Here is a 72,089-nt window from a genome sequence, read left to right as displayed (position 1 = left end):
ATGAGTTCAAATACCAAACATGGCCTTAGCATCTGTGTGCAGCTTGTGGGCCTGAATCATTAAGGAAAGGAACACAGGTGGAACTGTGGCCAAACCAGCAGATGTTTTTAATTAGCAAGGGGTAGTATTAGGAAACTATTTAACACATAAGGAAATAATAGTTATTTTGTCATGTAACACACAAACACTTGATAGCTTCATTTTAACTCTGACATTCAAAGTTGATCTACGAACTGCTCTATCCCAATTATAAATCTGTCCTCATATTATAAAATTACCTCCCCTCAAATGCAACTTTGTTAGGCCAAGGTGCATTTTTTATTATAATGTTTTACTTTCAAAAATGATTCTGGCCCACAGGACACATTCACATTATTATGTGCATGTTGACATCTATTAGTATGAATGGCCTAAGATTCAGAGGGGGTGGGTTGATTTTGAGGGGACAGACTTCTTTGAGTTAAATGCCACATTGTCTTGAAACCTTGATTTTTCTTCATCTTTGGCTTGAATGTTATGTTATGTAGTCAGCTTTGCAAAAAAAGTAATGCAGACCACAGTGCAGAAGCACAGTGGCTTAGTGGCTAACACTTCTGCTTTATAGCACTGGGGTCATGAGTTCAATTCCCAACCATGCCCTTATCTATGTGGAGTTTGTATGTTTCTCTTCCATGTTTGCGTGGGTTTCCACTGACTTTCTTAGTTGATGTATGATATGCTCTGCCCCTAATTTAAATATGACCTCATATTTAACATTTACCTCCCCCTCCAATGCATGATGGTTTTGGGAAGGTGTTGTATGGCATTTTGCATATACCTTCCTTAATGATTCAGGCCCCCAGGTCACATTACGTGTATGCTATTAGGAATGGCCCACCTGTTGCAGGGGGGGAAGTTGTTGGTTGAGGGCAGAGGTTCCTTTTTGTGAAATGCAGCTAGCAACTGCAAATCTTTTTTCCTTCATCTACTGCTTTTATGTTATGTCCCCATCTTGTAAAGAAAAACACTGCAGCAAACACTGGGTCAGCACGGTGTCTAGCACCGCTTCCTCCCAGTGCTGGTGTCATGAGTTTAATTCCTGCCTATTGCCTTATCTGTGTGGAGTTAGTATGTTGTAACCATGTTAGTGTGGGTTTCCATCCAAATACATACTAGTGGCTTCATTTGCTGCTAACAAATTGACCCTAGTCTGTCTGTGTAAGCACTTTTACATTGTAAGCTCTGTTGGGACATATTGCCTTCTCTGTACAGTGATGCAGAATTAGTAGTGCTATATATATGTGGAAATGATGATGTAGTAGGAATCTAGCTTAAATGTTAATAATGTTTTATTGAAATCTCCATTCTTTATTGTCCTAATACCCACATGTTGTGCAACTGTAATATACTAATAAAGACACACACACACACACACACACACACACACACCAATGTTTGTGTTTGATTATATTGTATTAAAACAAAATATGAAAAAACTGAAACATTTGTAAAAAAAATAAAAAAAATAACGATAAAGGTCATCTAATAATTTATTTTGTTCTTTTAACAATTTATGATATTTCAAATTTTTTTGTTGTACTTTTTAAGTTTGGCAGATATTTCTACAACTGAAGGGGGGTTTTGATTCCTAATCGTGGTGTATTCGGGAGCTGTAAAAGAAGAAAATAACAAAATAAATCCATGCCTACCTAATTTTGAAATTTTTGAAAACAGACAAGAGTTAGCTGGCAATTTGGAGTTGGAGCAAGAGGCCTAAGCTATTTTGGTGTCAGATTTATATATATATATATATATATATATATATATATATATACATATATATATATGTATATATATATATAATCTATATCTATATCTACATATCTATATATATTTAACAAACACTTAGTAGGCCGATCATGAGGGAAACCTGGAAAATTGATAAGTATATGTAGGTTAATTGGCCATGTGTGAAATCAGGGATTTATTACTACTACAGTGGGTGTCTAAATGGTAAAAAAGGATGTAAAGGGTTTAATGTAATCCTTACATCCTAACAATGCCTCCACCTATTGGCTGTTCTTCGCAGCCTCATCCACCGTCAAATCCTCCTCCTGCAGGACCTTCTCCACCACCAACTCCTCCGCCACCTCCTCTGTCACCTCCTCCTTCTCCTGCACCACCAGCACCTCCTCCACCACCTCCTCCTACTCCTCCTACTCCTTTGCCTGCATCACCAGCACCTCCTCTGCCTCCTCCTCCTACTGCACCACCAGCATCTCCTCTGCCACCAGCTCCTCCTCCTCCTGCCCCACCAGAACCTCCTCCGCCAGCTCCTCCTACTCCTCCTCTGCCAGCACCACCATCACCTCCTCTGCCTCCTCCTCCTACTGCACCATCAGCGACTCCTCTGCCACCTGCTCCTCCTCCTCCACCTCCTCCGCCACATCCTCCTCCGACACCTCCTCTGCCTCTCTTTGACGTGCACGATTCATACGGTATGTTTGAATAAATATTACACATAAGTATAATGTAAAAAGTTTTACCTAGTTCACAATTATATACATGTATTCAGATAATAATGTGAGCTGACATTGTTAAACATGCATTTTTCAGTAAAGATAAAGAAAATCATTACCAAATGGTTATAAACATGATAGACACACACCACTTTCACATGGGCTGTAACAATGTTTGTTTTTGGCTTATGGATGTTGAAATGTCATTATTACTGTATAATTAAGTACTATTTTTTATTTCTGGGTCCATGACAATTAATTACAATGTATAATAAGTGACAGATTAGGGAGAAATATTAAAGGAGGTGTTTGTGTTAGGCCTTGTAATATGTGAAAACCAGCTTAGGGCAACTGGGAGTGTTGCCCACAAAAATTACAGCCAACTATATTTGAAATAAAGCACATCTGACAATGTTATATTATAAATGTCTGGAAGTTAAAGTCAGCACATTACCTTAGTGGTTATAACTTCTGTCTTACATCACTGGAGTCATAAGTTTGAAATCGAAACATGCCTTATCGGTCTGGAGTTTGGGCCTCAATCAGTACGGGAAGTAAATTTAATTAAAAAAAAAATGTCACATATACCAAGGCATGTGGCATTGGAAGGGGAGTAGCATTTCTAATCTGGAGCCAGCTTTATATTTTGGGTTGGCCATGTCTTTGGAAAACTTTGAAATGATTTTTAAAAATAAAGCAAATATTTATATTAAAGTATTGTATCGGAATATTAGAGAACTCACATCTAAATATCTCCTCCCTCAGCTTCGCCAAAAGCTGGGGTTGCCACTGCCGTAAATCGCTCCAGCGGAGTTGGAGCTGGACAATGGATCTACGGCAGTGAAACTGACACTAGATGTTTCTGCGCACCCTCTGATACGCCCACAGCTTAATTTATTTCAAAATGTATCTGCCTGCAGGCATACTGTCCATGCCCTTGGCCAGGACCCTCAGCTCTCTTCTGGCAAACATGCTAGACCTAATTTTGTCTTTCTCTATCTACAATCTACTCTCCAATACTCTGCTCTCTGATTGGTTCTCAGAGCATGTGTGGGCGAGCTCACGTCACTCGCGGATCTTCTCTACACCTCTGTGCAAAATGGCTTCCTGTTATTCATTCATCGTATCCTTGCAAACGGGGGGTGGATAGATGGAAAATTTACTCTTCCATTCTCAATTACAGGCACCTTATAGCAGGCACTAGATTTATAAGTGTGGTAGTTTTTGTCCTAGCTGAGTTGTAAATGTAAGTCTAGAAATAAAGTGTTCATTTTTTTTGTCACTACCAGAAAAAGCAAAGAGTAATTTACAATTTACTTATGTTTTAAATTACAGACATATATTTAAAACCATTACTTTGTGATATGATTTCGCTAAGGTTCAAAGTGACACATTTATTGAGCCATAATTTGCCTCAGGAATCTGGTCCTCCTATCCTCATCACAAACTTACTGAGGAATCAAATTTTATGCAACACAGTGGCTATAGTGGTGTTATTGACAAGGAGTGAGATTGGGGCCAGTTGGTGACTCTGGCATAAGGACAATAATGAGCTCTGTATAGAACATAAATTTGTGTGGAGCTACGACACAGCCAACCTGCTGTTCAAAATAAACTGAATAAAAAACAAATAGAAGTCCAACTATTATTATTATTACTATTATTATTATATTATACATCAATGAGTTTACATTGCAATTTATTAAAACTGTGCATCTACCATGGATTTAGGGGTAAAATAGTTCATTGTATAATTATTGACATTAATAAATATTAAAAAAGGCAAAAAAAATTTTTGGTGAGAGAAGTGTACGCAGGTGAATGTTGTGCATCTTTATTTGTGATTATGGGTTTTTAAAGAAAGCATTGGTTTTACCACAGTTTAGTGTTGTGGCTTTTGCGGCGCTGCTGGTATGTATAATTGTTAATTTTTCACAATAAAACTTTAGCTTGCTAGTAGCACTTGACTTGCAGGCAATGGTGTTTTGTTGAGTTTTTCGTTCTAGTTTATATCATGCACATGTTGTTTCCATGTGCACGTTGCCTTAGTGGATAGACAATCCATCTTCCAACAGTGGAGTCATGAGTTTGAATCCTGAGTTACGGCCTTATCTCTGTATAGTTTAAATATCCTCCCCTTGTTTGTGTGGGTTGCTCCTATCTGTTCCGTATGGAAGAATACGCATGGTTTATGTACTCACATTTTATTTACATAATTTAAACAAATTGAACTGCAATGCTATTTATTTATACTAGCGTATTATTAGCTGTTTAAAAAAAATATCAAACAAGGTATAAGCTAACTATTAGATATTACACATCAACCGCTTCACATTGCAATTTATTTCAACTGTGCATCCACCATGGTTGTTTAAAAAAAAGAACAGTACATTGTTTAATGTATGACATTAATATAAAATAAATAATAATAATAATCATAATAATAATAATAATAATAGCTTCTGAGTGAAGTGTATTAAGATGGTGTTGTGCATATTTAGTTGTAAGTAGGGGTATTTTAAACGAACAATGCTTTTTCAACAGTTTAGTGTTGTTATTCAGCGCTGCTGCTATAGATTTTTTGGACTTAAACATGAATTAAAGAAAAACACGAATCATTTCTTCTTATCTATGCGACAGATCCGGAGGTAAATGCCTACTCTTCTTAAGTCAATATGATCTGCCCATTCCCCGCCCTTTCCCAACCCTTTTTTCTTAAGTGGTCAGAGAACTTCTTAAGTGAAGTTAAGAAGGATTTTCATCTTAACTTCAGAAATTCTTAAATTACGAAGCATTTTTTTCTTCTTTTCTCCGTTTTCTGGGCATGCACAGAGTCGAATTACGTATTATCCGCAAAAATCGTCAGATAAGATCAGTAATGAATCAGGCCACTTGTCTTCTCCAGCTATTGCTCCATCTATAATTTCATGAACTTAGCATTCCCACTCTTCGACCACAACCTCCTCTTCTTCAGCCTCACTCTCACACTCCGCTCCCCGGGTAACTCCACCTGAGCCTCAAAACATTAACTATCACTTTAAATCTCTTTTCTTTTCTGCCATTGGTCAGTCCTCCTTTATAAGGTCCCTCCTTTCACCTTTTCATTGCTGGTTCTTCAAGTCTACACCTGGCCTGGTTCAGATACCTCTGCTGTCATTATCTTGCTGCTGCCTACTCTGTCTGCACCGCTGACGGCTGCTGAATCGTTCCACAGTCCTGTGGTAATCTGTGGCTCATCGTTGTTGTATCTCTGGACTCTGCTGATCGCTGCACACCTGTTCCACTTACCCGTGATAATTGCTATGATCAATGCCCGCTATCTACTCTGTCTGAACCGCTGACTACTGCTGACTCGTTCCACAATCCTGTGGTAAGCTGTGGCTCATTGTTGTTGTATCTTTGGACTCCGCTGATCTCTGCGCATCTGTTTCACTTACCCGTGGTAGTCGCTAAGATCAACACCCGCTATCTACTCCATTTGCTGACTCGTTCCACATCCCTGTGGTAAGCTGTGGCTCATCGTTGCTGCATATTGAATTCCGCTGACCTGTCTACTTCATTGAACTTTGTATTTATGTTTCACTCCTTAGTGGTATTTGCTGGGACCAACGCTCAATATGTATTCTGGCAGCACTACTGAATTTTGCTGATGGTTCCTACTCTCTTGTATACATTTGTGACCCATCACCTACAGTGTGCTCAACCTTCATTGAACTTTAGTATTTATATTCCACAATAAAGTGGTCATTTCTATTATCACAATTTGACATCTGGACTGAGTATTTCTATGCTGCCTAGATCTGTTCTCTATCTGTCTCACTGGGAACTTCCTTGGAGGGCTGCAACCTGCAGGGTGGAAGCTGCAGAAGTCCAAATTCCCTTGCGGGAATCCCTGGTGAATACCTTCCATCTTGTTAGACTTCGCGCCTCTAGGTAAGTCTAGCCAATACCAGTTGAGACAGCAGGATCTCACTCATTCATTCGTGATCAAACCTGAAACTCACCTTACCTCATACTCTCCCTGCTACACCCAAGTCCCCACATACACAACAACACCTAAGTACCCTTAACCCAATCCACTTCTCATTTTCAATGAAACAACTAATTTCTGCAATGTCTGCATTGTCCTGGCCTAATCAGGCTGCCTCTTTCTACACCAAAACACTCACTTCAGCCCTAGACAATGGACCTCCAGCTACCACTTACAGTCTCAGATGATCCAAACCCCAACCATGGTACAACAAACAGACCTGCATTGCAGAGCGCCACTGGAGGAAATCTCGTTCCTATCCTGATTTCCTCCACTATAAATTCATCCTTTCATCTCACAGCACTGTCCTTTCAAACATTCTTCAAATCTCTAATACCCACACAGCTCTTTAACCCATGTTACCTCTTTGCCACCTTCAGTTTAGTTCTCTGCCCACCCTCACCTCCTCCACCTGCCTCCCTCACAGCCCATGAATTTGTCACCTGCTTCAAAGAAAAAACGACACCATTCAACAAGATATTTCCTCATGCCAAATTTCATACACTCCATCTGCACTAGCCACCTTCACCTACACTCCCAAATCCACCTGTCACTCACCGGACTGTGAGTGCTACTTCTAAGGTAGCTAGGAACCGTGTCCGTCCATTATTATGAGGTACTGCGCATGTGCAGTCCCTTTTAACCTTCAGTTCTGTTCCTTTAACTTAATTGGCTGATCAGGCAACACTCCCTATATTAAGCACCTGTGGTCAATACCACGTTGCCTGATCTTGGAGTCTCATTCCTCATGAGTCTCTGAAGGTGTTCCAGTGCCTCCTCGTGTGTTCAGCTTATGCTGATTCCTGTTTGCCGTTTGTGGTTTCCAGACCACTTCTACTCCTCGTGTTCCTAGTGTCTTCAGCAGCTGATTCCTATCCGCTGCCTCCGTATATCTGCAGTTACAGATTACTGCAAACTCTCCTGTGTTTCATCGTGACTCCAGCAGCTGATTCCTATCCGCTGCCTCCGTGTGTCTAACAAGTTACAGATCTCTCCAACTCTCCTGTGTTACATCGCTACTGTTCCGGCTGATTCCTGTTAGCTACTTCAGCGTGTCTACAGAGTCCTGCTCGTCTCAGCGCTCCAGTCTGCATTCTACCTGCCGTCAGCTGACCCGCTGCCTACTGCTTCTACAGTGTGTCCATTTGTGTCAACTTGCCTGTTAGCATCGAGTCTACGCTCCTCGGCTTCCAGCTCTGCTACATCGCTTCAGCTCTCCCGTGGTCTCCTGCTGTTCAATTCGATATACTACTGCTTCCTGAGTATTTGTCGTCCTTGCTGGCCTACCTACAGTGCGCTGCACCTACCTGCCGCTTCCATTCTGCAAGGACTTCTCATCTCGTCAGCTCCCTGCCGCTCAGGTATCTCCTGCAGCTATCTCTAACAGCCTGCTCATCTGAAACACGGTATGCATACTTCTCATTGACTGTGCTGGTGTATTGCATATCCATCTGGACTGAGTTGTTCTCCTCCGGAGTTTCCATTCTCTGAGACTATTGCTATTATTGACTGTGTTTCCTTTTGCTGGACTATTCTAGTGACTTTGTTTATCTGTGCAGTGCTGTTCATTCATTATTATTATTGTGTGCAGTTCAACGTGGGATCAAGTTCAGTGTACCCGTGTAGACTCTGCATTGCATTTATCTCCTCGTGTCCTTCCTCACATATATATTCAGTGGTACAACTTGCTAGAGGCAGACCACTGATTCCTGTTTCCCTGTGTCACCAGTTGCATATATCCTCTCACATAAGCAGTGGTACAACTTGCTACACGCAGACCACTGACTTCCCTGTTACCTTCACCTGGATTCCATTACTTCACTACAGACAGCGGTACAACTTGCTATACGCAGACCGCTGACTTCCATCTCCTTATTACTCCTGGACATTCTTCTCACTATAGCAGTGGTACAACTTGCCGTGCGCAGACCACTGACTACCCTCACGTGTCCTTGTCCATCCAGATCCTCGTGTTCAGTTACCTATTGTTTACCAGTGCTGCTAGTCATAGACTTTCTGAGCATTCTCTAACCATCTGCTGTTTCCAGTTCCATTATCACCCTGCCACCAGAGTATCATATACCAACTCTACTGCTCTGATAAGACCATCAGCGGGTGATACTGGGTAAAGACTCCTAGTGCCCGTGACACCACCCTTAATACATTCTCTCTCCCTCTCATGCTCCCTCTCCTCAACTACATGCTCACCTCTAGCTCACCTCTTCCACCTGTCTCTCTTCCCTGGCACATTTCCATCCTCCTTTAAAAACATGCTCATCTCACCAATTCTAAAGAAACTATCTGTTGGTAAAGCCTCTCTCTCTAACTACCACCCTATTTCTCTTCTCGCCTTTGCCTCCAAACTACTTGTGTTAAGTCTACAAATGTCTGTCTCACTTTCTCTCCTCTCACTCCATTCTTGACCCTCTGCAATCAGGCTTCCGTCCCCAACATTCCACTGAAACTGCTCTCACAAAAGTGATCGATGATCTACTTACAGCATAGTCTAAGGGTCATTTCTCCATACTCATTCCCCTGGACCTCTCTGCTGCATTTGACATTGTTGATCACCCTCTTCTTCTACACATCTTTGACTCCATTGGCCTTTGTGACACAGTTCTTACCTGGTTTTCTTCCTAACTATCGAACCAGTCCTTTACTTTTTCTATCTCTGGCCATTCTCCCCTCCACCGCCCCCATCTGTTGGGGTCCCACAAGGCTCTGTTCTTGGCCCTTTAATTTTATCATTGTACAGCTCTTCTCTTGAGGCACTAATTTGCTAATTCGGCCTCCAGTACCACCTCTACGCTGATGACATCCAAATCTATATCTCTACCCCTGACCTCTCCCCTTCTGTACTATCTTGTGTAACCAACTGTCTTTCCACATGGATGTCCCAAAGCGACCTAAAGCTTAATATATCCCAAACAGAGCTTATTATTTTCCCCCCTGCCAGAATCACCACCTCCCCTCAAATCTCCTTCACTGTTACTAACACCACAATTTCCTCAGTCTCCCAAGCCTGCTGCCTTGGTGTAACACTTTACTCCGCCATCTGCTTTTTTCCTCACATCTAGACTGTCTCCCAGTCCTGTAGATTCCACATTAAAAACATTGCCAGAATATGCCCTATTCTTACCAAAAATGTTATCCATTCTCTCATCATCTTCCGTCTTGACTTCTGCAACCTCCTGCTATCTGACATTCCTGACACCATATATCCACACTTCAATCCATCTTAAATGCTGCTGGATGTCTGATCTTGCTATCTCACAGCTATACATCTGCTGCACCACTTTGCAAATCCCTACATTGGCTCCCTATGTCCTCCAGAATCCAATTCAAATTGATCACTCTTACTTTCAAAGGCCTCAAAAACATCACCACTTCATACATCTCAAATCTCATATAAAAATCCAAGCCTCTCTCTCCCAGATATAACTTTGACCTGTGCCTCGTCTTGCCCCTGAAAATCACCTCTCACTCGCACCTACAAGACTTCTTCCGACACCCAAATAGGCTTTCCCGAAGCCTTCAAATTTTTAGACGTTTTCTACAATCCATGTCTATTGTAAAGCTTACCTCATCCCTGATGATACTATTCACACTAATACACCCTCACAGCTGTCCCAATTTCTACTCTAAGCCAAACAATCCTTTTGTTTGAACTGTGCCTTCTTCCACTTAGAATGTAAGCTCTCTAATGAGCAAGGTCCTTCATACCGTTTGTTTTCATGTCTGCATTTATTTTGTCTGCCTTGTTTGTCCTTGTTTTATGTATGTCCTTATTTTCCCCTCTGTACGTTGCTGCGGAGCACTGTGGCACCTTATAAATCTATAATAATAATAATGATATCTTATTTGAACACCAGACGTTTCTATAAATTTCTCCACTGTGTTTTCATTGAGTTAATGCTGAAAAAGGAAGATCACAGCACTAAATTATTGCATAGCCCACAGCTTGCAGAAATCAATTACTCCCTTAATCCATGGCCAGTTGTCCTTTCTAAAGCTCCTCAGAGGGTGCTTCATCTCCACAGGACTTGCAGTGCTTGTACAAGAGTTCAGTGCCAGACAGAAAACAGCTACTCTAAGGAATGGGCAGAGGGTGGGTCCACGCTGGAAGGTGCGGTGCAGCTTGACAGTTGTGACTGATCCACATTATCACATTGCTGCACCATTTTAGCTTAGCCTGCCCCACACTGATGACAAATCAGGTCTGTAAGATCTCCAAATCTCTGGCAGTGGGAAGAGGTGCTTTTATGTCATTCCTGCTCACTTTGACTACTGCTTAGAAGTGAATTGATCATACATCAGTTCCCGTCTGAGCACTTCCATGTCACTGCAGAGCCCTAAGCCCATCCTGCTTATGTTGAGCAAGTTTAAATGTGGTGCTCCAGAATGCTGGGTCACGCACACAGTATTTGAAATGGCAATTTAATGTTGGTGTTGGCAGTCAGAGCAAAGAGCTCATTACAGGGAGCCTTCTCCTCAAAGTGTCACATAACACTGCTGCCTCTCAGTATATAAATAAAAAAGTTTAGGTGAAGCCCCAATGGCACCCCGGAAATGCCTTCACAGCCGCCTTCTGATCAGGGTGTGGCATTAGGGTATGTCTAGCCACACTTGGCGCTACCTGTGTGTATGCCTAGGTTCTCCAATATATAGTAAAAGTTTGTGCTGCATTCTGATTGGCTACAGTTAAAAGCTAATATTATCTAAAGTAGAGTACACTAAATTATTACATTGGGTACATGTAATGCATTAGTTCTTTAGTGTTGTTGGATAGAAACACTTTCTTAACATTATAATAGTTTACTTTAAAATATTTGACATGAATTTGAGTTGACTTTTATTCTCCCATGCTAAATAAATGATCATTTTTCATTATCAGTAATGCCTTATGATATTTTTTAAAATTATGCTATTTAAGACTCAGTCATGTAATTTTAAATATAACTGTAAGCTATTTTAGATATAATTTGCATTTTATTATAATCATGAAATTCAGATGTAGATTAAATAACTTTACTTAAAACTCTTCAGTTATGACATTGCATTGCAATAATGATTCCATTAAAGTCAGTGGAAACCACTCCAACAAAATAATATTAGTCATGTTGAGCCTCATAGAGTTAAATACAGTTTTTGCAAGATAAATGTACGCATAAAATACCGGCCGCAAAATTGTGTTCTTACCTGCGTACTCTTAAGATAAGTGCAGAACAAAATACTGTGTACTGGCTTTATATGCCCATCAGACCTCACCAGTCCTCCATGCCATCAGTCCTCCCCAAATGCCTCTTACATACCCCTCACACTACCACACAAGCCCCTTACCCTTTGAGATATATTGTGACTGATAAACACTCCACCACACTGTAACTGGTAATAATGATAGATGACTAGAGATCTGATGATGCAATGCAGACTGAGACTCTCTGTACAGTGTTGGTGTGAAGATGAGAGGGAGGATAGGTCCGGGCCCGGCGCTCCCATTAGGCAAGGTTAGGCACTTGCCTAGGGCGCCGGGCTCTGGAGGGCGCCCTCCAGAATGAAAATTACTTTAAAACTGTGCGGCGACCGCTGACCATACCTGTCACGGCCGCCGCACAGCATTCAGATGCACGGGGGAGGGGGGAAGAGGCTATTGCTTACCACCGCCGCCTCTCTGCTCCGTCTCCTCCCCTCCACTCACTAGTGTCAGTGAGTGGAGGGGAGGAGACGGAGCAGAAAGGCGGCGGTGGTGAGGTAAGGAAAGACGGGGTGAGGGGGGAGAAGAGAGGAGGGAGGAGGGCGCCGATTGTTGCGGGGGGGGGGAATGGGCTGGGGTGCCGATTTTGTAAAAATGCCTAGGGCGCCATGGAGGCTAGCACCGGCCCTGGATAGGTCACACCATACAACTGTCACTGGTGTGGACAGGTCTGTTTTTCCCTGTCAGGATGGCGATTTCCTGCCGAGACAGAAGGGAACAGAAACAGTTTATGTCATCAGGAGGCCTGCTTCTAAGTCTGCGTCCCTTACACCAGTACCCCCCGGATGACTGGCCTGGATCCCATAGCCCATGGGTTCAGAAGAAGGGGAGAACTTTTGAACTATGGTAGGGGACTTAATGTACATTGTCTTCCTATTAGAGTGGAAATGCTGCCCAAGTTTTATATTTATTTATTCAAATTGTTCTTTCAAACAGCCTGCGCAGGGGAAAAAAGTCCCCAGACAAAATTATTTGTATGAAATTGGGGAAAGACAACTTTTGAGACTCTTTATATAGGCACATTTCTGAAAATATATGCAGTTTGAGCAATCTTATCTGTCAGAGCCAAATCTAAAATATTTTTTACCTGTGATTTGGCTTGCAGCTTTGTAATCTGCCACTTGATGCATTGCATATTTAATATTTGTCTAAGGCAGCAAGGGGCAATAGGTGGCTCTCAGGACATTCACGGCCCACTGAGCCTTCACCTGCGGCTCTTAGCTCCTTCCTGCTTTATTGTAAGATTAGTTTGTTATAGCTTGTAACACTTGTTCAAAATTCCTGCTGGTATGTTATTGCAGATAGGTGTCTCTTTCTTTAAGTAACTGTATTGTTTTAGCTTATTAGTGGGATCAAGGATAATGTGTGGCCCCTTTGAAGATTAGAGAGCCACACTGAAGTGTATCAGGTTGACCATCACTGGTCTAATGTCACAAAACAATGCTGCATTTGAACTTTAGGGGCCTGAGGCATTAAGGAAAGTAAGGCAAAAAAGGAGTAAATGTTCTCCGGGACAAACCATATTACAAGGGGTGCAAATTGGTTTATTGTTTTGCAGATAAGTTTAATATTGGCTTTTTTACATCTAACATACAAATACTTGATAGTTTTATTTTTACACTGAAATTTAAAGTTAATCTAGGACATGCCCTATCCTAACTACAAATCTGTCCCCACATTTTAAATGTACCTCCCCCTCCAATGCACAATGCAACATGGTTTTGTCCAAAGTTACTCCTTTTTTATGCTTTGCTCTCCTTAATGACTCAAGTCCTAGTGTCACGGGCACTAGGAGTCTTTACCCAGGGATCACCAGGTGGTAAGCTTACCAGAGCAATGTAGATGGTAATAGTGTGCTCTGGTAGCAGGGTGATCACGGAACAGGCAATAGTAGGTGATGAGATGCTCAAGAAAGTCTATGACTAGCAGCACTGGTAATATGGAGGTAATAATACACGAGGAACTGTATGGACAAGGGCAAGTGGAGGTAGTCAGTGGTCTGCGTTAGCAAGTTGTACCACTGCTATAGTGAGGAGGAATGTCCAACAGAAACGAGGAGGTGATGAGAGTCAGCGGTCTGCGGATAGCAAGTGGTACCGCTGTCTGAGTGAAGGAATGGAATCCAAGTGGAGGTATCCGGGAAGTCAGTGGTCTGCGGTAGCAAGTTGTACCACTGCTATGTGAGAGGAATGGAACAGGTGATACCGGAACAGGGATCAGTGGTCTGCCTTCAGCAAGTTGTACCACTGAATATATATGTGAGGAGGTGTACGGGGAGAGACTGCAACACAGGGTGTACACGGGCACATTAAACACGATCCACAGTAATATGCACAATATATATAAATGACTGAACAGGTCTGCAAATGTAGGAAATCTCTGAAGTAGTCCAGCACAAGGTAACACAGTCAATGATGGCAAAAGACTCAGCGGATTGCAGACTCCAGAGGAGAACCAACACAGTCCAGCAAGATATGCAATACACCAGCACAGTCAATGAGAAGTATGCATACCGTGGTTCAGAAGGCAGTCAGATAGGAGTGCAGTGATACCTGGGCGGCAGGAGGCCGACAGGATGAGAAGTCCCTGGATGTAAGAGGCAGGAGTCTAGTAGGTGCAGCGCACAGGTAAGTAGACCAACAGGGACACGAATCCACAGGAATCAGTAAAACATGGAACTGGACTCATGGAGGACCCAGGAGAATGGAGATGATCTAGCAGAGGAGTAGCTGATGAGATACGAATCCAATGCTGACAGGAGGGTAGAGACCAGCGGGAAACAGGAAGGCGTGGAGAGCGGATCAGCAGTAGATGGACGATAGGCTGGCAGCGGCAGCAGGACTCTGCGGACCCACGGGAGAGATGAGATGAGGCTGACGTGCACAGGAGCAGCGGATAGGAATCAGCTAGCAGCCACGATGATGAACACAGGCGAGTTGCCAGCTGGAGACTGTAGTGCACGGAGGCAGCGGATAGAAATCAGCTCACAGTCACGATGATGAACACAGGCGAGTTGCCAGCTGGAGGCTGTAGTGCACGGAGGCAGCGGATAGGAATCAGTTCACAGTCACGATGATGAACACAGGCGAGTTGCAAGCTGGAGACTGTAGTGCACGGAGGCAGCGGCTAGGAATCAGCTCACAGACTTGATGATGAACAGGTGAGTGGATAAGGAGAGAAGGCTGTAGTGCACGGAGGCAGCGGATAGGAATCAGCTCACAGTCACGATGATGAACACAGGCGAGTTGCAAGCTGGAGGCTGTAGTGCACGGAGGCAGCGGCTAGGAATCAGCTCACAGACTTGATGATGAACAGGTGAGTGGATAAGGAGAGAAGGCTGTAGTGCACGGAGGCAGCGGATAGCAATCAGCAAATAGTCACAATGGAATATAATAGCGTTGAAGTGGTATAGGAGACTGTAGTGCACGGAGGCAGCGGATAGGAATCAGCAAACAGTCACAATGGAATATAATAGCGTTGAAGTGGTATAGAAGACTGTAGTGCACGGAGGCAGCGGATAGGAATCAGCTCACAGTCACGATGATACAGTTGATGGTAGAAGTGGTATGGGGACCACAGTTGTAGAAGTGGTTTGGAAACCACAGAGGTAGAAGTGGTTTGGAAACCACAGGAATCAGCAGCGCTGAATACACGAGGAAACACAGGAACACCTTCAGAGACTCATGGGGAATGAGACTCCAAGATCAGGCAACGTGGTGTTGACCACAGGTGCTTAATATAGGGAGTGTTGCCTGATCTGCCAATTGAGTTAAAGGGACATACACAGAAGTATAGGAAAGGGCTGCGCATGCGCAGACCCTCAGGATGGAGGACGACCACGGTTCCTAAATGTCCGGGAAGAGGCACTCACGGTCCGGTGAGTGACACCTAGGTGTTTTTAATTCATAAGATTTGAGGTGTGCATTTGCCTTTACTACATTTACGGTTTTAAGCAGTAAAGTATCATACTTTAAATTTAATCTAGTTTGACACCCAAAGCTTTCCTTCAGATTCACAGTATGACGATTGTTATTTGAATTAGGAGGTCTTTTATCCATAAAAGATGACTTTTTTTTAGTGATCCACAGTTAGAGGCTAATTGAATGACAAGTGATAGGGTAATGTCTTTTATCTGTGTAAACTTGGAGCTTTCACAGCACAGGAATTAAATACTAATGCAAGCATTATTTTCCATTTGTTTTAAATATCTGCAAACAAATAATAAATTAGGAGCTTGAAAATTTACTTTAAGGAACTACTGGTTCATAATAAAAATACTGTCTGGAGCAATCTGTGTAAGTGTCATTTGTAATACAGAAAAATTTGTTACATTTTAGGGGGTTGAATACTTTTGTAAACCACTGTATAACATGTTGTATTTGAGTCATGTGAGTGACAATAGCCATAGCAGCCCATGTGGCCACTTTGTGACTCTTTACATATGGTTCCCAGTGAGATTCAGGCCCCTAAGGCTAACTGTATACCAGTGCTTTGCCTGCCCATGTATATTAGTGTAAGAAACCCTGCTAATTTACACTGTGTTTTCCAGCACATTGCAAGCATCATAAGCGCTACATTCCTGATACACAAGTATTGCTTTGCTCTATGAAAGCTGCCCACAGCATTCATATAACAAATTAGTGTTTCTGTGTCTATTTATGACCCTAGCAGGGTAGCCCTCAAGAAGTACGTCTGGAAATTGCAGCAGTACATAAAGAAGCACCACTGCGATTTGTTATGATGGGGTTGCTCTTGGAGCCCCTATTCAACAAAGTGTTTTCTCTCTTCACCAGCAGCCTTGCACTATTGGCAAAGGAGAAAGTGATATGTGCAGAGTGCTTTCCTGGTGAGGGATCCAGCAAAGCCGGAGAGGTTTCAACTGGATTCCATGGAAAAAGACCAGTAATGCCATCCTGAGATGGCGTTCCTTTGCTTGTGAAGAGCAAAGCTTTTCGCAGCTTACTAAATTAACTAGTGCTGCTACCCCCATAGAGGTGTATGGGGGCAGTATTAAGCTCTGTTAACGGGGCTAAGATCAGAGAATTCTTTGATTTCTCTGGTGCTAGCTCTTTTTTAAATAGCAAAAGCAGTGAAATAGCCCTTTGCCGGCATTTATGCCGGCATTTTGGGTCTTCATCACTTATTAAATAGACCTCTTAGAGTCTTCACTGACTGATATATGTAGGATAACAGCATGCAAGCACACAGAAGCCTAGCCTAATAAACATGATTGTGCAAAGCACTCATATGCTGTAAGCCTGCTCCCAGAGAGGTGTTGTATTGGGAGGTGAAGAGAGGATGAGGTCATTATGTAGCTGTGAAGCCTCTTTATCCCCAGTTATGTCCTTGTTTCGAGTATTCTTGAAATGGTCAATAAATGTCTGATTTAATTGAAGCAGTCCATCTTTGTGTGGACAATCCTTCCTTATCACCTTTAACTAGACTATAAATTCTTATGGTGGTGTTTAACAGAAAGACTGGAGATAATTATAATGATCCTATTGAATCCCAAGACTGTACAATCATAAATTATATCATATTATACTTGAAAGATACATTTGTGCTATTGGATTTTCTTAATTACTATGTATAAAATATGTTTTTCTTGAGGACAAAGCAATGTACAACAGAATGCACGTTTCCAACTTTTTCTTTGGTTTTGTTTAATACACATTGTTTAGTATTCATAATATTATTGGACATCACAAATATGTTTTCACAAGCTACTCTAGTGCCTAAAAGATATATTTTTTCTTGTTTGTCTGCATTGGTTATAAATATAAAACAGATTTTTTTTTTAACAATTTTTTTTTAACTAAAGGTAATATTAAATATTGTATTAAACTGTAGCCTTTGGAATTTTATTTTTTGTTTTACTACTTATTTTTTCAATATAGATATCTTATACATACATATCATCTTCATAGTTGAATTTATTTATTTCAGAAATAGTTGTTTGCTTTGTTTCTGTTTTCATGATTATAATTACAGTAAGGTTATGTTCATGTGACAATGTGTGGAAGAAAAAAAATATATTGGCATTTCTTTAAAAATGTTTATTTTCCTGTTTATTTGTACATTAATAAATTCTTGGTGTGTTACTCTTCATAGATGAGAGTAATTAAGAGGAATTACTTTTCTGAGGAAACTTTAGAAAAGGTAGGAACCAAAACTACTCATATCTAAATAAAGATGGCTTACTTACTCAATGTTTTTAAATGTTTAGTATTTGTTTTGCAGGTCATAGCTAATATAACATCACTTTTTGGTCACAACACAGGACCTATCATGCTTGCATCACTAGCAGCTTTTCTCTAGTATGAAAATTGGGAGCTGTTGTGTTAGTATGTATACCTCCCAACATTGCTCTCTCTGGCAGTGGGACGGGGAGCGTGGACTTTTGAAGCACTAGGCTGCTCCATACTGTCCCCCCCCTCCATATTCCACCATTGCTACCCCAACTTTCCCACCGATTGGGAGAAAGCTGTCTCGATTGTGATGGCTCCTGCACAGTCTCCTCTCTGGGATTCTTCAGTTTTCTGATTACAGCTTCAATTCTGGCTCTATTATCCTGCCTAATTTCATACACAAACTTCTGACTGTGTAGCCTGGCGCACTGCATTATAAGTCCAACTCAGCATTCCAGCTTACTGTGACCTCTCTCTTTGAGTATAATATTTTGAACATTGAACTACCTATTACACAATGTTCAGCTGACTAGGAAGGCTATATTTGTCTTCCTGCTGAATAGGGCATTGAGGGGCTCTGGGCTTATGCCAAATGTGCTTGGACTCTTGCTGTATCCAGGTAGATCAGGAAAATTCGATATTCTCCATTACCAAGATTGCCTCTTGCGAGTACTGAGTCTTCTTCTAAAAGTCTGTGCCTTAATTATTCAGTGTGAAGCACTACAGATTGACTGTCATGGTGTTAACACTGTAGGAGCCATTGGTTGGTATTTGCACAACTGAAAAGGGATGCGCAGAGTCTAACGCATCTCTGGTCTTCCCCGGGGTCCCCCGCAAGGAGGTATGGACTCTAGGTTAGTCACTAGCGCTGTAGGATGTAGAACAGAAATGGTCGAACGATCAAGGTCAAAGCAAAACAGTAGCGCAGTTCAGAGGGATAATCAGAAGGAGCATCAGAAACAAGCAGAAGGTCAAACCAAACGGGCTGTGCAGTACCAAATCGGAATCCAGGAGCATAAGCCAAGGAACAAGCCAAAAGTCAGCTAACACTTGGAGACAGGAGAATAACAGGAAGTGCTGGAGCTGGTGCAAACCAATACTCTGGCACTCTAATGGTGCCAGAGTGTTCCTTATATAGAGGAGAGTGAGAAGAGTGTCCTGTTGCCTAGCAATGAGATGCAATCGCTAATGCGCATGTGCGTGCAGTGAGCCGACACAAGGCCAGAAAAGCGTCCCAATACTAGGCAACAGGACACGAGCAGCAAGGCAAGGCAGGTGACTGTCCCCTGCACATAGGGGAAGTGTGGGGATGGCACCTGACATTGACAGTGTCTCTGGGGATCATTTATTCAGTAGCTATTATTAAAGTAATTCTATAGTTTTCAAATAAGCATTGCCCAAGCGATTGTATTGGGTTTCCGAAGCACAAGCAATTTATTTAGCAAAAGCAATTTGTTTAGCAGTTCAATAAATAAGTACAATACAGTACAATATAGCCGATACATGATACCTATTAAAGATGTTACATTAAGACAGGAAAGTATAAAAACACCGACTATATTACATTTTCCTTATAGAGATCCCCCGAGGACAATGGAACACAGCCATGCTCACATGTAGCCACGTTCAGAGAGAGAGAAAGAGCTGATAAAAAAATCTTGATAGTATCTGGTTTCAGTATAAAACATGTTTTCATTGGTTCAGGGTTCAGGACAGTCTACTGTAAATCAGGTCTTAGGTCAGTTGAAAGGATTTCTCTGGGAAGAGGGGATCACCTTCCCCCAACAGCTGAGAACATGTGCTTCACAAGGAAACTGACCCAAACCAGTTATAAACACAATGCCATTTTGATCATTCAATCTTTTATCTTCCATAACTATTGATTGCAGGAAGCGATCACAAAGCCGAAATTATAAGATGAGAGATGGTAATGTGCAGATCAAAATGATATCAGACATGACACTTTTCCTATAACCTGGATCCTTTTTGGTGCACTTGGCAGTACAGAAATGTGGATATTCACTCCACACAAATTGATGTATGCACATCAAAGTGCTCCAGTGGGAGAGAAGACTTCTAACAGGATAAAGATATAAGGATAAAAGTATACAGTTCGTGTTATTTCTCTGAAACTTTTTATTTAAAACCATGTTTTATGAAGTGCCCAGGAAATGTCAAATGATGTCAATGCATAAATAAACATATCCAGCTGAATCAAAATAAACTATTAATATAGCAATGTCAAAAATCTAAAAATGTTGGTACCCATCACCTAAACATTTTAGGCCGTTTAGATAAAAGTGCATGATCAGTGCATTACATTTTATTGGCAAAACACAACGCGCTAAAAGCGAAAGGAAAATGCATCACTAAAATGGATCTAAAGCATTCATTTTCATGCATTTTTACTCATTGTCCCTGTGCATTTGTGTGAACAAGCCATTAACGAATAAAATAATCATGTCTAATTTAACAGCTCACAGCTTTTTTCATTTTAGTCAACAAAAGGGAGGAAATGAAAGCAGCAAATCTTTGGAAGCAAATGCATTGCAGGGAATAGAGGCATAATAGTTCCTGCAGTGAATTAATAAATTCAACAACTATAAATGCATTCTATAATTTGATTTTCAGATAAAATCCCTTATGCTATGTTTATGTCTTTTTTTATTATTTGAATAATAACTATGTATTATTTGTAGAATAATTCCAATGAAAGTCTAAAACATTAACTTTTGAAAACAACATACTCATATTATGAATGCCATATTTACATTATAGAGTGTTGTATAAATAAGTAAAACAAAAATGCTACAGACTGTTGAAAGAACTGCACTTTTACCAATATTTTAACAATAGACTTTGCAATGCTTGAATAGAAATGCTGCCAATAAAACCACCAACCTAGGTTTTTTTGCTACAGCTAAGTTGTGTAGCTTTAATAGGTCTAGATTTTGAGATGACTTTTACTTGGCTCCAAAAAAAAACCCAGCTCCATGCATGCACACAGTACTTACATATGGGACCCACTGCCCCCTGTTGATCATTTACCTGTTATTGCTGAATTTAAAGTTAAAGTGCTGATACATTGGAGAGTTGCATAGTGCCGGGTCCATAAGCAGCAGACATATGTAGGTTTAATTGCTTAATCTAGTCATTAATAGAATATCCTCTGATTTTGTAACCATTACAGTTACATAAAGTAGCTGTAGCAGAAGAAACTTAAGCAATGGGGAATGTATTATAAAAATTGGTAAAAGATATTGTGGTTTATTTTAGGTTGTCAAATCAGTTGTGTAATTTAGCCTTACTAATTAAACTGCTGGATTGTGCCAAATGGCTAAAATAAATGTGCCTCATCTGTAAGAGTTTTAGATTACTTGCAGCCCACAGTATCAATGAACCTCATAGTTACAATGAAAATCATAGAGACTTCATATGGCGGTCTAGCCACAACAAACAGTAAAAAGCAAAGGATATCACAATCATTGTATCTCCAGATTTCAAACCTGGACTTAATTTCTGCTTGCTTTACAGGTCTTGATGTCTGTAAACTAAATGTTGGGTCAATAGATTTTGACTTTCTAAACATGTGTGTAAATTATAGCTTATGTTGGTGCATGATTGTTGATATGATCATGGATTGCTTCTTGTTTGTGGCACCTGACTTCATTTAGCGATCAACTCACTTTCTTACTTATCCAAACGCAATACACAGGTGATAACAGTAAAGGCTAACGATAGAAGAATCATTGCAGGCTTTCAAGGCTCTAAAGCCACCCTAGGTAGTACTTTGTCAGATGTAATGGCCTTGGAGCCCTGAACAATTGTTATGATTTCAATAAAAGTTGCCATTAGAGATATCACCAGGGTCGTCTTAATGACATTATGGGCCCCTAGGCAAAACAGTCCTCCGGGGCCCCTATATATATATATATATATATATATATATATATATATATATATATATATATATATATGGGCCCCCTTAACTTACCTTTCAATCGCCTTTGATCTCCTTCTCTTCTTTTTTCTGGGTCCCCGGTGAGTCTCCGTTCTGTGGTCCTCCATGCTGTGCTCGCAGTGAATGTCGGGCATGAGTCATCACGCCCGACATTCACTGCAAGCACAGCACGGAAGAGGGAACCAGGGAGGGAGCCGGATCGTCACCTGACCTGACCAACTGATCTGAACGGTCAGGTGACCGCAAAAGGTAAGTTTTTTATTGTAAAATAAAAGAAGAACTGTGCACTAACCAAATGGCAATCTATGAAGTGGCTAGGTAGTAAGCAGGATAACCCTAACCTGCCAAATAGCAAATATACAATACGTAAACCAGCGCTAAAACATAGAAAAAGCTAAATATTATAAGTTAATAAAAATTGTGCTGGTTGAAAATTGTAAGCCGATAAAATATAGTGTGAATTGGGGATAAATTCAATTTGTTTGTAACATGATGATTCCTAAATAACAGAATCTATTAGGAATAATTTTAAGAGTATAATATCAAAAAGGACAATTTATTCATATAAGCACAATGATATATGCCCAAGGTAATAATAGCAAAAAAATCAACCATGTGGAAATCAAATCAAATCAAGGACATTGAATTATATATAAAAATAAAGATAGCATAATGTAAACATAAACCACAGTGCAATGATATCCTAAGGTGGATTCCTGTCTAATGAATAGAAAAACCATCCATATCTGTGCATGCCAGGTATAAAGAAAAAAGTAAAGTCTTTAAAAAGGGACTCGAGTGAACGGCTTGTAGATGTGGGGAATAGATGGGCACACTGATTTCCAATATACTTGCAGTTAGCTGTTGTAAGTTCTTAACATCGATTGTAAGGTGAACGATAGCAGACAGACTGAGACAGCGGCGGTTCCAATCCAACTCCTGCGTGCGTTCCACTGTTGAACGCACGGCACTTCCTGCTTCCTATTTCCTGTTTGAAAAACTTGTGTAGTCCCCGTTTATTATTTTGTTTCGTTTTTTTGCAGGTTATTTTATTTTCATTGAGCCCCCTTTCCCCCTGGGCCCCCCGGACATCTGCCCATCGTGCCCAGTCAGAAAGATGGCACTGGATATCGGGCCTGCTTCATTAAGGAACACATACTGAGCGCAAAGCACGTTTAATGTTAAATGCTCATAAATCGTCTCTGCGTACTCCTGAAGTCAACAAGGGACGGATTGCTACATACGTTGCTTGCTGACTTCGGTAGTAAATTCATTTACGTTACGCTAACATTGATGTGCCGTGCCACTCCGCTGTCTTCATAAGTGTTTTGTCTTCTAGGAAGTTCACAGACACGTAAGTTTGAGTATGCTGTGCATTTGAATTGCCAATCTGTTATAAATAGGACCATTGGTGCTTAAGAAATCAGTTTGCAGCGGAAGCTCTTAGGAGTTAGGTTAGTATCATCTTCCTTTGTTTTTTATTTACTTTCTTTTGTCATCAGTCACATATGCAGAGATATTTTTGCTGTTGTCATGACATAAGATAGTATAAAGTGTAAGGAGTAGATTTACTAAAGCTTCTAAAAAGGAAAAGTAGAGTTGTTGCGCATAGCAACCAGATTCTAGTTACATTTTCTACATGTACTACATACATGATAGCTAGAATCTATTTTTTGCTTTGGGCAACACTTCCAATTTTAAATGTTGCTGTTATTTTCCAGGTGCTTAGTATACGTTGTGAATTCATTTCACAATTATATGTAGTGGGATTGGCAAAGCCACACAAAAACACTAAATCACCTTCCACAACAGATCTAATTATATCATTACAACAGTGCCTATTGGTTGTATTTAAAGTCACTCAAAAGAAATCCACTGTGATTGGTAGTAATAAGTATAAAAGGAATGCTAGTCTTGCCAATCGCTTTACCCCTTGAAAAACGTACGTCGAAAACGTACGTTGGGCGTAATGACGTCATTCTGACGATTTAGACCCGTACGTAACAGCCGACATCGGCTGTTACGCCACATCTATGATAGCAAAAGTTAATGTAACCAAAATTTCCTATTGAGGACAGTTAGTAACTAGGGGCCTGATTCATTAAGGATCTTAACTTGAGAAACTTCTTATTTCAGTCTCCTGGACAAAACCATGTTACAATGCAAGGGGTGCAAATTCTGTTTTGCACATAAGTTAAATACTGACTGTTTTTTCATGTAGCACACAAATACTTGATAGCTTATTTGTAGACTGAATTTTTTTTTTTAAATCCAGTATTTTTATTGAAATTTTTAAAGATATAAACATACTAAACAACAAAAAGAAAAGAAAAACAATCGCATACATAAAATGACGGAATTTACAAGATTACATTAAAGCATAATAATAATAAATGTGCTATATTCATTCAGGATCATACATCGTAAATGCTTATACATAAGTATGTTACACATGCAGGGTTTATTACATGGACTCAGGTACTAATTATAAGAACTGCGGTAGCCATACATTTAAGTAGATAGAGCATCTGTACTAGATGACATAGGATAGAATGGAGACTCTAATCATCTGTACCATATATTCTCAAATATTCTCATATATTTTTTCATGTAGCACACAAATACTTCATAGCTTATTTGTAGGCTGAAATTTAAAGTTGAGATTTGTGTGCTACATGAAAAAACAGTCAGTATTTAACTTATGTGCAAAACAGAATACTAATTTGCACCCCTTGCATTGTAACATGGTTTTGTCCAGGAGACTGAAATAAGAAGTTTCTCAAGTTAAGATCCTTAATGAATCAGGCCCTAGATTATCATAGTGCTGGAACCCTCACCTTTGAGGCCTGATCTCACCATAGATCTGTAGGGGGAAGCCAATTAATATCTTACAATAATCCACCAATAGATATTACTGAACAGAATGGAGTCCGTTTGTAAGAAAAGGAATGCTGTGTGGGCATGTTATCCAAAGCAATGCATGTGACCTAAGGATATATTTTTAATAAATGAGGCTAATAATGCCCATGGTTATACAGGTCACTTTAATATCATAAAATAAATGATTCCTATACTCATAGAGTGAGATTACAATTAAGGATAGTTACTGGTCAAGAATAAATATAAATACTTATCTCTATGTAGTACAATAAAAAAGCACATTCCTAGTAAGATGATAACAAATCCTTATGGTGTAAAACAAACAGTTTAATGTGACAACATACAACCGTATTTTGCACCAATTGAAAAAATGAGGATGACTTAGGTCTCTAACATGACCATAATTTGAGCATAATGGGGATAATCTAATCAGTCATATACAATAAATACCAATTCCTGCTGTTTATAATATCTATGGCTCTTACTGAAGGGTTCTGTTGTTTTTAATTCACATTTCATTTTCATTTCTTTTAACACTCTTTTTTTCTATAAATTTTGATATTTTGCCAACAATATTCTCTGTAATAAAGGCGTTATGCCAGGAAATGAGTAAATATATGTTGATTTTAACAAACTTTAAAAAATTTAAAGCATTATGCATTAGTGAACTGGAGTGCGTTTTGTTCAATTCCAACTCTGGTCTTAAGGATATACAGAATACTATAGGCGCAGAATTATTTGGCTGGAGCCTTAGATTGTCACATCCTCACCAGATCATGGTTGTGTAAGGTTTCATGGCAGCAGTTACAAATCACTGGATTAAAGGGGAACTGCGCCTAGAGAACTCTATTATCCAGGTAGATTTGAGTTATATTCACTGCCTTTCGATACGACAAAAAGAATTCAGGGGTTTCAGATGATATATCCTTGATGAAATTGTGCAAAAAAGATAGATAATGAGGGTTGTATAGTGGGGCTTTTAATTTAAATCTCTTTACCCTTGTGTCTGTGTATTATTTTCATTTTACTTGGAGAACAATAGACACCAGCGGGCTCTGGGCGTCAGAACATGCTGGCACTTATGCTTCCAAAATGACCAGCATGCCCTATTAGTCATGGGTATTCTGGTGCTTGCAGTACTACAGATGCCAGCATGCCCTACTGGAGCTCCTCCTGGTGGTGGATGCCGAGATGTTCTGTTTGAATAAATATGGCCCATTAGTTTATTTAGAAATGTTATATCTGTGTCAAACACACATACGTATACTCTCTGTATGTAATGAGACATCAAAATAAGGGTAGCTTGCAATCTAAAATATATTATACCATACATGGACCATCATTGTACAAATAAACACATATCTACACCACTTTCACATGGACTTGACCTCGGAGGGTTATATTAATCATACGTAATCACATACATCACTATTACTTAGTAGGTGTTGGACTTTGACCAATTCATTTTATTACAAGCCATCTTGTTTTTTAATGGACCAGATATAACTGTTAGATCATCAGTAAATATGACAATGCGATTAATACCGGACTTATGCCTAGCAATCTCAGCCCTCAGTTCTGCGAGGAGCTCTGGTTGTCTCCTCCTCAAGTCACTTCAACACCTCTGCAGCTGCATGATGGAGCGGCGACATCCAAATCTCTGCTGACTACCCTGTGTTTGTTCCCATTACTCACATACCGAGCTTTGGCCCGAAAGCAACAATCAAGTGTTTCTGTCAAGACCCACCGCTCGGCATGTGACAAACCGCATGTTTTACAAGTGAATTAGACTTTTCAACACCCTGCACACCTATTGGTTCTCACTGCACATAAGGGAGTCTCCACATCAGTTGCGGAATGCTTCAATACCATTTGTAAGATGACTGACTCAGTTGCGAATTAATTCCACTACTTTGTCGTATCCAGACTTTAGGGGCATGATAAGGCTCTGCCATTTTGTAATATTTCCTTTTTGCTGCTGTGAATGAATTATCTTGAGAATTATTGGTAAGTACAAGACCCTATGTGTGGCACTTTATTTCTGAGGTAAGGAGAGTTGCTAATGACTGATTTTTGGATTCTCTATTATCCCTCCAAAGTTACAAAAAAGTTAGGATAACAAAGAAGTTTTTGTGGTGAATATCAGCCCCTATGTGGGGCAATTGACATGTAATTTAAGGAGTATTACTAATGATTTTTTTTGGGATTCCATGTGTAGCTAATATCTGATCAAGAACAGCCAGGACCAAGTCAGGCCCCTAGCTTCTCTGCTGCCGGCACCAAGCAGAGGCAGCCACATTTCTTCCCACAGGTTGCTGGAGGTCCTTTTTCCAGCTTGTGGTGGAAAGGCTGCAGGCCACCACCTGGCAGCTCTCAGCACTATCCAAACCTCAGTTTTGGGAGGAAATCACTACGCAAGTCAATGCCGTGATTTCAGTTAGAAGCACGATGACTGAGGCCAAAACATGGAGAGAGAGAGGGAGAGGGAGAGGGAAAGGTAGAGAGAGATTATATATGTATATATATATATATATATATATATATATATATATCGCGAGAAAGAGAGAGAGAGAGAGATTGACTAGATTTGTACGGTTTTGCAAGGTATATATTGTAACATTGTTTTCTTGGACGATTTCCCCAAAGTGGAAAGTCTTTATGTGTCGCCTAAAAGTTGAGGGACCACCTTGATCAGACGACAGGTAGTAGTTCCCCAATTCCCTCAGATCTCGGTCCCCTGGAGACCACTGCATTGACTTGTATAGATGAGCGGATTGAACCTCGTTTAACCTCTCACCACAACATTGTAAATGACAATAGATTTAACAAGCCTTTTAGCTTTTCAACCAACATTTAATCCAACCCACCATTCTTGGTAAGCATTCAAATTATGCCCAATACCACACTTTTACACAAACTGTGTCCACCCTGCCACTCCTGTCCCCACTACCCCTTGTCATCTTTGCTCCTTGCAATCTCTGTCATCTCTACCATCTGTGACCCCCTGCCCCCCTGCAATCTCTGTCCTCCCTGCCACTCACGCATCACCTGCTGCACCTACACTCTCTACTGAACCTCTACTCTCTGCTGGTACACTGGCCTCTGCTTCTTACCCACTGCTGCCTTACACATTACGGGTAACCAGAAACCAATTGAAGCCAAAACCACCAACTATAGCACTAAGGGGAAAAAATTGATTTGCATTTTTGGTTTCAAAACTGACACATGTGACATTTGAATGTGTGTAATGCAAAATAGCAAATTTGAAAAGCATTGAAATTTTTGGTTACTGACATGTACTTAAGGTTGGCATTGTAAATTATAACTTTTAATTACTTACATGCAAATTAGGTTGAAAGAACATATTCTTTATATGTTGCTGTATCCAACAGTTCAGTAAGGCTGGGTCTATGTCTTCCACTCCAAAATTTGCAATAACTCATGACTTGACAGCTTTTTGTCTTCTTGGTATATTAAAGATTGTACAGAAGTGGAAGTTGTCAAATCAATTTATAGGCTAATAGCAGGTATCTGTAAGGGTGGGTTAATCCTGAAAGGAACAAAGGCAGAGAAAAATCCCCCAGCACACTGCTATAGCCAGCAAAGGAGCTGCCATTTCTACCTAAAAATGCAAATGTCTCAGTTGCACACATTTGCAAATATATGTTGAAGCCACCCGCCACTCCACGGCGCTTTTGCTAATAGGGTGGTCCTAACTCTAAACAGTGAGAGTCCCATATATTTGGGCCATACATATATGTGTTTTTAAATTGAGAGCTAACTTACCAAGAGGTACCCTAGAAGCCTCCAAATGGCAATACAGCGCCAGCACTCCCCCTCAGCTACTAACACCAACATGCCTCTCAGACAAACAATACTGAAGTGGAGGTTGCTCAATCAATTTATAGGCTCATAGCAGGTGCTTGAAAGGGTGTGGTTATCCTGAAAGGAACAAACACAGAAAAATCCCCCATCGCACTGCTATAACCAGTAAAGATTAAAAATTGCTAATATACTTACCGTAAAGTGTAAGTAATGAGTCTGGCCTCTTTAAAAAGAAAAAGAATAAAAAAATGAACAAAGTTATTATCCTCTATATACATATAGAGGTAAAATGCATAAGTAAGACTTTGACTAATAGTAAAAGGACATTTAAAAAAAAAAAAAATAAGCAGGTGACCAAATATTCAACAGGCACATGTCATGTTAACATTTTAAAATATACAAACACTGGAAATGTTGCACATTAGTTCACTAATGCATTAGATGATGTGGGATATGGAGTTGTGTTTTGATTACAATTGACAACAGGGATTTAAAGAAAACCCCGAGCAGACTTTGTGTCTGGATAACCGCTTGTTCATGCATACACATGAACCTGACCTAGGCGCCGTAGCATGGGAACGCCCTCACTGCACATTGCTTACTTTCATCTGCACCTTCCACACCCCATTCACACCCTGAAATCGTAGAGTATAGCAAAAGTCCTTGGTGCTTGAAGACAACTTTGGCGTGTTCCTTGGTGTATTGTCTAGTTCTGAGCATGTACAGAATGATTGTACATATGATATGCTCAATATCGACAGATACACTCCTCAATAACTCAGACCCATCATCATTGTAGAACTGTCTGAGTACAAATCAAGAGGAAGAGGCTGGAGAGCTGTAAAAACATGTCTTTTCTATGTGGTATTTTGACAGGCCTATGCCACCCTGTCTGTTGTTGCTGGGAACCAGCTGGGCTTAGTTTGCCACCGTTCCCTTTCGTTATCCCAAATGCGCCCTCTAACCTCAGTAGGATGGGCTTACAAATGCTGCCACCACTGGACTCCTTAACGGCATCCATTGCCAGGTTTCTTCTGGGTAACTGGTGCTGCTAGTGTATCCTGTTACTGGTGTACCTGGGCTGTTATCCCTGACCTCTTCCTATGGGTCAGGGTTGCTGTGGATGGATCCCCCCTGGTCTATCACACTGGCTAGAGCTGCTGGGTAGTGGGCAGAGCGGTTGTATTGGAAAGCTGGGTCCAAGCCTCAGAAACAGTCAGGAACGGATTAGAGTTGGGTCTAATCTGTAGGTCACAGGGATAGAGAAGTTTCAAGTCTTTGAAGCAAGTAATTTTTATTTGCTCCCCCTGGTTGATGGTACCAGTGTGCATGTCAGATGAATCAAGAAGAACAACTTTCAATACAAAACAGTGCTTTTTATACAGGTTTGGACACTGCCGCACAGGGTATGCCAGCCCCCTGAGGTCTGAGCTATTTTTAGAATCATGATGCAATTTGTTTACCCAAACATGGATTTACAAGCAATGCAAAGCTAACAATATTTACACTTATCTGTGATATCCTAAAACTTGCTGTGATTTCCTGCATCTTGTTTTTGACACAGGAAATCTAACAGCAAGTCTAATTAAACCTTCCTGTTCCTTCAGTTGCTGGACCCTCATACATCAAAAGGTCTAATTAACATGAGATTAATATGGGTCCCTTCTTCAGACAGTTGCAGAATACACATCCCCAAAGAAAAGCTACAAAACCCCAAACAAGTCATTTCCCTACCAAATACACAAAAGACTATATATATATATATATATATATATATATATATATATATATATGAGGTATATACCTCAGAAATAATGCATTTCCTTTAGCAAAGTTAAAACATAAAAAGGAAATTTCTTACCCTGGTCTCAGAAATAAAGATATTTCCTTTACCAAAATACACACAATATCAAAAATAAGTACATTTGCAATTATATAAATAAGTGCCCTGCATTATTTCCTTTATATATGTTTATACCATAAGTTATTTATAAGTGATCCAGTCACAGTATATACTGAGAACTGAAATTGGCTGCCAGGTATTTCCTGTCAGCCAGCACTTCCTGGTTGGCAAGTGGATGGCAGTGATGTCACTTCCATTCAACACATATAGCATACATTTAAAATCTTTAAATTACTTTAAATTATGTTTTCTACTTTCTCATCTATTTTATAACTAGCAAATTACCACTTGATACATTCTGCAAATGACTTTGATTTTGTACAGGTGAACTTAGGTTGTCAGGCCAACACGCCTCTTTTCCAGTCTTTTCCAGATGTTTTGGCAAAACCACAAGTAGTGCGAGGCTTTTAATCAGGCAGAATAATCTCACCTCCTAGTATATTATGAAGGGCCCCTTCATTAAATATTTTTTTCTAGATTTTCACCTAAAATATTTGGTTTAGTACAATTTATGTCTCAAATGAATCATGCGTGTAAGGGGATAATGTGACTGCGTTTACCACATGGAAGTTGGACAGTGGGCCTAGAAATGGACTTGGTCTGCTGATGTAGAGTGATGAACTTCTCAACTGAAGAATTATTGCAACTGGACAGTGCAAAATGCACTCCAATATAGGATGAGACCTAATATTTGCCAACTCAGAGCTGGTGCAAAATTCAAGTGCATATAAATGCCTGTGCACCATTCAGTAAAGCATTGAATGCCTATAAAAATGTGCACTCTCCATCCCTTCTAAATGTAGTCATTTTGCTCCACTAACTGAATCTCATTCTTGCATAGGTCCACGCAACTCGTTGCAACTGTCTTCCCATGATACACTTAGGAAGAAATGCTCTGCCCAAGTCCCTCAAACAGTTGGTGGAAATTTCAGCTCTTCGGCAAATGCTACCTTCTTGCTGCACAAACCTATATGCTTTGATGATAAGCTAGGTACAATAGTGCGAATCGAGGAGCCTAAGGTCCACTGTGTAATGATTCTGCTTGATTTTGACAAATTTATTTTATGCCTCTCTTGACCAATAATCTGTCACAAAGTTTTTATTTACCAATTCTCCCAGGTGATTGGCCTATTTCATTACTCTCATGTGGACCACAGCTAAGACCTGTGACCACAGAGTATCCTAAAATGTGTCTTAAAAGGGGTCACAACATCAAATAAATAAATTAATAACTGTATGTAACAATGCTGGCAATCGGAGTTCATATACTTACAATGGGATGCAATTTTTTAACTACTCATGCACATTTGACATACAAAAGTGGCACCCAAATACATTCCCAGTAGCCCTTCAATTGCTTTAAAATAAATTAAATTGGAAGAAGGAGTATTTTAGGGGAAAAAGATATTACTTCAATTTAAAGAAAGGGTGGTGCTAAAGTGTTAGTAGGCATGATGTGAGGTGATATTTTTACTGGTCAACAAAGTGTATTTCCAGCATGACCACCCAGGAAGTAGCAACTGCCAGTATTCTGGCAATCCAGATGAAAGAACCAGAGTCTGTATAATTGATTGAAAACAACATACACATGCCCAGAATCGGCAAGAGTTGAGGTTCTATACAAAACCAAACAAGAATTGCCCCAGTACTCTCCTACCTATTAAAATGCCCTTGGGATGGCTATGCACACCAATTGCGTTAAACAAGGCTCCTATTCAAGGGCACTAAACACAATTCAGCAGGTTTACTTAAAAGACAGAAGCTGAAAACATCAGACACTTAGGGCTAGATTTACTAAACTGCGTGTTTGGAAAAGTGGAGATGTTGCCTACACAACCAATCAGATTCTATCTTTCATTTATTTAGTGCATACTACAAAATGACAGCTAGAATCTGATTGGTTGCTATAGGCAACATCTCCACTTTTTCAAACCCGCAGTTTAGTAAATATACCCCTTAGACTGAGTTGATTTTGAAAAATATATTCAAGAGATTTTTTCCTGGATTCTAATCTGGGCAATAAACATTCATAATCTAGGCAATAAGGAACATCTGACTCCTCTTCTAGATTCTCTTCAGTAATGAGAAGGTTATGAATAGAGAAAGGCACAAATCCAAAACAGAGATAGAAAGACTCAACTTCAGACAGGTCACACAGGCGAGAGAGGGGGAGGACTTGAGTCAGCAGCCTATTAGGAACATTTCAAAAGAAAAAAATGCAGATGGCCCAGTGACCCAGCCCAAGGTAGTCTACTATGTGAATGGCCCAGGGGAAGATGTCCCAGCCCCCCCAGCCCAGCCTGCCACTGCCTTAAGATATGCCCTGTGACTTCCCTTCTCAAGACCCTTTTCAGGAGTGACAGACAACTAACCAAGAAATTGAAAAGAGAAAAGATTATTAGAACAAGTAGGAAAGACCCTAATTTAGATAAAGACTGTCAACACATTGTTTTCAACCCAAATCTTGATTATTTTATATTGAGAAATGTGTAAGACATTAAGGGCTGAACATAAGTATAAACTCCATAAACAGCAAATTGTGGCCTGTGCGTGTATTATGAGTTGAACATATGTTGTGATATGTGCAAATCAAATACAGTTTAGAGATGTGGTAGCATCTTGATGCGATTGGGGTAAAGGTACAGTAGTAATCATTGGCAAATTCAATGATGACGACTGGAATTTAAATCAAAACAATAAATAAATAAAAATGTTTGTAACATCATTTAAAGGAGTAACTAGCACCAGTGGTATATCAAAAATACAGGGGTCATAGAGGGTGGGGTTAACACCAGGCCTAAGGAACACGCCTAAGAGTCCTACAATATGTATAGATGCAGCCTAGTCTAAAGTAGCTGTATATCCAGGGGAAATGTTACTGTTTGTTTTTCTGCTTCAGTGAGTGCCTGCAACTCCGTCTTCTGTGCTGAGCAGGAGGGTGGGAGTAGTTGTTGTATCAAGGTCTCTTCCAAGGTGGTCACAGTATACCCTGTGCATGTTGACCCTTCATAATAATACCTGGAACCATCAATAAATTAGTTGCAATCTGCATCAGGTATAGGGACATCTGTCACATTTTCTAACTCCTTTATTTCTAGTTTCATTAGCTCGGCACAGTCATATGACTCAGAAAAGGAAAAAATTGTGTGTGTATTTTGTGTCTAGTGCTGATACACTCCTCCATTCCTGATTCATTAAGGGTGGGTAGGTCCCCACCCACCTCTCTCCACTCTGCTGAATCTGCTTCAACTGGGAACAGTGTAGCAGGATTCAAAACTGTTCACCTTTAAATTATTACATGTGCGGGACTTAATGACACCTCATACTTAGTGAGCCTCGCTGTGGACAGTTTCTTCTTTCTTGCTTGGTTTAGTATTTCTGTAACTGCATGTGGGACCTCTATCATTAAGGGGTGGTCTCGTACTATGTCTGCCATCTTATCTTTTAGCAAGGCTGTGGCTGCCACAGCCATTAAGCAGGATGGGGCTCCTCTTATGATACTGTCTAGCTGTAATGAGTAGTAAGCCAACGGTCTCTGTTTATGTGTGTGTTCCTCTAAAAGGACTCCTTGTGCATGTCCCTTAGATTCATTGCAGAACAAGGTAAATGACTTATCATATTGTGGTAATCTTAAAGCTGGTGCCTGCAGAATGGCTTGTTTTAATGTTTTAAACGTTGTTAGTTGCGATTCAGTTAGATATATCCTGGACCTTTTTACCTCACTAAGAGCATCATAGAGGGGTTGCATTAGGAGGGATGCTCTGGCAATCCATTCCCTGCAGTACCCTACCAAACCTAGGAATGCCCTTAATTCCTTGGTATTCTGTGGTGGGTTTACCTGCTGGATTGCAGTTATCCTGTCATGTGTGAGGTGTCTGGTACCTTGCAAAATGCAATGTCCTAAAATTATTACTCTGTGCTGTTTGTATTTTTGTGGGTAATACCTTGCAATATTGCTGCCCTAAGACGAAAATTAATTATATAATCTCCTCCTGACACACCTCAATCATTTGGCAACACAGCAGTAAGTCACCTATATATTGGAGCAGTTGTGTGGCTGGATATTGTGGTCTCCTTCCCTGTAATATGAGATTCATTGCTTCTGAAAATGCTGAGGGTAAGGTGGCTCCCCACTGTGCCAATCTAGTCCAACATTATTGTTTTCCCTGATATGTAAATGCTAGGCAAAACTGGCAGTCCTCTGTAAGAGGGACAGAGAAGGCTGCATTTGCCAGATCTATAACAGTTAAATACTCTACTTTTGCAGGGATCTGATTGAGGCAGGTATGTTTGTTGGGTACAATAGGTGCATCAATCACCATCCTTTACCGTTTGTTCCTGTTCTATTTATCTACATGCCCTTACCCATGCTGATACTTGGTGTTCTTTCTTATTCCTGGTAATCCATCTATTATTTTCTTTCTGAAAAGTCTCCCATCTTTTAGGATCTAATGACCCTATATATCTGGCATTCCTGCCTTCCTGAAGATGATATTGATTCCTCTAACAGCCACATTACCTTCTCTTTCCTTTACTAGACCCACAGGTGTGTATGATGTCTGTACCATCATACATTTACTGCCCTGTGCCATCATTGCTGCAGTTATGGAAATACCAGCCCCTAGTGTGTCCCAGAAGTGACTGTTATTCTAATTTTATTTAACTTTATGATTAAATCCTGTTTGTATGGATTCTTTGATCAACTTGGGTACATATTTTCCTGGTGTTTTATTTATTGATAGACATGTAAGTGTCCATCAATAAATATTCTTCTAATGTTTTCTGGTTATAAATTATATATTTGCCACCATCCAGTCCTACTTGGGTTTTCAGATAGTCTGGACAACTGTGACTTCCAACTATTGCTGTATATATCGTTTATAAATTCCCTTCTTATGTTTACCATATGTTACTGAACAATCAGTGTCAGTTCCTATCACCGCTATCAATTTACAAGTTTGTATCATCAATGTCTTTCAATTATAGCAACACATTTACAGTCTGGACAACTAAGATTATTTTCTGACATTTATACTCCCCACAGAATGTCTCTAATTCCTATCACTCCCATTGATGTTTTTATGAGACAATATATTGACTAGTACATTTATTGGTATTACAATAATTCCACCAATACAGTCAACTATTTCTTCTGAAGGTGTCATTTAATTTTCTTTTTAAGACAGTAGACAGACCTATCCTCCAACCTCAGGTGCCCCTACACAGGGGTTCCTCCAAGGAAATGCGAAGGACCCTTTCCAGAATCACTTTATTTCACACTTTTACCGTGTTACTTAGTTGTTACTTCTATCAGCTTCAAAGAGAGCTGAGGACCCTTGTGGACTGACAGCTGACCCAGTGGTCGCAGTTTACAAAGGACGGTTGCAAGCCTCTGTTGCGTTTGCAAAGTATGGTCTTTGATCAGGTCAGTCTTTTCAAGGTTATGTTAGCCTCTTATACATCTCTTATCAGCACAATGTCACTCAGTCTTTACAAGAGCGAAAGACCTCCTATAATGACCTCTCAAACCCAGGAATAATCATCTACAAAGGACAAAGTCAAGCCTCAGTTGCGGATATAGAGGAATGCCTTTGATTATCAAAGTCAATTAATAAGTTATTTATTTGTATCCTTTTATATATATCCTTTATCGACACAAACACATACATTCACTCTAATCTATAAGTCAAGAAAATAGGTTATTCAGTAATTTTTCAGATACCCGTTATACCATCCCCTACTGAACCCCACCTTATATCTTACAGGAAGAGCAGATAGAGTAGAGAGGTTGCAAATGCACAAAACTTCAACTACTCACCATACGGATTTGTCTGCCGTTCCCAAAGATTGAGGAGGTATCTGGTCAGTCCTGGGCTGGTATTTGGGGTATCCAAATTATAATAATGTCATGACAGTTCAAGACATAGAAAAGTACTAACTTGTGGCATGCCTAAAATATTACAATTTTGATTTAATTATAAAAACAAAATACATCTTCCATCTAAAATATACAAAGAGAGGCATCTGTTGAAATTCTTGCCATTAAATGCTTAATAAGTATTTTTTACAGAATATGAACGAAAAATGGATGTCAAGGGTACATGTTTTCCTGACATTGTCTTTGTGCTACATATCACAAGGTATATCTTTCTAACCTTTTAACATTTTCAAAAGATTATTCCAAGCCAACTATATTCTCTGTCTTGTAACTTCTGAGTCATCATCTAACCCTATACTTCAAGCAAATTACATGATGAGATAATTCATATTGCTCATAGGATCTGACTTCTAGTTAAACCTTTTTAAAACCTGTTGAGTGATGACTAGTATTATAAAGCAACATTTTTCTTTCAGTTGGCTTACAATAAAGGTCAGTAATTAATTTACCATATCCAATTTTAACTCATACATCTAGAAAATTAATTAATTTAATTTATCAAGTGATAATGTGATGGCAAAGTGTACCTTATTAGTGAATTGGATCATATCATTATTTTTCCTATGTCTGCATTGTCTTGGTCTAATCATGCCACCTATTTCTACAACAAACCACTCACTTCAACCCTAGACAATGCAGCTCACTGGCATATTTACGTACCAGTACGCTCGGTATATCCCATCAATACTCTGACAGGCTGTGGCATTTACATGATGCTCAAGTGGTATTAAGAAACCTAATGTGTGCCTAGAAAATGACACAAGGCAGGGTGGATACATGGATTCATGTTGTGTACACCAAATAATGACCCTACCAGCCTGTTCCCTCTGTTAGCCTCAGTTTAATGTTCTTAGCTGAGAGGAGTGGAACCCAGTGCGGTTTTCTGCTAACACATGGTTATTTGACTTACTGTAGCCTTCTTGTCATCTTGAACTAGTCTGGCCAATCTGGGGGTTAATGTATCAAGCTGAGAGTTTTCCGGCGGGTTTGAAAAGTGGAGATGTTGCCTATAGCAACCAATCAGATTCTAGCTGTCATTTTGTAGAATGTACTAAATAAATGATAGCTAGAATCTGATTGGTTTTTCAAACCCGCCGGAAAACTCTCAGCTTAATACATTTACCCCCTGGTCTGTCTTCTTTCATTAATCATGTGTTTTTGCCCACAGAACTGATGCTCATTGGATGTATTTTGTTGTGCGCATTATTCACTGTAAACGCTATAGACTGTTGAGCGTGAAAATCTCAGGCAGAGATCAGCAGTTTCTGATATACTCAAACCACCCTTTCTGGAACCAGTGATCATTCCATGGTCAGGTAACTTAGATCATATTTCTGCCCAATTATGGTGTTTGGTCTGAACATAAACTGTAACTCTTGAACATGTCTACATGTTTTTATGCATTGAGCTGCTGCCACATGATTGGCTGATTAGATATTTGCATTAACAATCAGGTGTACAGGTATACTGGGCCACTCAGTGTATATATGTAAAATTAGATATCAAGGCCCAAGGAAAGATTTGTGATCATATACACCAGATGTGGTTGGATAAATTACAGAACAATGAGCAAAACGTACAAAATAAACTTGAACAATTTTTCAACAAACAAGTCATGTTTCATTCGCTATACATATTCAAAGCTAAATTGTGCCTTTTAAAGTCAGTTATGCCTGATACAATCTTTGTAATCAACTCAATTTAATTCTAGCGTGTTTCTGAGCACAGATGAAAGAATTATAATGTTATAGGAGATTAATATTTAGCTCAAGACATTTCTATGTTGTGGGAGGAATATTCCAAACAAGGACTTCTGTCTTGCTGGTGTTGCTTTTATAGGTTAATTGTAACAGCATTACATTAGTTCTCTTAAGACAAATGAGAGGTTTAGATAGGGTTTACAGACTGCCATATGCATATAATGCAATTTTATCTTCAGAGTGACCCAACATATATATAGAAGGTGCTTGTATTCAGTCCAATTTTTTTTCTGCTTAAAGCTCTATAACTACGGCAAAATCAAAGATATAAGGGGTAGCTTTGCAGAGTACTATTAATGATCTCAAAAAGAGATATATATGTCCGTTTGTATATCTATTAGCTGAGACAGTCATGGAAGAATATTGGAATAGTCCAGAAATACCATTAAGAACATTTTAAGAGAAAACTATATGAGCTAGAGTTCCAAACATGAGTGACCAACTAATGCAATTGCCATTCGCTACACAATTTCTTCTTGGTTCCCTTCCTATCTATCGAACCACTTATTTAGTGTTTCTACCTCTGGCACATCCTCCCCTCTATTCTTATAAGGCTCTGTTCTTGGCCTTTTTTTCACTGTACACCTGTCCTCTTAGGAACAACTTTCACTCCATTGGCCTACGTGACAAAGTTCTTAACTGGTTTACTTCCTACCTATCGAACCAGTCCTTAACTTTTTCTATATCTGGCACATCCTCCCCTCCACCCCACTATCTCTTGGGGTCCCAAAACTTTTATCATTGTACAGCTCTTCTCTTGGGGCACTAATTCACTCATTCAGCCTTCAGTACCACCTCTGTGCTGATGACACCCAAATCTATATCTAACCAACTGTCATTCTCTTGTCTCCACAAGGATTTTCCAACTCTAACTAAATCTCAACACAACCAAAATAGAACTTATCATTAGAGAGCTGCACTGACCCACGTGTTTTGGTTTTGGATGTGGTTTTGGTTCTAAAATGCTTTTGTGTTTTGGTTTTGTTACAGGTTTTGCCCCAAAATCATGAAAGGTTTTGCTTCTGTGAAAAATAGGTAAAAACTTGTGATTTTGCTCCTATGTTACAATTTATAGCATTAACAGTCATTTACAGTCTATTTTCTAATGATCTCTTCACAACTGTCCAAATTTTCACCAATTTTGGTCAAAGTATTGCTGCTGACCCTCTCCAATGTGTCACACATGCTGCTTAACAGTTAGGTTAGGTTAGGTTAGGTTAACTTGGTGTATCTTCTTTTTTTAAAATGAAATTGAAAATGTAATTGATGTAGATATCTTTGATAAGGGTGATGATAACATTTGTTACCATTGAGGAGCATGAACAGTGACCACTGTTATCCAAAAGCCCATGATACATTTGTTAACATCACTATTTATTCTCCAGTTCAGGAACCAAAATTTGGGCTTTTGGTTGGGCTCAAAACAAATCTAGCACTTCAGACACAAAGTGGGAGTGCCTGTCACTGAAATGTTTGGCTTGTTAAACTATGTGCATGTTCTTTTCAACATATGTGTGGATGGATGGGCCCAAGGACAGTAGCATCTTGACTTGCACCATTTAATATTGTGCCCTCTCATCATCTTTTACGTCTATTATTACCACTGTATGTCGTTGAGATCTTGTTTTCACTCTCATCTTCATGAAGGATTTTGTAACTCTGCCATCATTGCATTTGCTTTTTCCAATTCAATTAAAAAAATAATTAACCAGTCTACACAGTTCTATAATTCCATCACATAGCGTAAATCATCAGCCATAATATCTCCATATATATATATGTATGCCTTACCAGTGCCAAAGTCTGTCCACTTAATTTGTCAGAACGTGGACTTTTAATTGCATTGTCTTGTCAAGTCAGATGTTTTCAGCAACCAAATCTGCAACAATGTCAGTTATACAAATGTCAACTATTGGCCTATCTGAACTGTCTGTGTTATATATTCCTTACACACACACACACACACACACACATATATCTATATATATATCTATATATATATATATATATATATATATATATAGACATATATATAGAGATGCTCAGGGCTCCGTTTTCTGAAATCCGGACCCACCCGAGCATAGGGGATCAAAGTAGGCTCGCAAGCCGGCTCATTATCTCCGCACGTCCACGAATCTGGATTGAGGCAAGATGTCATCGCTGCGTTGTCGGATCTCGCGGGTTTTGGATCCCATAAGTTCCTCCCTTCCCAAGAGATCCAGCGCCATTGCTCACAAAGAAACAGGGGTAGCAGTGATCTTGTCACTATCCAATGCCATTGCTCATACAGAAATTGGAGGGGTAGCAGTGTCCTAGTCACTTGGCAAAAATTGACTAGAGATGATTGGAAATTAATGTTATGTTATTAATGCTAATGTAGGGATGAAAAAAAGAGCCAAATTATGTGATTTAGCAAAAAAAAAGGGGTTTTTGAAAAAAAAAATGGGACCAAAAACCAAAACCAAAACACACGAGGGCGGTTTTGCCAAAACCAAAACACAAAGTTAATCCAGATCCAAAACCAAAACCAAAACCAGAACATGGGGGTCAGTGAACATCTCTAGTTTTTATTAATGTCTTGTTTACTTTGATTATGCTAATAAAAGTGGTTGAGGCCAGTTAAACCAAAAACCAAATCCAAAACACAGGGGTCAGTAAGCATCTCTAATATGTATATTGTGAAAAGCACGCCAAACAAACTGCTCCTCATATAGGTTTTGCTGAACCACTTTGCTGTTTATTTTTTGTCAAGATGGACAAAACAGCTTCTGCAGTGTTTTTAGCAATCACATCAAACATATTCAAATATTTACAAAGTCCCATAGCCCTAATTCTCGCTATTACAGTTAGATTCCTAACTGGACACTCGACATTTGTTGGCACGAGTCTTCCACACACAGGTCAAACCCAGCTATTTAATCTTCCTGTCAAAGCACTGCACTAGCTGATTCCATAATTGATTAGGCCCAGGTGTTCCACCTGTATTCCTGTGCTATGTTTGTGAAAGTGTACAAGGGTAACCCTGCCTGTCTTCATTCTCAGCCTGCAGACTCCCAGGAAAACCACCATTTTTTCCTCTATTAGTATGTGCCAACATGCCCCTATTGCCACAATATATATATATATATATATATATATATATATATATATATATATAAATTGTTTATACATTCCATATTTATATACATTCCATATTTATTTACATGGGTCTCCAGGACTGCCTTCGCTGCAAACCTTGGTCAGCCCCTTTACCCCATGATTGTGCAAGGTGAGGGTTCCAGTCCCACAACTGCATTTTCAGGTCACCAATATGCCCTGTCCCCCGGAAGTACAGGAACATTGGGTTCTGAAAACAATCGGCCTTCCGGCATCAGACCAAGGTAACCTGTCCATTCAAGGCATCCCAAACCAACCGCACTAGGTCAGATAGACTGCACAGATGCACTTAACCGTAGTATTATAGGAGTGATACCTTTATTGGCTAACCAGAGCACAGAGGCCCCTTCATCAAGCAAGTTTATAAATAAATGACTGAAGAAAAGGCACAAAATTTGTACTTGCCTGATGAAGGGGCCTCTGTGCTCTGAAAGCTAGCAAATATAATCATTTTTTTTGGGATAGACAATAAAGGTATCACTACTATAATGCTTTTGTCTTTTTTGGCACAAAAGTGTTTAACATACAAATTACATTGAAATTGAAAAGCAATCATATGAAATACCTAATGGCATTTTATTTGGTATAATAACAGATAATCATAGTAAACCGATTTGGATAATTACAATTAATGCAGAATAAAACGCTGTTTATACGATTTTCTTTAATGTGGGTTATCATGACAAACTTGTTGGAGGCTCCAGCAATACTCTGTCATCGTGAGTCTTTCCCATGTCCCTTGATACCTTTACTCCATCACCTTTATATCTTGATGAAACATCTCCCCTTGTTCCTCACTAAAACCAACAAGATTGTTCTGACATCTGTATAATTGGCTATGGAGAAAGTGTACCTGCACCCCACCCTAAAAGTCACTTTATTTGATTCACAAGTGCAGCATTATGGCACAGATCTACCTTACTCATAGCATATAAGTAAAACAAGGTATGTGAAAGCTCCACTCTTGGCTACCTATGAATGCTGTGCCCATCTAGAAGTGCAGAGTACTACTCTTTGTAGTTTTTAGTATAAGTGCAGGCCACCTTCGTCTATCATCATAAACATTTATTTATATAGCGACAGCACATTACGTAGTGCTTTGGGTATCTATTTGTCTAAATAGCTACTAATGCCTCTGACCATCTAATGATATCTGATTATTACTGTCTCTTCACTCTCCATGTCGTATGCTGTCTAATGTTCCAAATTTAGTGTATGTGGAGTGTTGCAACATTTTTATTTGTTGTACCTTACACTAATTTTTTGTTATTGTTTAATTTATCTAATAGGCTTGCTTCAGTTGGTGGTATGGTAGATGACATTTTCTTGTAGCCATTACAATGTACATGCAGTCACTAAATGTCGAAAATGCCCAGAAAAACCCCTCACATGCAAACACCCTTTTTGTCCGCTTAATACATATGTCACTGCCCCACACAAGATTACTAGAAAAAAGTAAAAATTTTTTAAAAATAAATAAATCTAATTTTTACTTGGGTTTTGCTGCTAATAGGCATACAGCAAAAGCACACTGTATTTGTCCACTAAATATACTAGTTAGGTCAGAATGATATCTAACTTAGTCTATATACTAATACTATATATATTCATTAATAACAACCAGTAGCCACTACTCCATCTAAACTCTCTGACAAATTGATCAGCACACTATTCTAGCTTACTGATCTCCACAGAACTGCTTTACAATAATCACAGCTATTCGATTGTTTTCTATGTCCCTCTTTCGACCTGAACGCTATTTTCTGAGCAGAGCACTGCAACTAACATCTTCATTATACGCTGTCTGTTCTGAAATGGCACATGAAAAAACTCTCATTTTTTTGCATCATTATTATCCCAGAAATGTCATTTTGCCTCGTTTTGAGGTCTGAAATTGGCACATGTAACCGAGTCATGACTTTGTTTCACTCAGAACCCTAAATCTCGGATCTGTCCGAACTTCTCATTTCAATATGTCATGTTTCCTACTGTCACGGTCACTACCTCCCCTCTAATCTCCCTTTCAATAACACCACAAGTTCCTCAGCTTTCCAAGCCTGCAGCCATGGAGTCACACTTGACTTCACTTCTACTTTATTCCTCACATCCAGTCTCTCTTATTATCTCCACCTTAGAAACATTACCAGAATATGGCATTTTCTTTTTTTTATGCAATAACTTTTTATTGAGAAAAATTACTCAAAATATACAAATATATAAAGAAAGGGCAATTCAACAAATTGTCAAGTAATATGAATGTAAGGAGAGTTTAGCAAAATCAATTTTCACAAATTCCAGAAGAGAACAAATGTTAGATTCCAATCTTCGATCATCTGATCTTACTATGACAAACATGGAATTAGATGCGCTAGTTAGCTAAACATTGAGTATTTAAAAGGAATAACCCAAATACAATTAAACATACAAAGGAAGGCAGGGGTAGTAAAAGAGGTGAAGGAAGGAAGGGTGGTCCTTATGAAAAAAATTTAAATCCTTGTCTTCAATTATTACTAGATAAGGGGAAAATGGAAAAGACAGAAAAGAAACCTAATTCCTGTCAAGAAGCTCCACAGAAGGAGACTACTTGGATAAGGCAGAATATTTTTGGTGCCTTGGAATTCCAGCCAGTAGAACCATGTGGCACAATAGTCATTACACCTATCAGAAGAACATAGAATCAGGTGGTCTAGATATCTATAGAATTCAATGCAGGTGAGCCATCCTTTTAGAGTTGGAGGAGAGGAGGATCTCCAATGCACAGGTATCACTGCCTTTACAGCACTATTTTGATTTTTTGACAGGGATTTTTTATACAATGAAATTGGAACCTTGGTCTGATTCAATAACCAAAAATCTGGGCCCACTGGCACTTTGGATTTCATCCTTTCTTTCGAAGTAGCAATGACTCCATCCCAAAATGGCCTTAAATATGGACACTCCCACCAAATGTGAAATTTTGCCCCAACAGCCAGATTACATCTCTAGCAGGTGCCAGAGGTCCCAGGGTACATTTTAGCGAGGACATCAGGACAATGATACCATCTGGAGTGGACTTTATACTGTGTATCAAACACTGATATGCTAAGAGAGCTAGCTTGGGTAATCTAAAATATCTTATTCCAGTGTTTCTTTTGCACTAGTTACCCATATCTTTTCCCAGTCTTTTGTAAACTTTGGCAAAGAGGCAAAATGATTTTCAATCAGGAGTTTGTAAATCCCAGAAAGAACATGTTTCGGACATGTAGGAGCAACACATATAGTCTTGAATGATGTCAGTTCCCTGCTAGCACCCTTGTGCAACTCCCCTGCATTTAAGAAATGTTTAAGTTATGAATAAAGCTCTGAGCTGGGCAAACTCCACTTGGTCTGTATATATTCAAAGGGATGCACACTAGATGGGCAAAATATGGCCTTTTCTTACCAAAATGCTTTCAAAGATCTTATCCATTCTTTCATCATCTCCCATCTTCACTGCTACAACCTACTGCTATCTGGCATTCTCCTCACCCATGTATCCCCACTTAAAGCCATCCTAAATACTGCTGCAAGACTGATCTTCCTCTGTCACCACTGTACATCTGCCGCACCACTTTGTAAATCCCTACATTGGCTCCCTGTGTCCTCCAGAATCCAATTCAAATTACTCATCCTTCATTATAAAGGCCTCAAACACATCAGCCCTTCAAATATCTCAAATCTCATTTAAAAATACTAACCCTCTCTCCCTCTTAGATCTAGACCTGTGCCTCGTCTCGTCTCTGGTAACCATCTCTTACTCCAGCCTACAAGATATCTCTAGTGCTGCTACCCATTTATTAAAATCCCTTCCATGCCCAAACAGACTTTCGCACAGCCATCAAGTCTGGACGCTCTTTGAAAATCTCTTTTTTAGAGCTTAACTTATTGCTGCTGATGCTATTTACACTAATGCACCCTCACAACTGTGCAAAACTCCACTCTGAATCACACTCACTTCTGTTGTTTTTGTTTTGCACTTGGAATGTAAGCTCTCTCATGACAAGGGCCCTCACTATCCTTTATTTTCATGTCCGCATTTATTTTGTCTGCCTTGTATGTCTCTATTTTCTATATGTTCTGTGTCCCCGACAGTACAGTGCTGCGGAGCACTGTGCACCTTACAAATCTATGATAATAATCCCAATAAAGACTTTTTCAGTGTCAAGTGACATAAGTATGTATGGGGACTTATTTTTTGAACTAGGTGAATTCAAATTATCATGTGCCTAACATGATCCAAGACATGACAGTCGGGACAAAGCGAATTTGATCTTGATTTATAGAGAGGGGGTTGGATAGAGTTAAAGCAATTCTCTAGATTCTTAGGAAAGTTTTTTAAATCAATAATTAATAAAGAGATCAATCTATAATTACTTAAGGAGTAGGGGTCTGTACCTGGTTTGGGACTAATTTGCTCTTGTATTGCCAAATGCAAAAGTGGTTCAGTGGTTTTTGATATAAATGGAAGAAACTGTCAGGGCCAAGGGAAGCTGTACATTTTAATTAATTATAATACATTTTTCTTCTATGATCATTCCCTCATTCAGCATTTTTAAATTTCAATGTGTTTGTTGTGGGTAACTTGTAGTTTTGAAATACAAATCCATTTTATGCAATATTTTCCAGGGGGTACAGTGGGTCATTTTAAATTATATAAAGAGGCATCGAAGTGTGCAACCTTGCAGAGGTCATAAAACATAGAGCCTTGCTTTGATTTAACAGGACAGATTGAATTAAGGATCTTTTGTCTGAGTTTGTTAGCAAGTAAAGTGTCTGATTTATCGTAGAAATGCTGTAGTAAATTTACCAAAGTATGCGCTGCTATTTTAGAGAGGAGAGTATTTAGTTGGCCTTTAAGAGTCATGATTTAAGATAATAAATTAAGTGAAGGACAATTTTTATGCCTACAGAAAATAAATCCTATTAGTTTTTTCTAAGACGGAGACCTCCTGAGCTGCCTTATTCTGTGGCAGGCATGTTAATGAATGTGCCCCAAATAGTAGCCTTATGAGATTCCCACATAGTGCCTGAGAGGTTTCCTGCAATACTTTTAATTGGAGGAATGGCTCAATGGCAACATTCTCTTCTTGAGTGCTTGGTGGGTTAAGGAAGAGAGTTCATTGAGTTAGTCATGTTGAATAAGAAATATGCTGCAGAATGATCAGTCCAGGAAAGGAGAAGGGTCCCTACCTCAGTGATTTTCTGAATGAGGGTTGAAGTAACAAGTAACATGTTAATTCTATAATAAATTTGGTATGGAACTGAAAGATGTGTTTAGTCTCTAGCATTAGGGTTAAGGATAAGAGATATATTATGATTATGTATGATTATACAGTTTAATTAGTGAAACACATTGTTTTGCATCTTTAGAAGGAGGCTGAGAATGGGATGAAAGGATTCGGTCTGGCCTTATCTAAATTAGAGTCTATCACCAAGTTGAAGTCTCCAACTAATATGATGAGTTTTTTAAATTTTGCCAATGCATTGGAATAATTTGGGAAAAATAGGGACTGGACCTTGATTTGGTGCATATATGAACATGAACTACTACCATTTTAGACTGAGGGAAAAAACAAAGGGGATAGGGACAAAGGGCAGATGAGAAATCAACAATAGCAAACATTATTAAAATTTTACAAAGAGTCTGGTAGAAATTATTCAAGAGGGAAAGCATCAATATTCAGGATGCAGGATGAGGAGATCATCATCATCATCATTAACATTTATTTATTTAGTACCAACAGATTCTGTAGTGCTTTACAATTGGGAACAAACAGTAATAAAACAATACTGGGTAATACATACATACATAGAGGTAAGAAGGCCCTGCTTGCAAACTTGCAATCTATGGGACAATGGTTTGATACACAAGGGTAAGTGCTATATCATATTGAATATTTGTCCAACCAGAATGCAAAGGTTACAAAGTATTTAGTGGGCTGTATGCTCAGTCACACAACTATGTTGGTCAGAGGCTTGTTGTCTTGTGTTAGCTGTATAGAGGGTGGTAATAGGGTAACCTAGGGAGATTAAGAGGGTGGTATAGGAATACTATATGCTTGTCTGAAGAGGTGGGTTTTCAGAGAATGCAGGTTTGAAGACAAGTGAAAACTCTTATAGTGCGAGAGAGGGAATTCCATAAATTGGGTGCAGCCGAAAAAAGTCCTGTGACTGAGAATGGGAGGAAGTGATGAGAGTGGAAGAGAGACGCAGATCTTGTGCAGAATGGAGGTGTCGCGTTGGGTGATATTTTGAGACAAGTGTGGCGATGTATGTTGGTGCAATTTTGTTGATGGCCTTGTTAATTAGTAGAAAGATTTTGTATTTGATTAATTGAAAACAGGCAAACAAGGTAGAGACTGACCTGTGCATTCTTCTGGCTGCAGTTATTCCTCTCCTGAATAAATCGGCTCTCCTGACTGGTGCACGAAATGTCACCTGGGGTTATCCCACCGCTGCCGCCATAAATCTGTGAAAGGATGGATCGCCTATGCCACCCTGTCTGTTGTTTCTGGGAACCATCTGGGCTTACATTGTCACCGCTCCCTTTCTTTTTCTCAAATGTGCCCTCTAACCGCAGTAGGAGGGGCTTAAATATGCTGCCACCACTGGACTCATACACGGCAGCCAGAACTCTGTTCCTTCTTGGTAAGTGTCGCTGCTAGGGTACCCTCTGCAATTTAAAGGAGAAGCACCAGTGGCATATGTAATAATGTTGACGCAGGCATCGAGTAGCTTCTTGGGGGTAAATGTATGAAGGAGCGATTTCTGCAAGTCACCAGAAATCGGCGACTTTGCGGGGAAAATGTAAAGCGGTGATGTCTTGTAAAGGCAACTTGCCTTTACAAGCCATTGCCACTTTACATTTTCCCCGCAAAGTCGCCGATTTCTGGTGACTTGCAGAAATCGCTGCTTCATACATGTACCCCCTGGAATTACCATCAGTTGGATGGTTACAGGCGACAAGTCCTGGAAAAGTTGGATAACAACAATTGGAAGCCCATTGATGTTGAGTTATGAATCACAATCATAATCCTTTCCTTTGTCTTGAAGTGGTGTAGATGGGCTATTATATATATCTAAGTGGATGGCCTGTTTCAGACCTTGGTTTTAATGCTGTGTATGCCTGTCCATTTACAGGTCTAAGTCTATGAGGTCTGGTAGAATTTGTTATTATTATTATTATTAATATTTATTTATAAGGCGCCACAAGGCATCCGCAGTGCCGTACAGAGACAAACAAAATCACAATACAATGGGAGACAGCACAGTACAGTAAACACAGCAATTCAGTACGCTCAATGCACAGCTAGAGAGGGCGGGGAAGGGGGAGGGAGGATCCGCAAATGACGGGGCCCAAGAAGGAGGGCGCGGAAGACAGGGAGACCCCCAGGGGGGAGGAGGGAGCGAGAGTGGAGAGGAGGACCCTCGAGGAGGAGGGCTAAGTAGCTGGAGAGCAGAGTTAGAAGTGGTGGAAACAGGAGGAGAGATGGCCCTGCTCAGAGGAGCGTACAATCTAAGGGGAGGGGTGGACAGACAAAGAGACGCAGGGGAGAGAGGGAGAGTAGGGGGACAGAGGCAGAAGATAAGGTAGAAAGTTAAGTGGGAGTCAGAAAGGCTTTAAGAAAAAGGTGGGTTTTTAGGGCCCGTTTGAAGCTGGACAGATTAGGGGAAGTTCTGATGGAGGGAGGGAGCTTGTTCCAGTGGAGGGGGGCAGCGCGGGCGAAGTTTTGGATACGCGCGTGGGAGGAGGTTATAAGGGGGGAAGATAGGCGACGGTCAGAGGCAGAATGGAGAGGGCGGGATGGAGCATGAATAGAGAGGAGGGTGGAGATGTAGGGCGCAGTGGAGTTGGCGAGGGCCTTGTAGGTGAGTGTGAGGAGCTTAAAGAGGATTCTGAAGGGGAATGGGAGCCAGTGAAGGGCTAGGTAGAGGGGGGAGACAAAAGAGGAGCGGCGAGAGAGGAAAATAAGCCTAGCTGCAGCGTTAAGGATGGATCGAAGGGGATCGAGATGAGAGTGGGGGAGGCCAGTGAGGAGGAGGTTGCAGTAGTCCAGGCGGGAGATGATCAGAGAGTGGATAAGGCATTTGGTGGCATCTTTGGAGAGGAAGGGCCGCATGCGAGCGATTTTGCGCAGCTGGAAGCGGCAGGATTTAGCAAGAGAGAGGATGTGGGGGCCAAAGGAGAGAGAGGAGTCGAGGATGACACCAAGGCAGCGAAGTTGGGGGACAGGGGAGATAGAGGTGTTGCCGACAGTGATGGAGAGGTCAGAAGGGGATGGGGTATGAGAGGGAGGAAAAACTATGAGCTCAGTTTTGGCAAGGTTAAGTTTGAGGAATCGAGAGGACATCCAGGAGGAGATGGCAGAGAGGCAGGCGCACACCCTAGAGAGGAGGGAGGGAGAGAGATCAGGAGAGGAGAGGTATAGTTGAGTGTCATTAGCGTAAAGGTGGTAGCTGAAGCCGAAGGAGCTGATGAGTTCACCCAGGGAGGAGGTGTATAGAGAGAAGAGTAAGGGTCCCAGAACAGAGCCCTGAGGGACCCCGACTAGAAGGGTGGATGGGGGGGAGAGACCCAAAGGTGGTGACAGAGAAGGAACGGTGAGTAAGGTAAGAGGTGAACCAGGACAGGACTGGGCCGGAGAGGCCGAAAGACTGGAGGGTGTGAAGGAGGAGGGGGTGGTCAACGGTGTCAAAGGCTGCAGAGGGGTCAAGGAGGATGAGAAGGGAGAAGTGGCCCCTGGCTTTTGCAGAGAGGAGGTCATTGGTGACTTTAGCCAGGGCAGTTTCAGTGGAGTGGAGGGGGCGGAAACCAGACTGGAGAGGATCAAGGAGGGAGTATTCAGAAAGGTAGGAGGTGAGACGGCTGCAGGCGAGCCTCTCGAGAATTTTGGAGGCAAAAGGGAGAAGAGATATGGGGCGATAGTTCGAGAGAGAAGTGAGGTCGAGATAAGGTTTCTTAAGAATGGGGGATACGAGAGCATGTTTGAAGGAGGAGGGGAAGATGCCAGTGGAGAGGGAGAGATTAAAGAGGTGAGCGAGGTGGGAGCAGGTGGTGGGGGAAAGGGAGCGAAGAAGGTGGGAGGGGATGGGATCCAGGGGGCAGGTAGTGGGGGGGAGGATAAAATGAGAGAGTGGACTTCCTCGCCGGTGGTGGGACGGAAGGAGTGGAGGGGAAGGTGGTTGGGATGGGAGGACAGAAGAGTGGGAGGGGTGGAAGAGAGAGTGGAGGAGGAGATTTCAAGTTGGATGGCCTCGATTTTAGAGGAGAAGAAGGAGGCGAAATCAGAGGCAGTCAGGGAGGAGGGGGTGGGGGGAGGGGAGGGGAGGGGGCCAAGAGAGTGCTGAAGGTGGCAAAGAGGCGGCGGGGGTTAGAGGACTGGGAAGAGATGAGGGATTTAAAGAAAGATTGTTTAGCGAGTGAGAGGGCAGAGCTGTAGGATGAAAGGATGAATTTAAAGTGGAGGAAGTCAGCCAGGGAGCGGGATTTTCTCCCGTCACGTTCGGCGGAACGGGAGCATTTTTGGAGGAAGCGGGTAAATTTGGAGTGCCAGGGTTGGGGTTTGGAGCAGCGGGGGTGGACGGAGTGGGCAGGGGCGACCGCGTCCAGAGCGGAGGTGAGGGTGTGATTGTAGAGGGAGACCGCCTGGTTGGGGCAGGCCTGGGAGGAAAGGGGAGAAAGGAGGGTATTGAGAGAGGAGGACAGAGAGGCAGGGTCAAGAGCATCGAGGTTGCGTATGGACAGAGTAGGTTTGGGCAGGGGGAGGGGAGCAGGAGAAGATGAGAGAGAGAAGGAGAGAAGATGGTGGTCGGATAGAGGAAAGGGAGAGATGGAGAAGTCGGAGAGATTACATAGGTAGGAGAAGACAAGATCAAGGGAGTGACCAAGGCAGTGGGTAGAGGAGGAGGTCCATTGGGTGAGACCAAGGGAGGAAGAGAGGGTGAGCAGTTTGCTGGAAGCAGGGTAGGTGGGGTTGTCGATGGGGATATTAAAGTCACCGAGAATGATCGAGGGGAGATCGGAGGAGAGGTAGTGAGGAAGCCAGCTAGCAAAGTTGTCAAGGAAGAGGGAGGTGGGGCCAGGGGGGCGGTAGATGACAGTGACGCGGAGATGGATTGGGTAGAAGAGGCGGATGGAGTGAGCTTCAAAAGAGGAGAAGGAGAGGGAGGGTTCAGGTGGAATGACACGAAAAGTACAGGTGGAGGAGAGGAGGAGGCCAACTCCACCGCCAGGGCGGGCACCAGGCCTGGCGGAGTGGGTGAAGGAGAGGCCACCATAGGAGAGGGCAGCGGGGGAAGTAGTATCAGAATCGGAGAGCCAGGTTTCAGTAACGGCAAGAAGGTTAAAGGAGTTGGATAGAAAGAGGTCGTGGATAGCAGTCAGCTTGTTGCGGACGGATCTGGCATTCCAGAGGGCACAGAAGAAAGGGGGAGAGGAGAGGGGGGAAATGGGGATGAGGTTAGCAAGATGAGCAGCGCGCGGGGGATGGCGGGGAGGAACGGGAGAGGTAGGGCGGGGGGAGAGTATGGGTATGGAGTGAGAGCGGGGAGGCATAGTAGGGAGAGAGAGTAACAGAACAGTGAGATAGTGGGGACAGTGAAAAACAGGTAAGAACAAAGGCAGGAAGACAATGAAAAGGTGTAGGATAATAACGAATTAGGGCGTGGAGGGCATGGAACAACAGTACAGTGAGATAATAAGGACAATGAAGACAGGTAAGAATGATAGCAGAACAGTAAGATAGTAAGGACAGCGGATAACAGGTAAGAATAAGCAGGGAGACAATAGCAAGATGGAGGACAATAACCAATTAGGGCATGGAAGGCAAAGAATAAAAGAAGGAGAGGTAATAAGGAAAATGGAAATAGGCAAGAATAATAACAGGTAAAACTAGTTGCTGGTAAATATAAAATCAGGAAAAACAAGATAAAGGCATATAAATAGTAGAATAATAACAGGTAAAAAGTAGAAACTTGTAAATGTACAATCAGGAAAAACAAAATAATGGCATATAAAATAATGTTTTATATGCAGTTGATGCAGTTAAGCCAGGGATTCAGCAGGAGAAGGGTTAACTGACAAGTCGGGTCGATACACAGTAGATCAGTTGATGCAGGTAAGCCAGGGATTCAGCAGGAGAAGGGTTAACTGACAAGTCGGGTCGATACACAGTGGATCAGTTGATGCAGGTAAGCCAGGGATTCAGCAGGAGAAGGGTTAATTGACAAGCCGGGTCGGTACACAGTAGATCAGTTGATTCAGATAACCCAGGGACTCAGCAGGAGAAGGGTTAATTGACAAGCCGGGTCGGTACACAGTAGATCAGTTGATGTAGATAAGCCAGGGATTCAGCAGGAGAAGGGTTAATTGACAAGCCGGGTCGGTACACAGTAGATCAGTTGATACAGATAAGCCAGGGACTCAGCAGGAGAAGGGTTAATTGACAAGCCGGGTCGGTACACAGTAGATCAGTTGATGCAGATAAGCCAGGGATTCAGCAGGAGAAGGGTTAACTGACAAGCCGGGTCGGTACACAATAGATCAGTTGGTGCAGATAAGCCAGGGATTCAGCAGGAGAAGGGTTAATTGACAAGCCGGGTCGGTACACAGTAGATCAGTTGATGTAGATAAGCCAGGGATTCAGCAGGAGAAGGGTTAACTGAAAAGCCGGGTCGGTACACAGTAGATCAGTTGATGCAGATAAGCCAGGGATTCAGCAGGAGAAGGGTTAACTGACAAGCCGGGTCGGTATACAGTAGATCAGTTGGTGCAGATAAGCCAGGGATTCAGCAGGAGAAGGGTTAATTGACAAGCCGGGTCGGTACACAGTAGATAAGTTGATACAGATAAGCCAGGGACTCAGCAGGAGAAGGGTTAATTGACAAGCCGGGTCAGTACACAGTAGATCAGTTGATGTAGATAAGCCAGGGATTCAGCAGAAGGGTTAACTGACAAGCCGGGTCGGTACACAATAGATCAGTTGGTGCAGATAAGCCAGGGATTCAGCAGGAGAAGGGTTAATTGACAAGCCGGGTCGGTACACAGTAGATCAGTTGATACAGATAAGCCAGGGACTCAGCAGGAGAAGGGTTAATTGACAAGCCGGGTCGGTACACAGTAGATCAGTTGATGTAGATAAGCCAGGGATTCAGCAGGAGAAGGGTTAACTGAAAAGCCGGGTCGGTACACAGTAGATCAGTTGATGCAGATAAGCCAGGGATTCAGCAGGAGAAGGGTTAACTGACAAGCCGGGTCGGTATACAGTAGATCAGTTGGTGCAGATAAGCCAGGGATTCAGCAGGAGAAGGGTTAATTGACAAGCCGGGTCGGTACACAGTAGATAAGTTGATACAGATAAGCCAGGGACTCAGCAGGAGAAGGGTTAATTGACAAGCCGGGTCGGTACACAGTAGATCAGTTGATGTAGATAAGCCAGGGATTCAGCAGAAGGGTTAACTGACAAGCCGGGTCGGTACACAATAGATCAGTTGGTGCAGATAAGCCAGGGATTCAGCAGGAGAAGGGTTAATTGACAAGCCGGGTCGGTACACAGTAGATCAGTTGATACAGATAAGCCAGGGACTCAGCAGGAGAAGGGTTAATTGACAAGCCGGGTCGGTACACAGTAGATCAGTTGATGTAGATAAGCCAGGGATTCAGCAGGAGAAGGGTTAACTGAAAAGCCGGGTCGGTACACAGTAGATCAGTTGATGCAGATAAGCCAGGGATTCAGCAGGAGAAGGGTTAACTGACAAGCCGGGTCGGTACACAGTAGATCAGTTGATGCAGATAAGCCAGTGATTCAGCAGGAGAAGGGTTAACTGACAAGCCGGGTCGGTACACAGTAGATCAGTTGATGCAGATAAGCCAGGGATTCAGCAGGAGAAGGGTTAATTGACAAGCCGGGTCGGTACACAGTAGATCAGTTGATGCAGATAAACCAGGGATTCAGCAGGAGAAGGGCCAACTGACAAACCGGGGTTCGGTACACAGTAGGTCAGTTGATGCAGATAAGCCAGGGATAGATGGTATGGCCTTGTCTTTGGAGTGATGATGACACTCCTTTGTACCCCCACAATAATTTCCCACTGTCTTCACAAGTTTTTAGATGTTTTATAATTGTGGACAGATAATTGTGTGGGAGGAAAGACACAGAGCTGATCTAACGTGCAGCCTTCTCCAACTGCCGCCCGCATGCAAGACTTGTTAAAGAAGTTCCTTGAAATATGCAGAAATAGTTTGATTATTAACTGTTTTGGGGGACATTTTAATTCTGATTATATCTCCTGGATCTGTTGTAGAGATCATCTTCTTTTTCTTTAAAGAGATCCAGCTCAGATTTCTTGTTTGCAATATCTCTCTCTATTGAAACCTGGGAACAACATAATTCACCAGTCTTTGACTCTATAATGTTTGTTCTATTGCCCAAGGCCATTATTTCAGATTTAACGTAATCTACACCTTTTTGGAATTTTTTGTTTGCACATAGACTTAGGACTAGATTTACTAAACAACGGGTTTGAAAAAGTGGAGATGTTGCCTATAGCAACCAATCAGATTCTAGCTGTCATGTATTTAGTGCACTTTACAAAATGACAGCTGAAATCTGATTGGTTGCTATACGCAACATTTCCACTTTTTCAAACTCGCAATTTAGTAAATATACCCCTTGATATCTTGTAAAATATTAGAGAAGTACGTAAGTGTGTCTGAATTGATATACTCCTCCATTAAGTGGGATGGGCTTGCCAATTCTCTGGTGCTTGGACTTGGTTACTTCAAAAGAGAGAAGTGTTTATTCTTTTTCTTAAAATAAACTGAACAGCATTAGACTGTACCATTTTTTTGCTGTGATACAACATTTTGTTTATCTGCCTTTCTTTATAGATACTACTGTACTTGAATTGTTATGTGACAGCCTGGTTTTGCTTTTCAAATAAAGTTGTGAAAAACCCATTGTGCAGCTGTAGACATTGTTGCATATCTTCTACTGCTCGTTGCTTGTCTTGCCAAGCAGCAGGACACTCTTTGAGTTTCAGAAGTACCCCCCCTCCCAAAAACAAAACCAAGGAATATGTTTATTAAGAACCAATTGTAAATTTTAATGCTATTGTAGAGCGGTGTCTGAAGAATTGCCAGGTAACAGTCCCTCCTTACCCTATCTCATTGGACACTCACCTGGTGTGGTGGCAGCCACAAGTAGATCCAACTTCAAGTTACTTTACTCTTGTAAATCATGGATCAGTCTACAGATCCAGAGCATCCCAGTCAGTGCCGTAACTAGACATTTTAGTGCCCTGGGCGAGACAGGGCACCGGCGCCCCCCATCTAAGTGGGAGTGGCATTTGCCATGTGGGTGTGGCCAACTTAAAGTGGGGGATGTGGCTAGCACTTTACTGAAATAATTCTATTACACATATTTGCAAATGCATGATGTGTGTGTGTGTGTGTGTATATATATATGTATATATATGTATATATATATATATATATATATATATATATATATACACACACATACAGTGACGGGATTCAAATAACTTAACAACCGTTTGTCTTCCTTGCCCCTCAAAACACTGCGATATGTAAAAAGGTGCTTTGTGCAATAGAGAACAATAAAATCTAATTTAAATAACTAGCATTTAATAAATATTCCTAAAGAAGGTGTTTGTTCCATTAAGTGTCATTAATTTACGAGAGAGAGAGAGAGAGAAACACCGCCCCTCAGATTATAACTATAATTTATTTAGAACGTGTTAGAAAATAGCTATAATCTTGTTGCTATGGGTAACGCTTCCACTTTTTATTTTGATGTGTTTACTCTTTGTAATGCCCGGCATTTATGTAGTACAACAAAAGTACTTTGTAACTGTTGTTGCCTGAGTGACTTAATAGACAGTTTCTTTTAGGGGTTGCAGCATGTGGCATTTAAGGTACCTTAAAGAAAAAAGAGACAGAGAGAGAGAAAGAGAGAGAGAGATCTTTCATTCACTTACCCGCAGTGGAACGCATGTGCGTTCCACCAACAGGAAGTTCGGCATTTGGAACGCAAGTTTGCTTTCCAAATGCCGAACTTCCTGTCAGTGGAAGAAACGTTCCACTGCGGGTAAGTAAAAGCCTGTAGAAGGGGTGGGGAAGGGGTGTAAAACTCAAGTGCACCCATCCACGTCCAAATCAAGCTCTGTGCATCTCAAAATTACTTGTTTTTCTGCCATATCTCTTGCTCCAACTACAGGCAGTGGTTATGACAGTCTCGTATGTATTTGCAATCAGGCATTATTTAAGAAAATTGAGCATATGTGCTGTAATCCATATAAATCAGATTATATAACTGTCTAGGAAAGTTCACAAAGTGAAAGGAAAACACATGTTGCTATGGGTTATAGAATATTTGGACACATATAGAGGTCTGGAGAAGTTGTATACAAGGTTTAACAACTCTTGCGTTCAACCTTACATGTGTATATTTGTCAGTATTTGTTATTGCTATTCTCACCTTGGTGTTGGAAATTTGCTAATGTGTGTGATAGAGGAATTAACCCCCAAGTTAGAGGCATGTATTCGTACATGTAAAAACACTGATTGTGCAGAAATGTATAAGATAATGGAAATGTTAGCCTGGACTATTTGTAAAAGACAAACTAAAATATGAACAAAAGGCAATAAGGCAAACATAATACATTTTACTGGCAGTTTAAACTGCTATTCTGAGATACAAAGAATGCAAGACAATACAATTGCCAATTATTCTAACAAATCAATATTATTTTTTAGACTTTGTTCCACTTCAAAACTATAATGTATCAAATGATATAATGCATTAAAAAGAGAATAGGACGCAATGCAGAAAGATACCAGCATCTGGACATGGGAAGTAAGCTCTAAGGTGAAAGGTCCCTACCTTTAGGAGGTCAGACACTCCGGTGCCTTCCTCGTTACGTGCTCCGGAGCTCCCCCTTGCTCTCAGCTACTACTGTCTGATAGATAAGAGCTGTGCCGGAGGAATCTGAGGTATGCAGCACTCGGCATAGATAACATACAAGTCCTGTTGTGAGGAGGAATGAAATCAGCTGTTCTGATGAAACACCAAAATTTTATTATCATTTCTTCTGACAACGTACTGTGTCAGATGATGGCCGTTAAGGCAGACGGGTGACTGTTTATAGTGTATGTGTCTGCCAAGTCATGCCACTGGGTAAGGGACATCAGTCAGCAATGGGGATTACAGATTTTAAAGTACTACAGAAAGGGAACCGCCGCAGGATCAGGTGACCCTTTTTTTTTTTTTTTTTTTTTTTTTTTTCTTTATTAACACTGCCGCAAATTATTTTTTTTAACCATGCTGGCGGGGAGGGGAAGGTAGCGGGCGGCTGCTGCGCCCTCTTGGGCTTGCGCCCGGGGCGACGGCACCGCCCGCACCACCCTAGTTACGGCTCTGATCCCAGTACTAGTACTGGCAGTATTAGTACTTTTTCAACCTATACTAAAAGTATGCTCAAAATACAAACACTGTTGGCAATCACAAGAAATATCAGCTCTTGATGTAAAGGTTAAGGGAAAAGTAACTGATGAATGTGGCAATTTGTCTAAAAAAATAAAATAGCTAACATTACATACACCACATGCAGCGACAAGAAAAAGCTTAGACTATACCAACTTTTGCTAGTAGTGGTTCTGCTACTGCTGTTACACATACTAGACATTGTCATGCATCTTCTGTAACTTTCCATGCACCATCTTCTTGCTTTGAGTGTAGGTCTGTCACCTCCAAAACAGCCACATCAGTGCATGAAATAAACACTGAGGCTTATGAACAACTTGGACACTCACCGAATCTTGAGGAGAGTCAAATAATGTCCATGTGCGCTATATGAGAGTCTGACATTTAAAATTCTGTCACTGTAATTATAGAGCAGCCACCTTACAAAATTTATCAACCATTTGGAAATGTGTGGCTGAGTAGTAATGATGATAATTTAGAAATAGAAATTGAGGATGCTACTTTGGAACTTGCTAATGTGCAACAGGATGAGAGGGATAATTGTGGGTCTGACAATGTTGTATGTGTTGTACTTGATCAAGATAATGAGGAATTTGATAATGATTGTGTCCAAGTTAGGCAGTTACCAGTGGCCCTCTTATGATAAGTTCATTGAGATGCCAGGGCATAAGACCAAAAAAGCACCTTTTACCCGTGGAACCATTTTTATCCCAACAAAGACAACATTTGCCAAGGTATCTGTAGCCTTTGTGATGGCACAATAAGTAGAGGTAGAAATATTATAATATAGATACCTACTGCCTGTTGCATTAATAATCAGCTAGCAGCAGTTCCATGTAAACTTCACTGCCAACACCTTCATCATCAATCTCTCATTATTAGTACATTGTCCAACATACAATTTTCAAATGAAATCTGACTGTCCTAATGCATTATATGATTCCGAGGAGGCATGCTTGCACTGGTACTGTTGCGGTTTCTGTTGGGGGTGAAACTTCTATATGAAAGTGGAGCAAGAAGTGTAAGCATATTTCTAAACAACAATTGTCTGTGAAGCAAGCCTTTGCAAGAGGGACCAAGTACGACAGCTAGCATCATGTTGCCCAGAAGAGAATAATACCATAACAGCTTAGCTAGCATTGGATGCGTGTCCAGTATCCACGCTACTAAATTCTGTCTTGATTTTAATCCTCTAGAACAGCAATTCCTCAGCTGTACCGGAAAGCTAAGTAAAAAGTAATTCAGTCTCTAGAAAATGCCATTGTACAGACTATCCACTTATCTATGGATGTATGCACAAGTGGTGCTGGTCAAACAAAAGACTACATGACTGTGACAGCCCACTGTGTTGGTGTATCACCATCAGAAGCAGCAGTACCTATAGCATCATCCTCTTCATCCTTTCAGCATAGTAGTGCTAGCACACAATACCATTCACAGACAAGCTACTCTCTGTATTACTGGCTCCACTAAGAAACATACCAGTTTCAATCTGTCGGAAAAACTCAGGGATGTCATAGCAAAATGGCTCATCCTGCTAAGACTCTCCTCAGAATTCCTCATTGCTGATAATGGAGCAAACATTGGGTGTGCACTACAACTGTGTGATATTCAGCACATACCATGCTTTGCACATATAATACACTTGGTGATTCAGAATTTCTTAAAAAATGAGAGGTCATTGCAGAAGATGCTGTTGGTGCCCATAAAGTTTCTGGGTATTTTTGGCATTCAGCAACTAGAAAAAATAAAATCTGCCATGCCACCCGCTGAAGCTAGAGATAGTAAGGAGGTGGTATTTCAGTTTATATACTTCAGTGACTAGAGGAACAACAACACGTCATCAAGATCTACACATCAAGCCATGAGATAGGGAAGGGAGTGCATGTTAACTCACTTCAGCACACGGGAGTATCCTTTCAGTTTTATGCAAGCTACTGAAACCATTTTGAAATTGTAACAAATGATGTGAGTTCAAACACTGCCAGCCTGGGTCAAGTCATACCCCTAATCAAACTACTAAAAAAACAGCTGGAGAAACTGAAGGTGAAAGTAATCAGTTTTGTTTAATATTTCAAGTACTTTATTCACTTTTTCTCAAGGGTTTGCAGCATCTTGAAATTGGAATATTACATTTTGGCAACCATGCTTGATCCTAGGTTTAAGTCATATGAAATGTCTTTCTTTCCACCTTAAACAAAACTTTCACAGATGCAAAAAGCTCCTTGCACATGTCATGTCCCCTGCTTCAGCTTCTCCTAAGCATGCTACAGAGTCACACTGATAATGAGTTAACACAGCACAACGACGTGAAAGATTATTATGACATCTGGTCAGGCATAAAAGTAATGTCTAAATTATTGATACCTCTTTCACATCACAATCTGATACACCTTATCTTAGCAGAATGGACAGCACGGTGGCTAAGTGGTTAGCACTTCTGCCTTACATCACTGGGGTCATGAGTTCAATTCCCAACCATGGCCTTATCTGTGAAGAGTTTGTATGTTCTCCCCGTGTTTGCTTGGGTTTCCTCTGGGTGCTCCGGTTTCCTCCCACACTCCAAGAACATACTAGTAGGTTAGTTGGCTGCTAGCAAAATTGACCCTAGTCTGTGTGCATGTGCGTGCGTGTGTGTTAGGGAATTTAGACTGTAAGCCCCAATGGGGCAGAAACTGATGTGAGTGAGTTCTCCATACAGTGCTGCAGAATTAGTGGCACTATATAAATAAATGTGATGATGATGATGATGATGATGATGATGAAGATGATGGTAGAGGATTACATTAATGATAATATAAAAATTAGCATCTTAGACAGTCTCTTTGAATTGTGGATAGAAAAAAAATACAATTTGGAATCCTGGTACGATCTGGTCTAGCTAAGCCCACCATCCGGTGTGTACTCTGAAGAAACATTGCGAGCGATCAACAGAATCTGTAACACTGGATTCCAATGGGGACGAACTAATATTGTGTGATGATGGTATTGAAATCAGTGATGAGGATGATGAGGGTGATGACATTGTCAACATTGAGGAACAGGACCACTTTTTGCCTTAGGCCCATTAGTGAAATGTTATTCTACAGTTCAACAAGCAACAACCAAAATGTTCTCTTTTGTGGTGAACCAAACAAATTTTTGGACCCTCTTAGCATTTTTAGGAAAAGTGGCATTCCCTGTCACTAAAGTGCTTGATTTGGTAAACTATGCATGTCCTATTTAACATATGGTTGGGTGGGAAGGACCAAGGACAATTTAATCTTGCACTATTTGACATTATTACCTTGGTTTATCATCTTGTTTAAAATGACTATTGATGCCGCTGTTGTCTAGTTTTGTCTAATGTTGACGATATTATTTCCATGGTCTTTCTCCCACCTTTTCAATTTTGGGTTAGCCCACTGTGGTTTATCTTCTTTTCTAAAACAACCATCCTATCAATCAGTGCTCTGCCACTATATTTTATTAGGATCATATCTTTTATTAAACAGCCATGTATTTGTACTGCTGTTCTGTGACTATTTTCAGCAAGTCATCTTGCTGCACTTTTTGGCCAATATTGGTGACAATATTGACATTTGGGAGGTGGTCATTAGAAAATAGACTATAAATTATTGTAAATGAATGTGAATGATATACAGTAAATAATAACGCAGAAACAAAAACAGCTAAAATTTACTTAATTTTAGCAGTTTTTCACCATTTTTAATGAATTCCAGATCCAAAACCAAAACACCAAGATGGTTTAAGAACCAAAAGCAAAACAAAAATACATGGACCTGCGCACATCTCTAATTAATACCAATTAATCCAATGTGTCCAGAGTTCAATATTTGACCAACTTTTGTGCAGCGAAAAATGAAATTACTTAACAAACAAGCCTTTACGTGGACAACCTTGACTGGCAAATTTTATGTGGCAGAGGATGAATTTGAAGTTCGGGAACACTTAATGAACACCTCATTTCCAAAAAGGAATAGCCTCCACCAAAGATTGTTGAACGACAAACTTAGCCCTACATGTAGAATGATGGCATGCACTTTCTTGAGCAAAGTGGAATAAATGTTGCAATGTCAAAAAATAAGGAATAACAGCTTGCATGAGATAATGCATTGGGCTAAAGGAAGAGACTTTGAGACAAGTGTGAATGTGGCAGGAGCTGTAGTGAAAAAGATGGCCGACTTGTCTTCACTAGGAAAAGTGACAAAGTGATATAAACATGATAGGCTGAGGGAAAGACATTGTGAACTAAGAGACTTAAAAATGTAATGAATCAGGACCCTCATGGACATTTGATGGAGGAAGTACTGTGGCTGGTAAAAGGGGATGTTTGTGTGCACGACACTGGAAGCAGATCTCTGGCCTGCAAGCAAATATGGAGTAAACAGCTAGTCCTGTGATGAGACATAAGAACAATGGATTTTGGCTATGAGTGTTGTGGAGTGAGAGACAAATAACACACCATGCACATTATAACACCTTTGTCAGGCGCCGTCCCACGATCTCCCCGGGACGGTCGCCTGTGCTGCCTTCTAGCGCGTCGGCAGCTCGGCCGCCCGGCCACTGCACACACAAGCGCTAGGCAACGGGACGCTACCCTCTGATATCCCCCGGCACTAATTATGACAGTGCTGTGGTGCTGCTCCCCATTGGGCCACAGTACTATTTAAACTCCTCCTGGCCCTCCTACCAGTGCCAGAGTATCAGGTCCCTACCTGCCTCCAGCATTCCCAGTGTTCCTGTATCCTTTGCCTGTTTCTGATATTTGCCTGTCTGCCTGTGACCCTTGTGACCCGGACCTCTTTTGACTTCCCCTTTTGGATCTCCCTTTGTACTGCGCTTCCAGAACATTACTGACCCGGCTTGTCTCACCTTCACTTCGGATACTCCTTGTGTACCTTCATTGCCAGCACAGTTACCGACCCGGCTTGTCTGACAACTCTTCTCTTGTGCTTCGCTATCTGACTTGTGGAAGGACCGCGACCTGCATGTGTCCTGCAGCTGAGTCCATACCTCCTTGCGGAGGTGCCTGGTGTACACCAGGGGCACGTTAGACTCCGCACCTTCCCTCGAGTAGTGCCAATGATAGCAGGTACGCAACACTTAGTCGTGACAACCTTGTCTGCACAGTAGCATGTTGTGGGTCTTAGCACATATCTACAAAACATTATATATGTTTTAAAAATAAATTGATATATTTAATTAATTGGCATCACAACTAACTTCTTTTATCCCATTTAATTTATTGTGAACTTAGATTGTTGCTCTATTAAACGATTTAGGAGCTCAAATTCAAGTACACTTCAATGGTGTAAAGTAAAAACTTGTTTTCCTTTATAAACAAGGAATATACTGTACAATACACCCTTCAATAGAACACCTGTATGTTATGTGTGCTGAGCATAAGAGTTTATAATAATATGTTATAATTTTTCAACAGTAATATGAAATAATAATCAAATAAAATATATATTTGCTACAATATATCTATTATTTTTCATTGCATTATTCCATTAGCAATGAAGATAAATATGCCCACCATCAAGACACTTTTTATATAAATCATATTTAGTAAGAATCCATTGACCTCCCCTGGTATACACCACTTTGCAATGTTACTTCAGACTTACCGTTTAATCAACTGCTTCACTGCCGTTCCCAGATGTCCCTTTATTAAACTAATGAACAGCTTTTGATCACTGAAGATAGAAGATATAGCTAGCAGTGACTGAGGTTGACATTATAGTAGATAATGGTATAAATAGGGAACATTGTATTCTGATTAATACTGTTTAATTTCTTATTAGGGCTCTACAGCCAAAATAGCAGCTACAAAAAGTACATAAACACTTGATATGATAACATGATAACTGCACAAATTGAAATAATTTCAGATGTTTGCTTTTGGAATTTCCGTGGAAGTCTAATTGCACCCATTATAATCACCTTTGAACTGGAATCAAAGGTGTTTTTCTATACTATTTCAAAACATTAGCTTATATCTGCAAGTCTGACATATTTGTGATGTCTGAAAACAAACAGCAAAGTATGCAGGGGAGTGCAAATGGAAGCTAAAGCTGCACTAATGATGTCTGTAGAGATTTCTTGAGCCTAACTTCTGGCCTTTGGGACCATTATTCAAAATGTTTTCTACAATAATGCATTAATATTTTAACTTGTAGCATTTAAATATACAACTGGCATTGCATTAAATGAATATAAATATACTACACACAGGTTTTAAAATAAAGATGAAATCGAATACAATATTATTGTTAAGGAGGAAAAATAATAATGGGTAGGTAATGTATGTCTTAATTAACATCGCATTTCTATGCTCTTATTGCTGTGTATGTTGAATACATCTGAGTTCTTGTTCACCAATATGTTTATTTGTCCTAATTTACAATGAGTTTACAGGTCAGAATTCTAGCAGATTATGGGTTCAGTTCACCCACTTCACATAATGATTGCAGTTTGATTCTGTAAATGTTTGGAGAAACAAAAAGAAGATGACAACCTGGTAACATAGCTAAAATCTCTAAACATGGATAATAGTGGGTGCTGACTATGATTACTAATATATAGTTAATAAACCACCAGATCATCAGTCTAATTAACCTCTGAATTTGTTATGCCATTTATCTTAAATATAGAACACAAAACTTTGTAGACTTAGAGAAGGTGATTGCTGCGCTTCAATGGAATTGTTGTGTATCGATCCCTAAATCACTTAATAAGAATCAAAACAGAAAAAAAAGAAGAAAGCACAGACAGCTTCCCTCAAGTAAAAATATCACCATAAACACTCTAAAATTGTCATAAAAGACAATTTATTTAAACAAAAAATTACTAAAACACATTAAGTCCACATATTAAGATATTCGGATTACCCAGTCCTCTCAAATATACAAAGTTAAGGACCTGACTCAATATTCTCAATATTCTACCCTGACTCCTCCCTCGGGGGAGTCCAGGGCCAATAGAGCTATAAACACACGAGCAATACAGGACCTGCGTGGACCCTGGATCTGGTGCTGAGGCTCTTCCACTCTCCTGCATTTCTCCTCTTCCTCAGTTATGCAGAGGACCTCAGTAATGGATAAGTAAATAAAAATGCTATTTAGGTGTCATAGTCGGCAAGAGACTACACCAACACCACCCACCGGTCAAACAGGGGTTACACAAATATTGTGACTTTAGTTAGTGTTACCATGGGCGTTTGGCATTTGGCTATGATGTCACTGCCAAACGCCACACTCACAGTCTGAAGAGCAAGGATATGCCAAGATAAGAAACATGGGTCCCGCACCAGTAGATGGTGGTGATCGGGGTGCTACCATTGCTACAGCCCTGGGCATATGCTATTTGGGCTTTGCAGTTTATTTGTATTCATAGTAGCTATTTTTCCTCCATTTCCTCCTGAGTTAAACAAGTAATACCTAAATGAGTGCATAGGTTATTACTACACAACACATGACCTATTTTTCATCTTCCTCTTTTGTGAGCACTGTGTAAAAAATAATTGTACAAAGAACAATAAAACAAAAAGACACAGAGACTGGCAAACAGAACCACTAGACACCCAGACGCAACCCCAGGAAAGACAAAAAAGAGAAAAATACACGGCCTGGAAGCACCGCAAAAAACTACCAAGGTAAGACAAACTGACATCTTGATATTACCACACTATAAAAATATTTACTTTGAAAATCTATAGATTTTAAATACATATACAGTTAACACTTATAGGAGGTTGAGTATTAGATTCACTGTAGATTTATTAACACATTTGGATGTTATAGTATCTATTTAATTTTGATATTATGCTAACTATTTCTAATAGACTGCAAAATTCCCTTTATAAACTAATCCTAATTCACTGTAAAATATCAATGTCTAACGCCAATATATAGATTATCTCACACCAAAATTATTTTATAATAGCCTGAAAGTAATACTAAATTACACTCATTACTTAGAATAAATATTAAATTATTAATATTAGAACACACTTTAAATTTCACAGTTTACAGTATTTTTGCAATATCTCTCACTTCCAGGCCAGGCTGTCATTGGTGCACATATAATACCGTTGGTAGCTACTTCTCACTTAGTTATATGTACGTTTTCTTTTCTCCAGATATGTAATTGAAAGCTATATTTCTAACGATGAAGATTATATAGTAAATTGATAATTAATACAGTCTCTAAAATAAGTAATGTAATGACTCAGATAATATATTGAATTGACCTATATCACAATCTCTAAAATAAATATTTATAGTGATGCAGATGCTGTCTTGAATGTATCTATATCACAGTCTTTGAAATAAATACTTATATTGATGCAGGTGTTACATCTATATCTCCCTTTCACTTCAGGTTTATGTAATTTAAGGATAGTTTCTCAGGTTTACTCACAAGAACCAGAGTTTCATTATACCAATACTGCTTTTCTTATTGTTTCTTTTCCCAGAGGGTTCATCATCATCATCAACATTTATTTATATAGCGCCAGCAGATTCTGTAGCGCTTTACAATTGGGAACAAACATTAATAAGACAAACATCATCATCATCACCATTTATTTATATAGCGCCACTGATTCCGCAGCACCGTACAGAGAACTCATTCACATCAGTCCCTGCCCCTTTAGAGCTTACAGTCTACACACACACACACACACAGACAGAGACTAGGGTCAATTTTGATAGCAGCCAAATAACCTACTAGTATGTTTTTGGAGTGTGGGAGAAAACCGGAGCACCCGGAGGAAACTCACGCAAACACGGGGAGAACATACAAACTCCACACAGATAAGGCCATGGTCGGGAATTGAACTTATGGCCCCATCGCTGTGAGGCAGAAGTGCTAACCACTAGGCCACCGTGATACTGGGTAATAAAAACAGACAGAGACATAAGAGATCCCTGCTCGCAAGCTTACAATCTAATGGGAGTTTGAAACACAAGGGCATGTGCTACATCATATTGCACAATGGACCAGCTAGAATGCAAAGGTAAAAGTATTGAGTGGGCTGTGTGTGTGGCAATGTTGGTCAGAGGGTTGTTGTCTTGCGTTATCTGTGTAGAGGATGGTAATAGGGTGTCTATGGGGAGATGTATGTGGGGTAGATGTGTGTGATTTCTACACTAAGATGGATTTTCTCACAAAGTGGACGAAAATGCACAGTTAGACAACACAATTGGACAAACATTGGACAACATTTGAATTGATTTTACTTTCAGCAATAAGCTACATCTGCCACAGCCTATTTCTGCATTACTTGTCTATCTATATGGAACACTGCAAAGAGGTAATTCTTTAAAATCCCCTAACTTTTTGGCTTTAACTATTTTTATCACAATGTGGAACAAATTGCTTTTCTTGGTCTCTTTTCATGGCATGATCTTTAGAACTGTGTCATCTTTCACCCCTCCACCAACACAAACATTTGTTCATATTGCACCTGCATTACTCCACTCACCTCTAGTCAACACCCATGAACTGCTGTCCTATTTATTATCTCTAACAAGTACAACCTCCACCTGTCGCCAGAAAATGAAAAGTCACACATCTTACAATCCCCTTGCCTATCTTTCTCTCACTCTGCTTCTATTAGCTGGTGATATATCACCTAATCCAGGTCCCCCACACTCCTCACACACACACATACATCAGAGCACTACCGTTCTATAGCAAAGCTCAAACACATCACCTGTCTCCCCTCTCTTCCAAAGTCCTTTAAATGTGCCCTTTGGAATGCACGCTCTGTTTGTAACAAACTTACCTCCATTCATGATCTCTTCCTCTCAAAAAAACTCAACCTTCTGGCAATAACAGAAACATGGCTCATGCAATCAGACACTGCCTCACCTGCAGCACTTTCACATGGTGGCCTCCATCTCACCCACACCTCCAGACCTGAAGGCAGACAAGGAGGTGGGGTTGATACAAAAGTGGAAGCTGCTCAAATCAATTTATAGGCCATAACAGGTGCTTGAAAGGCACCTGTTATGGCCTATAAATTGATTTGAGCAGCTTCCACTTTTGTATTTGTCTGAGAGGCATGTTGGTGTCAGTAGCTGAGAGGGGGTACTGGCACTGAATTGCTGTCTGGAGGCTTCTGGGGTACATCTTTGGTAAGTTGGCTCTCAATTTAAAAACACATATGTATGGCCCAAATATATGGGACTCTCATTGTTTAGAGTAGGACCATCCTATTAGCAAAAGCGCCTTGGCGTGGCAGGATGGCTTAAACATACATTTGCAAATGTGTGCAACAAAGACTTTTGCATTTTTATCTACAGTAGAAATGGCAGATCTGTTGCTGGCTATAGCAGTGTGCTGGGGGAAAAAATGTTGTGTGTATGTTCCTTGCAGGATAACCCCACCCTTTCAAGCACCTGTTATGGCCTATAAATTGATTTGAGCAGCTTCCACTTTTGTATTTGTCTGAGAGGCATGTTGGTGTCAGTAGCTGAGAGGGGGTACTGGCACTGAATTGCTGTTTGGAGGCTTCTGGTTTACCTCTTTGGTAAGTTGGCTCTCAATTTAAAAACACATATGTATGGCCCAAATATATGGGACTCTCATTGTTTAGAGTAGGACCATCCTATTAGCAAAAGCGCCTTGGCGTGGCAGGATGGCTTAAACATACATTTGCAAATGTGTGCAACAAAGACTTTTGCATTTTTATCTACAGTAGAAATGGCAGATCTGTTGCTGGCTATAGCAGTGTGCTGGGGGAAAAAATGTTGTGTGTATGTTCCTTGCAGGATAACCCCACCCTTTCAAGCACCTGTTATGGCCTATAAATTGATTTGAGCAGCTTCCACTTTTGTATTTGTCTGAGAGGCATGTTGGTGTCAGTAGCTGAGAGGGGGTACTGGCACTGAATTGCTGTTTGGAGGCTTCTGGGGTACCTCTTTGGTAAGTTGGCTCTCAATTTAAAAACACATATGTATGGCCCAAATATATGGGACTCTCATTGTTTAGAGTAGGACCATCCTATTAGCAAAAGCGCCTTGGCGTGGCAGGATGGCTTAAACATACATTTGCAAATGTGTGCAACAAAGACTTTTGCATTTTTATCTACAGTAGAAATGGCAGATCTGTTGCTGGCTATAGCAGTGTGCTGGGGGAAAAAATGTTGTGTGTATGTTCCTTGCAGGATTACCCCACCCTTTCAAGCACCTGTTATGGCCTATAAATTGATTTGAGCAGCTTCCACTTTTGTATTTGTCTGAGAGGCATGTTGGTGTCAGTAGCTGAGAGGGGGTATTGGCACTGAATTGCTGTTTGGAGGCTTCTGGGGTACCTCTTTGGTAAGTTGGCTCTCAATTTAAAAACACATATGTATGGCCCAAATATATGGGACTCTCATTGTTTAGAGTAGGACCATCCTATTAGCAAAAGCGCCTTGGCGTGGCAGGATGGCTTAAACATACATTTGCAAATGTGTGCAACAAAGACTTTTGCATTTTTATCTACAGTAGAAATGGCAGATCTGTTGCTGGCTATAGCAGTGTGCTGGGGGAAAAAATGTTGTGTGTATGTTCCTTGCAGGATAACCCCACCCTTTCAAGCACCTGTTATGGCCTATAAATTGATTTGAGCAGCTTCCACTTTTGTATTTGTCTGAGAGGCATGTTGGTGTCAGTAGCTGAGAGGGGGTACTGGCACTGAATTGCTGTTTGGAGGCTTCTGGGGTACCTCTTTGGTAAGTTGGCTCTCAATTTAAAAACACATATGTATGGCCCAAATATATGGGACTCTCATTGTTTAGAGTAGGACCATCCTATTAGCAAAAGCGCCTTGGCGTGGCAGGATGGTTTAAACATACATTTGCAAATGTGTGCAACAAAGACTTTTGCATTTTTATCTACAGTAGAAATGGCAGATCTGTTGCTGGCTATAGCAGTGTGCTGGGAAAAAATGTTAAAGGAGGTGGGGTTGGACTACTTCTCTCCCCACAGTGCACGTTTACAGTTCTACCAAATGTCCCATCACTCACGTTCAAATCTTTTGAAGTACATGCTATTCGCATTTTTAAGCCATTCTCTCTACGTGTTGCGGTGATCTATCGCCCCCCTGGAGCACACCAACAATTTATTGAGGATTTCTCTGCATGGCTCCCTCACTTCTTATCTTCAGACATCCCCACCATCATCATGGGTGATTTCAACATCCTCATTGATAACCCACCTTCCAAAGCTGCTTCCAAACTACTCTCTCTAACCTCCTTACTTGACCTCTTCCAGTGGATTGAATCATCAACTAATAAGGATGGCCATTGCCTTGATCTTGTTTTCTCAAGACTATGCTCAGTTTCTAATTTTCTTAACACACCCTTCCTCCTCTCGGATCATCACCTTATGAGCTACTCACTCACCCCCACTGCTCTAACCTCTCTACTGTCTAACTCTACCAAGCATCCTCATACCCGCAGAAATCTGAATTCTATTAATCTTTCTCATCCCCTGAGATGGCAGTAACTAATTTTCACCTAACCTTAGCAATGGCCCTTGATCAAGTGGCTGCAGGGACACTACATACTACACGTCGACTTCGATGTCAACCGTTTCACACTAAAGCAACACGAAATCTTCAAAAACTGTCCCACAAAGCAGAACGTCACTGGCGTAAATCTCACACCTCTAATGACTTCTTCACATATACTTCTGTCTACCACTTCTATCGAAATGCTCTGGACACTGCAAAACAAACATACTTCCAATCTCTTATCTATGCTCAGGCTTCTAACCCCAAACGCCTTTTCAATACATTTAATCATCTTCTCAATCCTCCCACCCCGAACCCTCCATCTACTATCAGTGCTCAGGATCTTGCTTCCTACTTCAAGGCCAAGATTGACAAGATCAGACTAGAAATGGTATCCTCTTCCTCTACAAGCAATCAGCTCAATTCCTTCCCACTACCCTCTGACACCTCTCTTCATTTGACCCCACAAATGAAGAGGAAATTTCTACGCTCTTCTTATCTTCCTACTCTACCTCCTGTCCTCTTGATCCTATTCCCACGCAAATTGGTAGATCCCTGTCTGCTGTGCTCATTTCACCTCAAACTAAAATCTGTACTCTCTCGCTCTCTACTGGCATCTTTCCATCACTATACAAGCATGCAGTGATTACTCCTATTCTAAAAAAACAAAACTCCGACCCACACTCTCTCTCAAATTACCGTCCCATCTCTCAGCTCCCATGCCCCTCCAAGCTTCTAGAGAGACTTGCCTACACTCGCCTCACACGCTTTCTTTCCGCTAACAACCTGTTGGATCCTCTTCAGTCTGGCTTTCGTTCTCAACACTCCACAGAGACTGCGTTGACCAAGGTTGTCAATGATCTGATGACTGCTAAAACTGAACGCCATTACTCTCTCCTAATTCTCCTGGATCTCTCGGCTGCATTTGACACTGTTGACCACTCTCTTCTCATACAAACGCTGCAATCCCTAGGTCTTCAAGACACTGTTCTATCCTGGTTCTCATCCTACTTCTCAAATTGCTCTTTCACTGTTAATTTCTCTGGAGCCACCTCTGCTCCGCTTCCCCTATCAGTTGGACTACCACAAGGCTCAGTGCTAGGTCCTCTGCTGTCCTCTATCTATGCCGCTTCTCCTGGAAATCTAATAAGTACCTTTGGCTTTCAGTATCATCTCTATGCGGATGATACCCAAATCTATCTATCCTCTCCTGATCTCTCGACAACTGTGTTGTCCCGTGTAACTGACTGTCTTTCTGCCATATCATCTTGGATGTCCTCTCGCCAACTCAAACTTAATCTTTCTAAAACAGTTAATAATATTCCCTCCCACCAACAAGAGATACCTGACATTTCTATCTCTGTTGATAACATGACCATAAATCCCACCCCACAAGCTCGCTGCCTAGGTGTAATCCTTGACTCACACCTATCCTTTGTTCCCCACATTGACTCTATATCTATATCCTGCTACATACTTCTAAAGAACATTTCCAGAATTCGCACATATCTCACGCAAGACACTGCAAAAACCTTAATTCATGCACTTATCTCCCGCATTGACTATTGCATCTCCCTCGTTACTGGTCTTCCCAAAAACAGACTCAAACCCCTACAATCTATTTTGCACGCTGCGGCAAGACTGATTTTCCTTGCAAATCGTTATT

This window comes from Mixophyes fleayi, chromosome 1, assembly GCF_038048845.1.
Source record: "Mixophyes fleayi isolate aMixFle1 chromosome 1, aMixFle1.hap1, whole genome shotgun sequence".
NCBI lineage: Eukaryota > Metazoa > Chordata > Amphibia > Anura > Limnodynastidae > Mixophyes > Mixophyes fleayi.
The sequence above is the reverse complement of the archived record's forward strand: the minus strand, read 5'-3'. Positions refer to the sequence as shown.